A 72,089-nucleotide genomic window follows, 5' to 3' on the forward strand; every position below is an offset into this window, starting at 1 on the left:
ATATATCTTTCTGTTTCTCTTGTAAATGAATAATAATTCGTATCGTCTACCTTGCACAAATGGATCAATAATATGCCCTCCTTAACAAAATTATAGCATTGTTTCGCGTAATTCCGTACTGGTTAGAACCAATGAAGTTGTTTTATTTAATATATTACTTTACTGGAGGGTTGCTTGAAACCCAGATTATAGTTTAATTTGTTTTATATATATGAATAAACGTTGCTGTTTCGCATTAAATATATAATCACTGCTCTAAGAAATATACATACGATTTGATTATAAAACTGTCCCGTTCTGCAATATGAAGGTAATTTGAAATCTTTCAAATGATTGAACTTTGAAGGCACTCCCGTAATTCTTGCAATACTGCAACCGTTTATTTTAGAATTTGGATATGGTAGATCCTTATGACAATATACATGTATACACTGCTGGTCCTCAACTTGATGCAAGTTTGAGTCATTTTGTAAAGAGGTCGACATCGTTAAAGATAATTCAGTCAAAGTCGTCCTGCAAGGACGATGTTCAAATCTTGACTCGATTAAACTCTTCATTACTATCTTGTTGTGTAAGAGTGCAAAAAGAAATATCAAATAAAATATAAACAACTACAATCTGACTTTTTTTAATGTCAAAACGACAAATTACTAGAGATATATACATAGCAAAAGAACACTGAATATTGAATTTCCAAATCATATTAAACTTACCCGTTGTTCATAATTTGTTTTAATTAATCACACAGTTCATCTAAAATTTGCATTGTGTGCTGACATTCTTGTTTCACTTACAGTTTTTGATATAAGCGCATTATTGTTCATTAAATTGTTTGAAATGTTCAAACTCACCCGCTCTATAAGGAACTTTAGGAAATCGAAGCCCTGTGGATTTAAGAATGATACATTTATGGGTTTGACCATTTGGAACTTTGTCGGACGGTTTCTATACGACACCTTCAGCGAAACCTTTTGTTTGGATTTGTGGTCGAGATATGAGCAGGTGGAAAAATATCTGTGACGTTGTAGCTTCTCATAAAATGCAGCGGTCAATGACTGGTACACTTGTGTTTTACATAGGCAGTCAACAAAGCATATGTAAAGACGAGTTGCACATTCCCGTTTCTAGCGATTATCTCAGCGCAATTATTTATCAATTCAACGAGGCTCGCGATTTAAAGGTACTGCTTTATACTATTCAAATGACGCTCATTGTCGTTTGATATTTACAAATTGTGTTTTTCAACTCCCAAAATATGTTTTTTCAAATAAAAGTGTCATTTGATTGCTAAATTGCGGCATAAATCGGCAAATACACGCAATCTAGATTTGTGTTTGTTCAGTGCGACCCAGAGTCGACTTTTTTAACCATGTCTAATCAATGATAAGATCACTGTTTTGAATATAAACATTACCATTTTGTTACTATAATTACTAGGTCATTATTTCTCGATAACACGCGCCAGTTATGTGATCCGCGTGGTATAATACCAATACATTAACTGATATATGAACTATTAAAGTAACATTTACAAAGTTTTTTTGGAAGTTAGTTAAGATAATGTTTAATTGTACATTCGTTAGTGCCGTAGATGTATTAACATACTAATGATACATCGTTAGCTATTATCAAAAGACGCTTCTCTACTTAAATAGAATTATAATAGACACTTGTTTTTGGGTGTTGTGACATTTTCATTGTTTTACTTGCAGGTTATTACAATATGGCAGCTGATTATTATAAAGCAAACAATGAAGCGTCAGAAACTCTAACATGATAACAATTCTTTTGTTACCAGCTACTTTTATACTAGAAACCGATTTATGAAAATAAAATGATTAAACCTTGCTTAACTGAACAGTCAATGTAAAGAATCGTGGAATAGAACCGAGACGGAGGTCTAGGCGAAACTAGCTCTAACCTCAGAATTAATCATAAAATAAAAATATAAATGATAGGAAGTGACGCGTACATCGAATCATACACAAACGCATTCAGTGTTAATGTATTGTAATTATCGGAAATATATTACATCGATATTCATGTATTAATGAGGTATTTTCACATAAATAATATGAAGCATTTTCACGAAATTTAAGAGAATGCATGTTTTATGTTGGGAATGTACTATTTATCATTACATTTAATTAACTATATATTATAACTTATCTCATAAACTTGTTCTATCTTCAGTTATAAATACATTTGAGCACTAATGCAAAGACTTTTAGGAATTTCGCAGGCTTGTTTGTAATAATGATGAAAATGATTTGAACGCATTGTACAGTAACGACTAAACTGTATGATAATCCTATTTTATTTTCACGAGTAAATGTTTTTCAATTGGGTAATCTGCAAAATCATAGACTTTGGTTATCATGAGTTAAGACTGTCCTGACTCGACTCTGATTATACTGTGCATATGAAGGAATAATCTGAAGGTATGGCAGTTACGTGCGGAATGCCTAAATCCACGAAGCCCCTACAATGTTGATGATCATAATGAATGTAACCATTTATTGATTGGCGTCGCTCTGGAGAGCGGCGACTAGTATGTAATGCTTTTTTTTTCGCTTATGGGAGGAGAAGTTATTTTAAGGATCAATGCATATATTTTTGTTTTAAAAATATCTTGCATAGTGGTGATTTTTGTGTAAATTAGTGTAAATAAGTACTGCATTTGTGCCTATTACATTTATTACAACATTTATTGCCAATAATGCAAAGCTAATTGTTTTAACTAATAACTGATCCACAACTGATCACATGGGACAGATCACAGGTACTGGGCGAATACGCGAAACTTTCTGGTTTTGTATAAAAACAAAACATAATCAAAATATCTTTATTTTGTGTTTTTTCTAATTTGCTTATTTAGTGGAGAATCAATGTAGTACGATATTTGACGACTTATCGCGCAAGCAAGTTTATTGGAAGGCGTAGTGGTACGAAAACTTACAATCTATTAGTTTATTAATAGACATATAATAACGATCGCTATACACAACTTCACCAAATAGCAGTACATAATTGATGTCAGCCGGAATAGCTCAGTTGGGAGAACGTTACACTAAAGTTGTTTACGCAACAATCATCTAAAGGCCCCCGGTTCAATCCCGGGTTCCGGCACGAACGGAACAGTTCGGCGGCTGACTTTTTTTTTCAGTCAGGTTAATAAATATAATAAAGCTTTATTTTATGAAGACATTTTAAAATCCATTTTTCTACAATTGGACATTTTTATTAAAATTAATGGATGCCGCGTGGTGACAACGTTAATTTAAATTTCTTACATCACTTAAATATCTTATAAAAAATACATGTGTTTTTATATTAACAAATAAATGCAAACAACACATCTATTATCCATTTATTTTTATGGTTGTCTATCATAGGCCCTAAGTACTATCCCTACCACATACAGAGCGCGAAGCGCGACACGTATTATTGATTGTAACAATGAGTTGCGATAAAGGAAGCAGCCGCTTATCAAGAAGGAGCTGTGTCTCAGCAACCCGTTTCCCTCGGAGTTTTCTTTTGAGAAAAACATATAGCGCGAAGCGCGACACGTATTCCAGGTGGCATGGGCCCTTTAGCATTATCCGACCATTACGTCCATAGTTATCTTTCTTAGAATTTGATAAATTTTCAAATCGTTGTTCGAAGTCCAACATTTTCATCCGATTGTTCCCAAACTTGCACAGGTTTGTTTTATCAATGAGGACCCAACCCAAACTCTCTATATGAGCAATATCGGACCATAAGTCCAGAATTATGTCTCTTTGAATTTAAAAATAATAGTGAAAAACTGCTTGGTTAGGTGATTATGTCAACATTTTTCATCAGATTCTTTCCAAACGTACAGTGTCTTCATATCAATGAGCTTTTTTACCTCATTAAAAATGAGAAATATCGGGACAATAAGTCCAGATTTTTTTTCTATTAAATTTGACAAAATTAACAATTTCCACTTGTTTAAAAGATTTCACAACTTTCATCTGAATCTTTCCAAACTTGTTAAGTGTTTTTATATCAGTTTTACTCGAACCCTATTGAAAATGATGAATATCGGAACAATAAATCTGTTATGATCTTTTACTGAATTTCAAAGTATTGTGAAATGCAGCTTCTTTATGCAATTTACAGTATTCATTCTTTTTTTTTCAAACTTTTACAGTGTTTTCATATCAATGAGTAGTCAACCCCTATCGTCAATGAGCAACGTAAAAATAAGTTCAGAATCATCTCCCGTTGAAGTTGAGAAAAATATGAAATTACGCTTACAAGATGAAGCAGATTTTTTAAAACCCACAGTTTTGTTCCATTAATGAAAACTGCATACGGATGCCAGTAAAAAAAAGGAAACCAATGTAAATAAAATGAACTATGAAATATTTGGGGGGTTACAACACAAAATCATAGATAATGGTTACTTGGGGGATATAACACAACATCATAAATAATGATTATTTGGGGGTTATAACACAAAATTATAGATAATTGTTATACCAGTATCTTTTTCTATTTTGTTTAAAATAATCGGCCAATATATTAATATTTACAGTAGAAACAAATCGTTCCATGTAACCTTATTGGGTGCCTTTTACACTGAAATTCCCGACGCCCTCTGATGCTTTGCATCAATACTTATCTTGTATAAAATTAAAACAATAACAAATATTGAAATGATGCACTCAAATTAAGAATAACATAGGCTTTTTTTACCAAGAAATACAAATAAACATAGACTAAAGAATATGTTTACTGTGAAATTGAAAATATATTATGACTTGAATTTTTGAATAAGACTTATTATTGTCCCAATTCAATAACCCGATTGATCTTTTGTCTTGCTATTGAACTGCCCAATTGAAATGGTAAACTGTTCAATTTGCATCCGTCAGCACTGTTATAAGACCTTCCTGATTCGACCATCATGCGTATGGTACCCCCCAAGGATGTCATACACTTCCTCTGTTGTCTTCACTTTCAATAACAGCTGACTAAATCATAAAGCACATTCATTTGAGCCTCGCTCTAGAAAAAAGAGAATTGTATGTGCCTTATAAAAGTGCCGTCCCAGATTAGTATATGCAGTCTGCACAGGCTAAGCAGAGACGACACTTTCCGCCTTAACTGGATTTTTGCTAGAAAGATACTTTCTTTAAACGAAAAGTACTATAATAGCGAAAAGTGTCGTCCCTGATTAGCCTGCACGGACTACACAGGTTTATCTGGGGCAGCACTATATTCACACACATAAACTGTACGCATATGAATACAATTAATACTAATACTGTAAATGAAAGGAAAACTGTCAGAAATGCGGCTTCATAATATCTGTTTACTTGTTAATGACATTTGTATATTATATTAATAGTTGTAATAAATTTCTCCAAAACTAACAAACAAGATTTTATTCTGTAGATTAAAACAGCACTGACCTCCTCTATGCACAAGTTGGAAATTTCATGCTGATAATTATGGTTGATAAATATGAAATATGACTTAACAAATATTTTAATGAGTCAGTTTTTAGGGCTCAACACTAACTTTAAAACCTAATTGTCCAGTCGGATTAGAATAATTCAATGCCCTAAACGTTCACTTGTTCTGACCAATGAGTTACTTAAGTGTCCTTAAAATTTTACTTAATATACTAAGTAAGTTTTTCGTAATTTTACAAAATATACATATTAGCAATCAACGACTAGAAGATGTCTACTTATTTTATCCCTGAATCTTTCAGTATAATTTACACAAAATAATTATGAAACATAACTGACATTGTTTACTATTTATTCACTCCATTATATATATATTTTACAAACTGTGACATACATAAACAACGAAATCTTTCCTGAAATATACGAGAACTAATGGAAACTGAGCTGTGAATTGAACTATGAAATGTATTTCCCTTGTTAGCAATAAGCTAAAGTGTGTATGTATCAGAATACTTAAACGTTACAATGTCAACATTAAGGTTTTGAAAGTAAATTGTCAACACATTTCTTGATTTTTAAATCCCAATTTCTTACCAGTTCATGAGGGAATAAGTAGAACTTGATTTTTTAACTTGTCCTGCTTATCTGCAAGAGTATTGTTTTACTTTTGTGGAGCAATAATAAGTTGTTTTAGCCAATAGGACTGCCATTTATGTAAAGTTTTTGTTTAAAAGATTCCAATTTAGTGCGATCCCCCCACCCACACACACACAAAAGTGCATAGAAAGTTTATTAAGCAAAGGAATGATAAAGTAATCTTTACAGTAAAACGTTTTTTTAACATACACATACTTTTCTTTCAAAGATTCCAATTGCTTTACCAATTATTTCACTTAAATGTATTAAATTGGGCCTATCAAAAAATCAGCTCTAACAATAACTACTGCAGTATATCTTATATTAGTGCAATTTCAAGTTAGGTCATGCAAGTGAATAGAAAAAAATAACACTTATTTCATGATAAAAGATCTACAGTTTGGAACTGCGCGGCGTCTTGGTCCATAAGCCTGCTGTAACTTCAACGTTTTAGGTACGGGTAACGCACACTTGTTAACTCGACTGCCCTCAGCGTATTGGGTTAAATGGGCCTTCCTTAAACCTAATGTACCCTGGGTACGGTAAATATACTAAAACGTACCCGGAAATTTTAACGCTAACTCGGTCGTTGTCGGCTTTTTAAAAATTAATTATGTTCACATTATGTCAAATGTTCTGTTAAATGGCCTCTTTTTTCTCGAATCTCATACTCAAAAAGCATGTAAATGCAGTTTTTTTTAAAGGAAGTTTGTTTTAGATAAACATTATCGTTTTATGGTCATCGGTAACGCGTTTTACGACATCGGATTTTGTGCGGGAATACAACTCGGGTACAGTCTAATATCGACCGGGTACGTTTAAGTATATTAACCGTACCCGGGGTACATGTAAGTATACTTAAGAGTACCCGTGGTACATGTAAGTAGTACCCGAGTCGACAATGACCTATCGAGCCAAATTTTGATTGATGTGCACCACTTATTGTGGACTTTTATTATAGCTTCTTATAAATCAAGGTTTACTATGCCTATAACAATTGTACTTAAATCATGTATACTCGCTTTAATATTACAGGCATGCTGCTTCACACAAATGCAAAACTATTCCAAATAATGCGTATTTTCATCTTGCATTATTCAGCCCAGTATCAGAACAGATTTTTAAGCTAGGCATGTATCAGTGACACACAAACGCACCAACATTCAATTTTTATCTTGCATTTTACCGCGAGATATGAACCAACATATTGAGGTGCACACGATAGTTCTCACGTTTTTAAGGCTTTTAAACGTACAGTTACTGTAGCACTGATACTTTTTGAATGAACACGCCACACAAGTTCATAATATATATAAAATATAGATATATTTAAAAAATAAATGCGAAGCTGCACACGTTCACATGCTATTTTTACTATGTTTGTGCAGTTTTGTCACTAGAACAGTAATACATTTGGAGTTACGCGTGACACAAAATTGGACGGACGGACTGAAAGACAGAACGACGGAATGGTGCAAGACGGACAAGGGAAATTTTGTCCCCCCCCCCCCCCCCCGCCTACATAAGAAACTGACAGAGAATCAGCTAACCCATATACAGAAAGACAAATAAAGCAATATTTAACTAAGCAATTAAACACGTAATATAATATAGATAAAGTGCTTTAAGTAATTTTGGAAAATGGAAGTACTGTAATATGGCTCCAAGGTGTCTAATTATTGGTAATAACATAAGGAAATTTTACATTATTGGGCGACTTATTTCATTATTGAAATTGAGTACAACTTGATGATTTATCGTCAGTTACTTTTCAATAAATGTGTAAATATTTATTCATTAATTGAAACAGAATATTTTAATTAAATAATCGAACTTTTGTTCAAAATGATTAACCATTTTTGTAACGTAACTTTAATGGCTTTACCTTATAGAACTGGAACTCACTGGCTTGCAAATATTACTGGACGTCCAGTGATAAGAAGGCATGGAGTAAGCTACCCACAAACATGCCCTTAATACAAGCCCATCAGTTAATCTAAGAACGAGGAATATTATGCTTATTATACTATGCAATACAAAAAGAAAAGAAACAAGATTGAAATTTAATGTTGTACTATCGTATTAGTTTATTGTAGACAAATAAACAAAAAGTCAATCTTAAATACACGGTAATTTATAATTAATTAATGTAATGTTACCCATTTAACGTATTTACTTATTTGTCTCCCTTTGACAAAAAAATCCGTCTTTAGCGTACCTATTCATTGTGTACACACCGGTCTTACTGACCTGTGTACTAACGCGAAAGGAATTGTGGGTAGCACTTCTTTTACGATTGAAAAGTGAAAGCGAAAGTAGGTCAGGTAATCGTGCTTGTGATAATCGCTATCAGTCTTAATAGAGATTTAAAATCACATTTAAACATAATTAAATAACATTTCTTTAAACAACATTCCCTTTTACAATAAAAGGCGATTTTTCTTTTATTAGTAACATTTTCATTCCTACGCAGAACTACTTTGGCGGAAGCATAATTCCCCAAATGTGATGCTTCTTAGTATAAGAGGTGACAATAACGTAGTGACGTCACCATCTTTGTATAGAATGCGTATCTATTTTTATACATCGAGCGAGAATTTACATTAACACGGTCTGCGGCTATTGTTTGGATGAATACATTTGCATGATATTGGCCGCGTAAGAAAACATTAAAGTCGTGAGTTCATAAGAAAACATGAACACATATTCATTCAATAAATTTTGACCTTAGCGGGAGAAAGTCTGAAGGACCTGGATTTGATATTTTGGTTTCGTTGTTGCGAATCATCCACATTCTATGAATCGTGCAGTGTTATTGTTAGGCTGTGTTATTGAAATGAGGAGGTATTGATCAATTGTTAAGCGTACTTACACAAGGAATCGAATGATCAAATTAAATCATAATTTTGTATATGAGACACACACACAAAGAACAGTGTGCGACAGGTATTGGCTTACTTTACATGTATAATACCATATAAGGTACCATACACTGTATGCGGGCATTAATTGATTTTCATAAAGGGAAGCAATCCTATTTTCGTTTTGCTGCTTAACAAGACATAATAACTAAATACTCTTACTAACTACACGTTCATCAGTCAATAACATACGTATGCTATGCAGGAAAACTAATTAAAAAGTATAGAACGGCTTATAATTAAACTGTGAAATCCCATAAAAACACGGAACGATGCGGAATTCGAGCATTTTCAAGAAAGCTTCATTAGCCATTTGCGGCATCGGACTAGTAGTATTTAAAGCCACAACCTTTTTCGTGGATGTGAACATAAGGGTTGAAAACTCTGCAGTCACAATTGACCGACACGCGGATGAAGTTGACGGAGTGGTTTGTCTTTAAAGGCACTATTGCTACGGAAATTAAAACGAAACAAGCGTCGTCCTTTTGGGTTTTCCATAAATTGTGGTTGCCGTACATAGGCACCAAAGGCGTCGCATCATGGGCGATATCTCCGGTTCAGTCAGTTTCAAACGATGATCCAAAGTATCAGATGTTGTTCGTGCCGTGGAGCGCTAAATTGTTAGGAAGGAGGAAAAAAAACACGGGTGTCGGTGTGACGAAACCGTGTGATGACGTTAACGTTTTAAACGACGTCGAGTCGTTGGATTTTGTACGACTAATCGACGCTGATAAACACGATGGAATAGACGTGTTTGAAATGATACCAATTATGAAAGGTAAGACTAACGAATTGGTTGTGGACGCTGGGCATATTTCGATTGTTGCGAGTATGGGTGTAAACTGGCGGCCTTGGGTAGAAGTTTAAGTTAAAGAAAGCGACAAGAATTTGATTCCGGTCAAGCAACCAATAGCTCCTACAAACAAAACAAGTTTGGATGCGGAAGATTGCTATGTTGAAACAAAGAACACAAAAGTTAAAGATTTGAAGATTATCTTTATGCTGCTAGCTGTTATCGCGTGTAAAACGTATTCCTTAAATCCGATATAATAACTACCAAGACATATATTTATTAGGTTTGATATAAAAAGTATGTATATCTCCTTTCCAGCTATTTTTGCAGAAACAAGATTTAAACATGAACAATGCTTTAGTGAAAGCACACACGATGACATCTTGATTTTGATTAATAGTTTAAATTGAAGTGTGTAAAAATAATGATGAATTATTTTGGTAAAGGTTTGCATCATAAATTATGGAGTTACAATTCTTTTTTTCCTGATATCTGTGGTAGGGTCGATCCATGTAATTTGGTCGGAATAATTAAGACATGATATATTTATGTCAATAAAGTACATAATCTGTTGTATAGATAACTGTACTGAATGTTCTTTTTTCAGATGAGAAATCTAAGGTAAACTACATGTCTGTATATAAGATGTTACGTTACAAATGACCTTCTTTAAAAAAAGTATTCATGGTAGGAACACAAATTACCTGATGATACTCGCCTAGTTCTCCCAGATTCTTTTAAATACAATATTTCCCTAAAACAGTTCTGTCGGTATTTTCCTTACCCCGTCCGACTGGATCCTATTTAGGATTGTCTCATGTTAAACGGAATCGCAGTATTTTCCAAGTTACTTATACAATTTCAACGATCCAATTAAATGAAGACAGTGATGACCCAATATCGTCATTAATACATAAGTAAATACTTCATAGAGAGGCGCAACGTATTTTGACGAGGGTTGTCCTTGCAAAGAAACGTCCGAAATTACACAGATCGACCCATAAAGATGTAGATCGTATTTTGCGACGTAGCTGTCATATGTGTATTCTGACCTAGATGTTTTGCGATAATTATCTTAAGTGGAAAAATTGAATGCCAATAGAATAGCGCAACATTTCATGTTTTTGTAAATACAAACTATGTGATTTTTTGACCATTGGCAATGGGATCGGGTCCCTTTTGATTGGGAAAATCGCTTTGTTTTGGCAATAATTGGGAAATTAGTGTTGGGGTATTTTTTATTAACAAATGCTTAAAAATTACAATAAAAGTGATGTAAATACATTTATTAAGGTTTTAACATAGAACTTGCTGGGGGATTAAATGCTGAGATTTATTTGTATTTTATTTATTTGTATTTTATTTATTTGTATTTTATTTATTTGTATTTTATTTATTTGTATCTTTCTTTCGTTTAATTTGAAATTTTTGGATCCCATTTGGGAAAAATATATACGTGCTTCCCTTGTGAATGGGTCCCCCTACAGGCCCCAAATTTGAATAACAAAACAAACAAACAGAACTTATAACAGTGGTTTTATGTATACCTATGACTATGGGATAGGTGTGAATAATAAAATTTACATTATTGTTAAAGGCTCATAAAAGGTGACGATCCGTAATTATTACCGATTTTAAAATATTGTTTGCAGATTTTATTTATTAAGGTTATCAAAAAACAATATATATATATGCTGTTGAACATTACCAAAAATTGAGCAATACAACTTGTTTTTGAACTGAAATACAGTGTCCTCCAAGTCAATTATGTTTACAAACATTCAGTATATTTACATCGCTGTTTACCGGTGTGTAGAAATACCTCAATCCCCGTAATTACCGAAATCCCCGTAATTACCAAAATCCCCGCTGTGCAAACACTCAATTTCTCTCTATGTATCAAGAGGTAGTTTACCAACATAATGAATAAGTTGCCCAGCTCTTGCCACGTGGAGGCCATCTCTTGTAAGTGCCAAATTTTGAATTTCATAAAAGAAATTTAAAAAATAGGCCGAAATAGTCCCAAAATATAAACAAGTAGTTAAAATTTGCAACTGTTTGTAATAAAATAAAACAGCACAGCTTTATATAAGCTTGTCTGTCAATGAGTATGTTACCCTCAGTTCCAAATCTGATAATGATAAAAGAAAGAAATAATAGTTAATCCAGGCCATACATAATAAGTGATACATAATATAAAAACATAGAATAAACACATTGAAAAATATATATATACATCCATGTTACATATACATACGCAAAGAAGGTAATGAAGTAACATAATTCAAGATCATAATGATTACAGTAACAAATGTGAACAATAAATAAAAAATGATGATTATCATTAAAATTTATAAAGAAATATATAAGACGGGCATTTAACTTGTGTTTCATTTATTTCACGATAGAAATATCAACGGAATGCACAGGTAAACTATCAGAGGAGTTTTAATTACATCACAACTGATTGAATGTGTTAATTCTGTTATCTACGGAATCCGGTTAGTGCCATCTATAATCTCGCACTTCTTTCATCAAGGGCGACATTAGACACACTAAGCGATACTTGATTTTTTTTCTTGACAGTCGCGGCGACGCACGATATATTTAACACGATATATCGCCTTTTTGGCTACATACACAAGGGCAATATATCGTGTTAAATATATCGTGCGTCGCTGCGACTGTCAAGAAAAAGATCAAGTATCGCCGCGACAGTCAAGAAAAAGATCAAGTATCGCTTCGTGTGTCTAGCGTCGCCCTTGATGAAAGAAGTGCGAGATTATAGATGACACTATCCGGATTCCGTAGTTATCTTATTAGCTGGGTGTTAATAGACCCTTTCAGTTATTCGCATTTAGTAGTGTCTGAGTTGTGTCCCTTAGCCGGATGTGACGTCATGCGATGATAAAAAATCCGCAAGAGATAAAAGTGTACAATGTCGAGCTGATAATATCAACGTATCTTGCACAATAATGGCGTAAATTGAACAAATATGTCAATTTTTATAATACATATATATGCGTAAATCGAACAAATATTTCAGTTTTTTATTATATTGACGCCTATTAGGTCTATCGCTTTTCATTTTTGAACGTTGAAGCGTGTAAATACATTAAACATTCCGTTCAATAACCCTGTGTGTCGCAAGACAAATCCCGTACTGTTCCAACTAAACTTTAAACGTAAATGTTTTATTATTTTATTGTGAAATATTGAAAAAAAGCGCCGAACTTTATATTTTAATGGTATTAACTATTCGCATATGATTTGAGCGCGTTTTTACCACTTGGAAACATGACCTTTACAATTGAAAATGGGAATTCACCCCACCTGCAAAGTTTAGACTCCGCCCACTGGTTGGCAAAAAGATATGGAATTCATGTAAGCGCATATAGCGAAGGTTGACAAAATCATCGTTTGTACTGATATTCAGCAAAATTTCAAATTCTATTATTTGTTTTTACTAACAACAACCTCGGGAGTAGAACACAATGTAAAAGTTCGGTATATGGTTATGACAAAAATCTCCATACTTGGCACTTTCTTCGCGACCATTTTTTGTTACAAAATTATCATCAATTGAACAATTTATTTTAGAATAAATTAAATTCAACGAGCGAAAACTAATAATGGTGAAAACAAACAACAATTAAATAGATCGATTTCATGTATATTGAACAAACTTACCTTGTTACACATAAAATAAATTCCATTGATTAATGTTATTGTTTAATTTAATTGTTCACACCAATGTTGACACTCTCTGTTGCAGCATTTTTATCCCGGTGTTTTATTGCATCTTTGTTCATCACAACCCGATTATCTCATTATGATCCGATACTGCCCAGACAAAGAAAACGAGGTGTCATAAACCCAGGGTCCTATACTTTGGTCGCGGCATACACCACGTGCTATTTATTATACCCCTCATGTCAACACCCCTTAGCATATTAAGCAGTCACTTAAGCCAAATTTTTAAGCCAAAATACTTCAATACAATATTTAAACATTTAAAAAAATGAAGACATTATCGGAAATGTATTTACAGGAACTAGTGTATATGATGTGCCACAAGTGAACGTCAAAAAACTGAATGGCTGACGTCAACAATAAATGTGCTTAATAAAACAAAGCGGTTTAAACATATTAAACATCAACCATTTACCTTAATATTTGGTTATATAGCCTTTCGATTTTATTACACTCTGTATTCCCCTTGGTAAACTCGAATACAAGTTTCTAATATATTCAACAGGAATGTTTATCCAGATGTCCCGAATGTCTGCCTCAAGCTTATTTTGTGTGTCTACGACATCGGGTTGATTTTTTAGTTGTCTTTTAAGCCTATGCCATACGTTCTCTATTATATTTAAGTCCGGACTTTGGGCAGGCCAGATCATAGAATGAATTCTATGTTCTCTTTTGAACTGGCTTACAACCCGGGCTCTATGTATCGGGGCGTTGTCGTCCTGGAATATGTACCTTCCATCCTGGAAATGGCGAGCTACAACGGGCCAGAGATTATCTTCTAGGATGGAAATATACTTTTCAGCTTTAATGTTATCCTTTAGAACAGTTACAGTACAGACATCTTCGTATGTAATGCAACCCCATATCATCAAACTGAACTTAGGGGTTGGGGAGTTCCGAGGCAACACGGTAGCCAATCTTCGCCTACCTTTCTCCAAATGAAAACCTTATTGTCGGTCCCGATATCAACTTGGCACTCGTCACTGAAGATCACCCTTTTCCAGTAATGGCCTACAGTCCTCTTTCTGTTTGTTCTGCACGAGTTAACGCGATTCTTCCGGTTGATTTCTCGAATTCGAATTTACAACTACACGCCTGTGATATCCTTCACTATACAATTTCCTCTGTACGGTTCGTCTGGAAACTGTGTCGTTCCTATTTTGATTGAAATATCCAGTTATGTCCGATAAAGTTCTTTTCCTGTTTTGTTTTACGATCCGCAACAATGCCCGACTTTCACGTTCATTTATTTGTGTCGGGGCTCCTTTTCTCGGTAAGTTTTCAACACTATTCCGTGCGAGAAATCTATTTATAATCCCAGCTATTGAAGTCCGTGGTATGCCTAATCTTCGGGAAATTTCTGTTTGTCGAAGACCTGATTGAAACAATGAAACAACAGCCGTTTTCGTGTCTGGGGTGAGTTCTTTCCTTTCACCTACCATGACTGTTTATAACACGATTTCGGATGCAGATTACGTCATATTCTAGATATAAATACGTCATGATGATGTCACGAAGCATAGAAAAATAATTGATTATAGGAAGGGATATAACCCTTACATTTTTATTTCATTTGAACGTTGTATGTTTACTGCCCTTACCAATGCAGCTATTACTCAAAACGTTATGACGTTCACTTATGACACAAGTCTGTACATAAGCCAGTTTAATCATCATAATACAGTGTTTATGAACTATAAATAAATTAAAAAAAATGTGCAATTTAATTGCTACGCAATAGAGATAATTAACGGGTACCGGCAAATGTAAACTCCGCTTTTACGTGTGCAGATTTCAAGTACGTTATTGCAGTGTACGAGACACCATAATGAAAACAAGCAATCACAACTGGGTAAACAATACTTGCGATACATAAATTAAATATATAGATTTATTGATCATAAAATGCTAAATTTTTATCACTCCTTATCATAAGTGAAGAGATTTTAATATGCATGCAAAGACAGTTCAATTTGCATAATATGCAGAGCTCTTTTCCGTATTTATACTAAAATTTTATAAATATTGTCATTCAATGTAAATGAAACGAAAATCCATTCAATGGAAAAGAAAAAGATGAAAGTTAACGTTTGTTATGTATTTCGCTTTTAAGGGCTTTGTATAACAATTGATTTAACGCACGTTCGATCGCTGATGAACAACAACTATATCCTGACCACTTATAATTGTGATCAAATACATATATATGTTTCATTATGCTCTGTTCTTTAGATACCGTTCCTCTTAGACGTTACATTGGATGCTGTGGGCTATAGTATATATAGTAGATATTGCGTTGCTTGACAGGGGATGTATTCCGGTTTTCCTGAATGCCGACTGGATATTGAGCGGCGTCATGGCCTTCAGGTATGCCTTACATGCTAACTTAGCCATGTCGAAACGAGTAATTTTCTGCCCCATATGAGCATTCATGAAAGACGCGCATTCACTGTAGTAGTAAGATTTAAAAGGCCCAAAGATACCAACATCCAAGGGTTGAAGCACATGAGATGTGTGTGGTGGTAGCACAAACAAAACCACTCGATTTTTGCTTGCCCAATCAATCAGCTCTTGATTCACGTGAGATGCGTGGCCGTCGTAGATAACAAGAACTGACTGCTGTGGTCCAAGGGCAGGGACGTGCTCAAGGAAGTGCGTCTTCAGGTACTCAAGAAATACGTCACCGTGAGACCATCCGGAGTCTGACATGACCCCTCTGGCTCCCGGAGACGTACCTTTCATCAACTCGGGGTTATACCTTTTGCCTTTGAAAACAAAATAGAGTGGGAGTGAGTTTCCTGAGGCATTAGCGCACGCGATAACGGTTGTTGTTGTGGATCTGGGAGAAGTTATGGCCTGTGGTTTGCTGCCGACGGGAGCGATAACATTGGGTGGTCTGTGTTTAGGCTGAATTCCAGTTTCGTCAATGTTGTATATAAGATGTGGCTTGTCTAGGAGATTGCGTTTCTGAAGGGAAATTTCTAAATTCTTGAAATACTGCTCTAACGCTTCTGGGGTTGTTGACTTGACGCGGTTGGTGTCTAATGCTCTCGGCTTTAATGAAACTATTCTTTGGTCCCACCTTTTTCTAAACCCGTAGAGCCAGGTGTTGCTCATTGGTTTGTTATCCGGTTTTCTTCCAAGTTCGTGAAGCAATTCGCCGGCCAGCTGTTTAAGTTTGGTATTGGTTATACCATACCCTAACTGGGACAACGTTGTGATGCGCTCAATTAGGGTTTCTTCTTCTTCTTGGGTCATAGCTCTCCATCGTTCATTTGGATTCTCTGCGTTTACAAGACCCTTAACGCGATCCCTCAATGTTTGAGTCGGAACTCCGAAATTGCGCGCAGCAGTTTTAATTTTCATACCCTTTTCTTTAACTGCCTTGTAAGCAAGAAGCAGGCTTTCTGGATTGTAATTTCGTTTTCCAGCATTGTACTTTTTGGGGACGGGCTGAAAGGCAAAATTAATGCTACCTAAATGTGTACATGTGTTTCATGTGAAGCTCGTATGGTGCATGCTAAACTTTCGATCAATAGCTTCATTGTTCGATCCCCTCTAAATAAAGTTATAAATATCTGCTCATAAACTCAACAATGTGGTTCGCTGAATGGCACGGACTCGACAGTTTTTTCTAGCACACAATTCAGTCGAAAAAATGTGAAACTATTTTACTTAAATTGCTCAAATTGCCATTCATGGCTCAGACATAACGCAATCTTTTTTTCCATTAGATCTGCAATAGATGTGCCGGTAATACCCGGAAAAAATTTGACAACATCTCATTAAGGAAACGGATTTCAGTGCAACCAATCTTGAATACAAGTTTTAAATTGGATTTTAATTGATTTTGATGCACATAAGTGAACATGGTGGTTTAGCGTAGACTTCCTGACATTACCTATACTTTTAAGCGCATAAATATACTGACCTGATTTGTGAGTTACTTCCCTTCTGTGTAAACAAACGACAACATAAATTCATAATTCCAAATCGGATTTTAAAGTAAATTTGGGTCAAAGGGTACTGATTAACATATTGTTTGTTATAATTTAGCATAAATATGATGATTTTCAGCAATATACCTGCTTATGACGCATCTTTTCTTATGTATTTTCTTACAAGGACGAGGTCCAACAAAATTTGCGTAGTTTTCGGACAATGAAAATTTCGCACGCGCTGTAATTCTTGTAATATATGTGACGTAACGGTATCTCGAGAATAACGGTATCGGAAGAATAAGGGATATATTTTAAACATCATTCATAAAAGTCTTTCTATAAGAAATAATACGGCTTATTTAGCTATTGAGTTTTGTGGGATTTTCAGGATTTAGTCTTCCGATCGCGTTCTCTGACGAACAATACCTCTGCTTTATAAGCATTATCAACCGAATATCAAAATTTCATTAAAAATTAATACATTATTTACAAATAGGTAAGTACAAACATTATTGTGCATATGTTTAGTCCTTTTACATCGTTGAAAAAACATTTTCAAACAAGATCTCTGTTCTCGTTTACACTCGATACACTCGATTATCATCGCATGACGTAACAAAAGGGAGATAATTAAAAACCGGCATTAACTGAAAGGGTCTATTAACATGTCGCACATTCTCGGCCCTTTCCGTCAAACATCGGATAAGTACCTCGAAGGAGATAGTATGAATACACATTTCGGAAGCGGTATCGCGGTCTACCTACGCGGGCCTACGCGAATCAAAATTACATAGTAAAAACCAACATGGCCGGTTTTGCGAGTTGTTTACATTTTGCAAAGATGAAAATGGGGATTTTCTATGCTCTGAAGCCAGAGCAAGTACAAACTCTACAGGAATTATGGACGCCATCGTTGTTATTGTTTTTGTTGTTGTAACATTCTTAGAATGGTATCACGTGGGCGGACTACTTTCAACCCGTATTTCTCCCGAGTCCGATTATGATAATCTGCGAGGGGTACCGAATGGGTCTATTAACTCGCCTCCGATTGAAGGTGATAATCTGAATACCCGCAGCGCGCAATCTGATTACCCGCTACGCACACGCGTCAATATGATATAAATGCTTTTGCTACATGTATCATACCTGGTTTCATTAATAAATGAATCGTACATATATACAAGTATATGAATGCTTTATCAACACATTAAAATTTAAGCGATGTCATAAAACAATTATACCGATGACATCAATCACCATTTAAGGCGTACATTTGGGAAAGTCGTTACTCGGCAGGTGTTCTTAATATTAACGATGATTTCGGGGGATTTCGCTAATTACGGGGAATTTCGGTATTTCTACACACCGGTAAACAGCGATGTAAATAAACTGAATGTTTGTAAACAGAATTCACTTCTAGGACACTGAATTTTGAGGTCAAAATATATTGTATTGCTATTTTTTATGAAAATGTCCAATAGCATATGTATATTGCTTTTTGAAAACCTTTATAAATAAATATGCAAAAAAGTAATAGTGTATTACTATATAAAATACTCGAGTATCAGAAACTAAAATTACAAGATCAAATTTGCAGATTAAATCCACAGTATCTTGCAAAATATCTATTCAACAACAGACTTATACGATTCCTTGATATAGACCGTCAATGTTTCGGCTCTATTCCTGATGTGTACAAAATATTACAAAGATACAAACCTACCAACTATCTACATTCCTATGTCGATTCCTTGATATAGACCGTCAATGTTTCGGCTCTATTCCTGATGTGTACAAAATATTACAAAGATACAAACCTACCAACTATCTACATTCCTATGTTGAACACGGAACATTCCCAGTGGAAGCAAATCATTAAACGCAATATCGTAACGCGTATCAACAAAGACTTGGTAAATCGTTTAAAGGCTAGAGACCCATGGGACGTAACGGCGCATGTTATAGAAACTAACGGTTACTCTGCTTTATGGTTAATTGCAAAGGACAATAAGAAACTCTTAGCCTTGTGCAAATCCCTAATGAATGGCATCGGCTTATTAATATCAAATCAGTTCATGTGCAGATCTGCAAACTGTGTTACTTCAGAACGGGAAGCCAAGTTGTGTTATTGCACTGCTATTGAAGCCGAACGTGAGAAATTGTGGACACTTATACTTGAGAGTTGAGGGATTGAAGACTATAAACGCTTCATCCAGATCAGTGCCTTTGAGCAATGTGTGTACTGGGCTCTGAAACATCTCAGGAGCATTTTTTGCACCTTGGTATTGCCGTTTCAATTTTCAAATTGCTTCATTAATACAGCGGTGATGCTGCCAACGATAAGACATATATCCAGGTGAATTATGTTGTTCTTTTTAATTTTTTTCTATAAGCTCACCTGATTACTCAGGTGAGCTTTTGTGACCGGTCTTTGTCCGTCGTCCGTCCGTCCGTCCGTTAACATTTAACACATGTATTGTCCGATCTTAATGAAACTTGGTCAGAAGCTTCGTCCCAATGAAATCTCGGTCGAGTTTGAAAATGGGTCGTGCCGGGTCAAAAACTAGGTCACTGGGTCAAAAAAAAAGAAAAAGCTTGCAAACACTGAAGAAGTCACATTTAACGCCCGATCTTCATGTAACTTTGTCTAAATGTCTGTCTTAGTGATATGTTGGTTGAGTTCAAAAGTGGTTCCTGTCCGTTGACAAACATGGCCGCCAGTGGGCAGGGCAGTTTTCCTTATATGGCTATAGAGAAACCTTGTAAACACTCTGGAAGTCACAAATTTTGTCCAATCATCATGAAAGTGGGTCAAAACATTGGTTTTATTGATTTCTAGGACGAGTTCGAAAATGGTCCAGATCGGTGAAAAAACATGGCCGCCAGTGGGCAGGGCATTTTTTCTATATGTATATAGTGAAAACATGTCAACACTCTAGAAGTCACATTTTTGGCCCAATGTTCATGAAATTTTTCTGAACTTTTGTTTCCTAGATACGTGAGTTAAGTTTGAAAATGGTTCCGGTCCGTTGAAAAATATTGTTGCCAGGGGGACGGGGCAGTTTTCCTTATATTGTTATTGTAAAAAGGCTTGTAAACAATCATGAATTAAGGTCATGTAACATGCGAGACAACTCTTCGTAATATTGCATTTAAGCTTACAGTAGTAACTCCCCTTTGATTATTAATGTTTTCATAATAATACAGTGCAGTTGTGTGTATCATTTATGTATTAATTGTTATTCGAGGTTGGATGTTTTTATGCCCCCTTTCGAGGTAAAGGGGGCATATAGTGATCGGACTGTCCGTCTGTCTGTCTGTCCGTCTGCCCGTCACACTTTGCGCTTAGGTTTCGAAAAATGCTCATAACTTCTATGTCCCTTTAGATATAACCTTCATATTTGGTATGCATGTGTATATGGACAAGGCCTTTCCATACGCACAAAATGTTTTACCCCTGTGACCTTGACCTTGAACTAAGGGTCCGCGTTTAGGTTTCGAAATCTGCGTTTAGGTTTCGAAAAATGCTCATAACTTCTATGTCCCTTGAGATATAACCTTCATATTTGGTATGCATGTGTATATGGACAAGGCCTTTCCATACGCACACAGTATTTTACCCCTGTGACCTTGACCTTTAGGGTCCGCGTTTAGGTTTCGAAATCTGTGTTTAGGTTTCGAAAAATGCTCATAACTTCTATGTCCCTTGAGATATAACCTTCATATTTGGTCTGCATGTGTATATGGACAAGGCCTTTCCATACGCTCAAATGTTTTTACCCCTGTGACCTTGACCTTGAACTTAGGGTCCGCGTTTAGGTTTCGAAATCTGCGTTTAGGTTTCAAAATATGCTCATAACTTCTATGTCCCTTGAGATATAACCTTCATATTTGGTATGCATGTGTATATGGACAAGGCCTTTCCATAAGCACACATATTTTTACCCCTGTGACCTTTACCTTGAACTTAGGGTCCGCGTTTAGGTTTTGAAATCTGCGTTTAGGTTTCGAAAAATGCTCATAACTTTTATGTCCCTTGAGATATAACCTTCATATTTGGTATGCATGTTTATATGGACACGGCCTTTCTATACGCACAAACATTTTGACCCCTGTGACCTTGACCTTGAACTTAGGGTCCGCGTTTAGGTTTCGAAATCTGTGTTTAGGTTTCGAAAAATGCTATAACTGCTATCAAAGCGTTTATAGGGGGCATATGTCATCCTATGGTGACAGCTCTTGTTTTTAGCTCACCTGATTGCTCAGGTGAGCTAAACCTCTAGAGGCCACTCTAGAGGCCACATTTATTGTCCGATCTTAATGAAACTTGGTCAGAAGATTTGTCCCAATGATATCTTAATCGAGTTTTAAACTGATTCATGATGGGTCAAAAACTAGGTCACTGGGTCAAAAAAAAGAAAAAGCTTGCAAACACTGAAGAAGTCACATTTAACGCCCGATCTTCATGTAACTTTGTCTAAATGTCTGTCTTAGTGATATGTTGGTTGAGTTCAAAAGTGGTTCCTGTCCGTTGAAAAACATGGCCGCCAGTGGGCGGGGCAGTTTGCCTTATATGGCTATAGAGAAACCTTGTAAACACTCTAGAAGTCACAATTTTGGCCCAATCATCATAAAAGTTAATCAGAACATATGTCGGACGAGTTCGAAAATGGTCCAGATCGGTGAAAAATGGCCGTCAGTGGGCAGGACATTTTTCTCTATATGTATATAGTGAAAACATGTGAACACTCTAGAAGTCACATGTGTTGCCCACTTTTCATGAAATTTGGTCAGAACATTTGTTTCCTTGATACGAGAGTAGAGTTGGAAAATGGTTCCGGTCAGTTTAATAACATGGCTGCCGGGGGGGGGGGCAGTTTTCTTATATTTATATAGTAAAAAAAGCTTGTGAACACTCTAGAAGTCACATTTCTTGCCCAATCATCATGAAAATTGGTGAAAAGATTGGTTTAATATATATTTCAGATGAGTTTGCAAATGGTCCCGATGGGTCAATAAACATGGCTGCCAGGGGGGTGGGGTAGTTTTCCTTATGTGACTATATAGAGAGAAACCTTGTGATCGAACACTATAGAAGTCACATATTTTGCCTAATCATCGTGAAACTTAGTCAATACATTGGTTTTATTGATTTCTTAAACAAGTTGGAAAATGGCTCAGATCGGTGAAACACACTCTTTAGCTCACCTGATTGCTCAGGTGAGGTTTTAGGATTGGTCTTTGTCCGCTGTCCGTCCGACCACATTTGGTTTGTAAACACTCTCATTCACATTTCTCAAGCATTCTTTTTCAAAGTTGCTGAAAGATCTCAGTCAAGTTTGATGATGAGCAAAATCACATAATTAATGCCATAATTATTGCCCTTAGATTGTCCAAATTTTCATTTCATTATACAGCACACTTGTAAGAAAAGTTTGATGTTTGGTAAGTTGGTCAACTCAAAATATTGGTCACCATTTTAAATCTTACAAAAACAAAAACACTCCCTACGCCAGAGTTTTGGTTCAATAATGATAAAACTTGACCAGGATGTTTGTCTGGTCAATATCTAGGTCAAGTTTGACATCAGGTAAAGATTGAATGAACCGACTCCTCTCAGGTGAGCGAAATAGTGCAATCTTGGCCCTCTTGTCTTTTATGCGTATCTGATTGTCCATAACGTATACTGTGTCTTTATGTTCATGTAAACCTATATATTATTATGCGTGCGTGCGTGCGTGTGTGAACTGAAATCATTATCATTGACTTTATTCATGTCATTGACCTAACAATTATTTTTATATATACTCTAGTTATGTTCCTTATTGTAAATAATATCATGTCTGTATTGAGTTACTTCATGTTCATCTCTTGTATGTGTATATACTCGATTGTATTTAATTGTTTATAATCTGTATTATATGTTATGCTCTCAATGAATGACGGAAAATAAACGTCTATTAAAAAACGGTAATAATTACGGATCGTCACCTTTTGTGAGCCTTTAATTTAAGCAGTTCAAATGAAGTTACATACATATTAACGACATATTCAATGTTAACTTATATATTCTAGAACAGAACATGCAAATGAATACATTTATTGATTGTGTAATTGATTGAAAGAAACGCATATTTCTGGCGTTTAATTGTTTTAGCTGCCTTTTGTAAAGCCGATGAAACATAAATTTATTTTGAAATTACCTTGCACGTGTTCAACCTCGTCAATATATCCTAATATGTAAACTCTTGGATATATCAATCTTTTCCCGGCTTTAAATTATTAACGACACACTTGGTATCAATGTCAACACCGATTAGTTTTCAAAAGAGGTTTCTTGTTTTCATTTTGTGCAGATCACAGGGACTTCTCTCTCCATTGTTCACTTAAGTTAAATAGTTGCCCTTTATGTTGTCATTCCTGTAAAATTGACCTACACATATCTGTCTACATCTGTCTACAACAGTTTCATAATACATGCGTGTTGATGCTTTTGAATGTATTGTGTACCGCTAAGCGACCGTTATGTACCCTTATATACGACTAGTCACGCTTAAATATCAATACCTTTGTTATTGTACTTATTTGATAAAGTATACTAGTATTTATTTTCTGAATTCAAGCATGTGTAATGGTAGAACATAGGCAGCTAGATACCTTGCGAACTATGTTATTGTTTTAGCTGTTGGTGTTTTGAACATGATGCACTATTTGTTTTAAAAATGATTATTTTCTTTTGTTATTTACTTTTGAGTATTTATTGACATGTTATAGACTTGTGTTCTGTTTATCATGGCTGCGTAAAGAAAACAAATACATATATTCTCTTCTTGTTTTTGTCTTTGATGCGAATGATCGAATTTGCGAGACTACTTTATTAAAAATACCCATGTTATACAAATTTAACTAGACTCGCAATTAATAAAAATGAATTGTGGCTTGGCAATATCACACGTGTTTTTATATTCCTGTGTTTTTTCGAAGAATGGGCCTGTGCACAAAAAAGTTACTAAAAGACGCGTTATACACTCCCGCGTTATTTTTTTTATGGTGGCAGATGTGGGCATTTCACGAAGTGTATCTGACTGTAAACGGTCACATGCGTCACATTCCGGTTTCTGCCCTTGTATTGAGCGCTGGCTTAAAAAAAAGTGGGAACATTGTACCGGTACATGAAATACGAGAACAACGCGGAATGTTGTAACTAACAACTTTTGCGCTGCGTAGCATTCTAGCTGTAATACATCAAACTGTATTTGACATCCTTCTCATAATAATCGTAATGTGATTTCGAAAATGTATTATGTGAAACTGATTTTAACGGAATGGATGTGTATTTTATGCAAACCAAATTTGCAATTTTATTTTCCAATCAGTTATATGTGTTTAATTACCTTCTTATTTGTGGTTTCTATAGATTGACGATTATTTTGATCATAACGAACATTGTTTTTTTTTAAAAACGGAATGATGGTAATTATTTAAGTCGATCGTCGCAGTTTTGGTATTGTTTAGGAATGTACGGATATATAATAAGTTACAAATCATAGCCCTCCCAAGAAGCAATTACGCCTGCGTTTCCATTTACACGCTGGTTTTTCGAACACTTGAATGACGGATGGCACTTCGATAACAGAGAAAAAGAAAAGCCACGTGCAGAATATAAGTTCCTCTTTTTTTTAAATGTATATCTTTAATACTAGTTTTTGAGACACGGTCAATGGTGGAGTTGATAAATTGTATATCCTTTTGTGTTATGAAGAATTTCAAGGAAGAATTATTGACTTTTGCCAAAAGATGAGAACATGCCATCGAACAACAGCATAAACTGAATTATCAGTACCTTTTTCAACAAAATAAACATAATTAGAAATATTGCAATACAGTGTTTGCTATTCCAGCATTTAGAGTAATTACTGTGCTTCAAATACTGACATTTTATAGTACCTAATGAAACATGAACGAAGATAGAGCATACTTTAATACAACGTATGCATGTATTTCTTGGACAAGCCCAATTTTTACGAATATTGATACTTATCCCTTGAAATTTGACATTTTCTTTGATATGGAAGGGTCATTAGAAATGTTGATTTGATATTATATTAAAAATCCATCTTTGCAAAATGGAGAACAGGGATGCAATATCACAAACCGTTCGATATGTACAATTGATTAAGACCTGGACTTTCAACAGACAATCTCGAATCACGAGTTCATAGCATAATGTGCTCATTGTGAGCTGATGCGATCACATATTGTTCGTTTTGCTTCGTCAACTTCTACCTGTGGACACTCTAGTGGCGACATTGTTTGCCAGATCTTTATAAAACTTGGTCATAACATTGATCCCAATGATATCTCGGCTGAGTTTGAAACTAGGCCACATTGGGGTCATAACCAGGAATGCTTTTCGTCCAGTCTTCAATAAGCTTACTCAGAAGTGCTCTAATTGTATCTTGTACGGGACTGCTTAACAGCAGAGCCGACAGGGGGCATTCTTTGCATGATATGGCTATAATGAAACCTTGTGAAAACTGTAGAAGTTACATTTGTTACAAAATAGATCAAGATGAAACTAGTTATGCTTCGAACATTTGTTCTCATGCTATATTGAATAGGTTCGAAAATGAGTCAAGTCCAATGAGAAACATGGCTTCAAAGGGTGCTGTTTTACTTGTATGGCCATATCTTTACCTTCTCAACACTCACATAATTTCTTTTTTGACCTGCCTTATCATCATGAAACTTATATGGTAATAGTAAAACAATTTATACACTCTAGACGTCACATTTTGACACGATAATCATGAACTAAGAACATAATGTAAATATATTCTTATGATATTTATGGTGATTTTTAAGATAATCTTGTCAAGATTTTAACACGTCTGCAAGGGGTTGGACATTTTTACTTATATTACTATGAATAAATCCTGTAAGAACTATTTGCTCAGATGTGTAAAATGGCTTAGGGTCGCAACTGTTAGCCTAATGGCCGTTTGCCCTGTTGTTGCTTTAATTATTACATTGTTACCATGTTTTTGACGAATCAGATCGTTGAGTAATTTTGTTTAATGATGTTAAACGATGCATATGCAGGCAAGTTAGCAGAACAGAACAGAGCAGACATTTTGTTCAGACTTATACATAAGTACATCGTCTTTATACATACATTATACAAGTACGATATGTGACGTTTTCAATATATTTAAGTTCAATTCAAATAAAAAAATACAAAAATAAATAAACATTAAGAAAATGCATCTAATAAATAGCAAAACAATTTTTTAACAGAAACTGAAAGCCTGATAATTGCACATCACTCTGATATTTAGTTTCTTCATATCAGGGCGATCAATAGCAACATAATTTGAACAACCATTTCCAGTGTAGACTGCATATGGATTTAGATTGCACTCAGAACCACTGCATCTAATTTGGTAAATGATGATGAAAACAAAATGAAATAACACTGACTAATCATGATTTTTATTATTTGACTGTTATAAAAGTTTATGCTTTGATCCCATGCAGAATATTCAGACCATTACACACGATGATCCTGAAACAATTTGTACAAAAGGTATTTTAACTGATCCTGGTACTTTATAACATATCCAAAATTTACCGAAATCGATCCTCCGGATTTTTTTTCAAATTGGCAGAACAAATATATTTATGATCATAACTATGTAACTATCGTATCGAATTTGTTGATTTTGGTTCGTATACCTAGCTTTCGTGATGGAGGGGATGGGTTGGCAAAGAACACAAACAGATCATCAAACATATTATAATCGTACAAGTAACACAGAAATCAAACATGGCGTCACAAATGGCCACAAAACAAAGAATCACCCGTTTGTAACCGTTGACTTAAACGTGATGATTGTTATGTCAAACGCCATAGTATGGCAGACAAGGATCACTTTGATTGAATTGTTCATAGCACTTATATGTTGAATAATCATGAAATCAAATTTATAACATTCAGTTGTTCACTATCATCTGATACACAATCACATTTTTCCATAAAAATTTGTCTGCGTCGTCTTCATCCTCCTCAGTAACAACCTCTTGAATTGTTTGGATTGTCATAGTTTTTTGTTTGGACAGATGAACAACTCCTCGTCATGATCCAGAAGGATCTGAATCTCGGGATCTTCTTGAGTATTTTTCTTATAAGCTGGTTGTGTAGGGATTGTCATCAAGAAGAGGGCCCCACAAAGCCATCTTGACAGCGTTCCCTGTCTAATGTGCACAATGATTTTCCCTAAAGACAGTCTCAAGTATGTGTTTGAGGCCGGTTGGTTCCACGAGGGAGCCATGGCTCCCAGCAAGTTAATAATTGTATGAAAACACCCGAACGTCAACACAATATTTTTCATACGTACTTTGTGGCGCATTACATGAAGATTTCGGCAGCCTTCCAATACAACGGTTGGTCACACGTTACACTGGTAGGGAGGTTGTGCTTCATGGCAAGGTTGCAAACAAAGTGCAATATTGACGATTTGACGATATAAAATGCAAGTAAAAAAGTGCAATAATCAGCAAGGGAGATACCTTTTCAAAACTATTAGGTACAGGCTGAATCTCAAACAGGACACGTACACTTGGGGGCAAATAGAGCATTACAGTAAGAATCAAACAATTCTTGAACAATATGTGCTGACTGGAACAGTGAGTTTGTACCAATGCACCATGGGGTTACAGAGGGTTATTTAGAACTGCTTTCTCAATGAGGCGTTTAAGCCTCTTCAGCCGACTTAATCAGGACATATGCATAAACAACGTTTAGTCAAAATACACTGAAACGTTTGATGCATGGTAGTGCGATGTTGAATGACACATTGGACGTACCTAACGATGGCCCGATTGTGTGTAAAATTATATGAATGCGTGTCCTGTCCACCAAACATTGGCGGTAGACATACCAATCATCACGTTTGGGTAAATTGTTATGAACTTGCGACAATGTGTAAGCGGTCATTTGGACGCCATATTGGATTTCTGTTTTGCGTAATGCTATAATATATTTTTTGATTATCTTAATGCGTGTTTTCCCCCGAAGCCTAAGTTAAGACACAAAAGCATCATTTGTTTAGCGGATAATTACATAGTTATCAGGATAAATAAGTTTTGGCAGCGGTAGGTGAAAACAAAAACGGAGGTTCTATTTTGGTAATATTTCAATATGTTATGATGACATTCTACCCTAACAGGATCTATTAAAATACCTTTTGTAGCAATTGTATGGTGGTTGATATGGTATTTTTCATATTATGACCCGACTTAAGTTTGACGGATCACAATGATATCATGACCACCACTTCAAATTCACATAGTTGCAACGCTATTGGAGACTTATCCTGCATATGATTGCAATGCCATTTCATGCAGTATAAAAAAATGCTGGTAAATATATTGAGTTTACTGATTCTAGATCTTTGATAACTAGCGAATTGTCGTATGCAACGCCAGTGCATTGATTTCGTTCTTTAAATAACCGAAATGCGCAAGGTTGTTTATCTACTCCGTTTTGTCTTTGGTTACACACAAAATATAATTACAATAACTGCTCGCAACTAGTTTTAACCATTAAATCATGCAGCTATTATATACGTTACATAACAGACGAGAAGCAGTTTGAGAAGAATGTATAACGTGTAAGTCAGTGGCGTTATCAGAGTCGCATTATAGCCGAGGCAGTCTAGAGGGATGTTATTTTCGCATATCGGATGCCACTTAAACCAATCTTTAAAGAAAAGAACATGCCAATTTTACGCTTAATGTAGATATTTAAGTTAAAGTGAAGTTGCAAATTAAGTATACAATATGAATTTCTTTTGTGAAATTATACAATTATACAACGGATGATCAAGAAGTAATGTTCAAGGAACATGATCGCTAATGAGTTCAATTTGCTTTCATTAATTTTTTTTCTAAATAAATAAACTCCCGATACGGACACGCCAACATGAAGAAATTCCATTTTTTGTCAGATTTCCACTGCCTTACGATTAACCACGTACGCCATGATTGCTCATACGTAACTTATCGTGGTATTTCTATGAGATTTAAGGCTTCGATATTTTGTGCTGCGTGCTCGAGCGTTATGATTAGCCGCGTTGCGCTCAGATGAGTTCGCGACAGGTTTCGGGATTTGACACAGTCTGTTCTCCAGTTCAGTTACATTGAAACGGTATGTCTGGGGCTTTTCGAATGAGTCCATGATGGGCTATAAATCCGACACACTCATCATATTGGGTTCCCCGAATTTTTACGTCGATGTTTAAGGTGCTACTGTCACCTAGTCTTTGAAACATAAAAAACGTAAACAACTTTATTTCAGTGCTCATAGAGATTAATTTCTATTTATTTAATTTTAACACAACGTTTTCAAGTGTCCGTACAATATTTTGAACTGAAAGTTACATGAGGCGTAACGGTCGCAGCCGCCCCGCTACAAACCAAATAGTGTGCCCTCTATCCGGCTGTTTGCGTGATACTGTTTTGTTACCTTAGTCAATATACAGATATAAACAATTAAACATTCACTTGTAACGTGTAAATGTTTGACTGGTTATTATTGCATAAACTCTATCTATAATGCCCTCTGGTGGGGTGCAGAAAATGAGGGCTTGAACGGAAGAAATCGTGCATTAACAAGGCGATTCACGTGCCGTTCAAGCCCTGTTATGTGTTTTTCATATCCATTATCTGGTCCACACGCAGTTACTTCCCTTCTCCAGCTTTCGACGACTTTCCAAGCATAAATGGGGAACTGAATAAGCACCAGTTTCGTCATGCATGCAGGGATAATGGCAATGCCTATTTCAATCCACTTTTCAACTTATACCATCTGCACTCTTTTGACAACAGCTTTCTTGTATTGGCAACGTCAATGAAGTTAAGGTTATTTACTCAACACTTTCATGCCCTCGAAAACGTGTATTATCCCTATAATATAGCTTTGCCTTGGTACTTGTTAATTGTTGATTTGCCGACCGCTAATGTATTTACACAATGACACGCCGGGAAATTTACTTTGCCAAAATCATTCATGCTCAACCATTTCAGCGGATGTTAATGATGGCTGATCCAAATTACAATTCTCGAGACAATGAAATTACATTCTAATCAGCATTTCGTCCAGTTCATCGGATTTAATAGATGATTGGACAAGATTATAATTCTCGAGGCAATACAACTGCAATTATTCCGAGTACTATTACCTATTATATATGTTTGAACATCTGTTAAGTATACAGCCTTGAAGAACATATTTACCCTTCCAGAGTATCTACATTTCCGACCCTACAAGTTACTGGTCTAAGAAATACAAAACAATAAAAGTCCGGGATCTGATGGCATCACTAACGAGTTTTATAAAATATTTTGGAACGATATTAAAACGCATTTAACTAATTCACTAAATTATTCATTTAACAACGGAAGTTTAACCACACTTCAAAAACAAAGTATACTATAACTCATTCCAAAACCCGGAAAAAACTTAGAATCCTTGTCAAACTGGCGCCCGATTAGTCTACTTAACAATGATTATAAAATAGCAACAAAAAGTATAGCAAACAGAATTAAAAAAATATTACCATCAATCATTTCAAGATCTCAATCCGGCTTCATAAAAGGACGTTACATTTGTGAAAACGTCCGTCTTATACAAGAATGCATAAACTATTTCAACAATTCAAATAAATCCGGGCTAATATTCTTTGAAAAAGCATTCGATTCACTTGATCATTCGTTTATGTTCGCCTGCTTAGAAAATATGAACTTTGTTGAAAGTCTCATTAAATGGGTTAAACTGTTCTATACCGACATAAATAGAATAATTACTAACAATGGCTTCTTCTCAAACAGCTTTAACATTGAACGAGGAGTTCGACAAGAGTGTCCACTCTCATCATCACTATTTATTATATGCATCGAGTATCTATCACATCACATCCAATCAAGTACACATATAAATGGCATATCACTAGAAAATAACGAAGAAATCAAACAGACCTTATTTGCTGATGATGCAACTTATTTCTTAAATGACATTACGAGTCTTTCCATAACCTAATAGAGTCGTTAACCCTTTTCGGAATAACATCAGGTCTTAAACTAAACAAAAGTAAATGTAGTGTGCTAAGAGTAGGTAAATTAAAACAAAGTCATGTCCATTATAAAAAAGAATTGAAATTTAATTGGACATCAGATGAAGCTACCACGTTAGGAATTACATTTACAAATAATGAAAATGATACAATTCTAAAAAAAAAACTGCCTACATTACAGAATTTTAAAAACTGCTTAAAACAATGGCAACACCGAAAACTTACACTAATCGGAAAAAATACAGTATTAAAAACGTTTGCACTTCCTAAATTAATCTATGTACTAACAGTTCTCCCAAATCCACCAAATGATAGTATTAACGATATAACATCCACAATATTTGATTTCATATGGGACGGTAAACAAGATAAAATTAAACGAACTCAGTTAATTCAATCCGTAGAAAATGGAGGTATCCAATTAACGAACATTGACGCATTCTTGAATGCAATAAAATGCAGCTGGGTAAAAAGATGCTTAGATAATACCAATACGTGGAAATGGAAACTATTCTACCAGAAAATTAAAAAAAGGTGATTCCTTAATTTTGAATGTAACATCAGCAATGATATCTTACATGAAATTGAAAACGAAAACATTTTTCTATCGAATGTTCTATCAGCATGGAGTAATGTTACTCATAATCTAGAAATCCCAACCAATAATAAAATCATTTTATGGAACAATAAAGACATAACTTCAAACAATAAGCCTTTTTTTATAAACATTGGTTTGAACAAAACATTAAATATGTCGACCAATTATACGATTACAGAATTAAAGACTATTATTCTTTTGATAATATATGCTACACATACGGAATACGTTCAAGTAATTTCCTGATGTACTACACATTAATAAAAAACATACCCATGCATATTAAATCTATAACGAATACAAATAACACACCATGCTCTCAAACAACATTCGTAGAAAACATACTTACAAGAAAAATCAAAACAAACAACATATTTTACCTGTTACAAATTAAAAAACCTGTAGAAATCTCTAAAACTCAAAATAAATGGCAAAGCCTTTTTCGAGAACATGAACTTAATTGGAAAGACATATTTATCATGCCATATAAAGCAACTATCGATAGCACACTGATAAATTTTCAATATTAATACATCCATAGAATAATAGCAACAAATTAATATCTTTTTAAGTGCAACCTATCCAACACAAATTTATGTGATATATTCTGCGAACACATTGAAACAATAGAACACTTTTTCTGGGAGTGTAAACATATCTAAACTCTATGGAACCAACTGGCAACATTTCTTGAGAAACAACAAAAAAAGGTCAAACTGTCACTCTTAAATATTAGTTTCGGTGTAAATACCTTCACAATACCAGAAATTAATTACACTTTGAACTACATAATTATACTAATGAAATATTTCATATTCAGCATGAAAAACAAAAAACTAATACCCACTTTTAACTGTTTTATAAACTATTTAAAGCTAAATTTCCAAATCGAAAAAGAAATAGCCCTCAACAACGATACACTTAATATTTTTGAACAAAAATGGAAACACATTAAAATCTCATAACCCAGTCCAGTTGTCTTCTATTATGGCAAGCGGTTCGACGCATAATCCCAAGAAACTAGGTTTCTCATGAGAACCTAGGTTCTCAGAATGAGAACCTAGGTTCTCATGAGAACCTAGGTTTTCAAATGAGAACCTAGGTTCTCATGAGAACCTAGGTTCTCATGAGAACCTAGGTTTTTAAATGAGAACCTAGGTTCTTGTGAAAACCTAGGATACCAAACGAGAACTTAAGTTCTCAGAATGAGAGCCTAGGTTCTCATGAGAACCTAGGTTCTCATGAGAACCTAAGTTCTATGTGTCTATGAGAACCTAGGTTCTCATGAAAAGCCTAGTTTCTCATGAGAACCTAGGTTCTCAAGCGTAAACTAAGGTTTTCAAATGAGAACCTAGGTTCTCATGCAAACCTAGGTTCTCGTGAGAAACCTGGTTTCTTGGGATTTCATAAACCTAGTTTCTTGGGATTATGCGTCGAACCGCTTGCCATAATTAATCTCCAGTTGTCTCCCATTGCTTGGTACACGCTGGCGGTATATGTGTAAAATGAATAGAAATAGGCGTGAAACCGTGAATGTTTCTCCCCAAGAACATTTTCTGAACATCATTCTGAGAACCTAGGTTCTCATGAGAAACCTAGTTTCTTGGGATTATGCGTCGAACCGCTTGCCATATTCTATCCCAACTCATCTATTATTCTTATTACTATATTATAAAAACATATATCACTAATAATTTAAAAAAACCCTGTAAATACTAGCATATCATGTATTATATGTTTGACATTACTACTGTTGTATAATATAACTTTGTTCTTGACCATGCACATATATACATTGTATGTTTTACATTAAATAAAAAAATATAGAAAAAAAAGTTACTGGTCTAAAACACTTTAACAATGTATGTAAAGGTATGCCTGTTTTTGCGAAAATTTTAATCTAAATTATTTTATTTTATTACTTATATTCTTAATTATAATTAAACACTTATTAATAATTTTTAATCTCCATATATTCCATTTCTATAATTATAAAAAAGTTTATCATTATATTTCCAAAATTCACTTATTTTATTACAATACAATTATATTTATAACTTTCAAAATTCTAATATTTTCTTTATATAATCATGTCAATTGTGATGTAACCTTTATTAATTATTTATTAAATTTCGATTATTATATTCAATAATTCCCCAAATATTCGTTACGTTACACTACGTTACAGAAATCAATTAATAATAAATGCTCTTCGTTACGATACGATACGATTGTGGTTGCAGCATATTTTACTTTTTAATTGATGGCTCTGACGATAAGAGCCACGACTTAACCCGATGGATAAAAATGCAGATTAGCGACTTCATCAATTACTCTGGCTATGCCATTCGTGAAAATATAAATTTCTATGATCATTCGTGAATTAAAATTGAAAGTCTACTGAAATATGATATATACGTAGGATTTATTTTGTCTACGGCAGGTAATTTTTTTTTATTAACATAGTTCTTTGAGGTCACTTAAACTATCAAGTCATACAGGAACACATATTTAAATGCATAAGAACTGTATTAGAGTTGTCATTACAATACAGTCACAGTATTAGTATGCAACAAAGAGAGGACAAAGTAAACTCAATAATTATGTAACTTTTTAAAGTAATTATTTAAGAATGGCAAATATTTGATGATACTGTTTCTGGAAAGAGATTTGTGGCTTTGTATTTTTGTGAAATAAAGAAAAACTCACAACATTTTAATTTTTTTATAATTAAACAGAGAACTATAGAATTGAATCAAATAAGTACTGGTGCTATATATGTATTTAAATTATTTATAATCTAGTGTTTAAACACTTGATAAATTGCATAAAATCATTGATATAATTGTCTAAAACTCCATATTTGGATCAATGAGCAAACACTTGAATTAAGGCTGTACAATTGTTAAAAATATAAATATACTGTTTTAAGCCTGTGCCCATACACAACTCAAAAATAGGAAAAACCGACTTCTGGGGTATCTTCTTATAAATCTCCTACAGAATGTTTAAAAAAAAAATCAAATGATTTAAAGGTGCAGTGGTTCCAATACAAATTAATTCATATCATACTTGGAACAAATAGTCTTTTTGAATACAATGAAAATTACAGATGATCTATTATGTTCATTTTCCCAACAAAATGAGGAAAGTTTAGAACATGTATTCTGGGAATGTCATATATCTAAAGCAATTATTGTCAAAATATAACCAGAATAATCTTTTCCTTTCATTAATATGACTATTTTAAAACTTGGGTATTTAACTAAGTCTGCTAGAGCCATAACTTATGTAATTGTGTTTATTAAGCTATACTTATATAAGTGTAAAATGAATAAATGCATTCCAAGCATTCCAAGAATAACAAGAGCCAAGACATATACAAAGTATGAATATGATAATTTCTTTGTAGCATTAGGGCAAACCTTCAACCAAACTTATTATCCTTTATGTATGTATAGATGATAGTAAAATAAATACAGCTATTTACTGGGATATACTTTATTGCCTTTTTTAAAACTATTAAGAAACATGAGTTTTTTACAATGCATTTATTTCTTCTTTAGCAAGGGCCTATTATAGGCCCCATCTCCCTAGAGAAAGGCCCGTTCCCCGAAGACAATTTCTTTAAAATGATGCAATTTTTTAAAATATGTGAGGCTTACTTTCGGATTTTTTTCCCTTTCTCACTTTTGTAAAACATATTTGCCCCAAGATGTAAGGCTGGGCTCTTTTCCCAAATCACGAAAAAAATGCCCTGGCACAGCTTCCTGCTAAGGTTAGTGTAGTTAATATTGGCAAGCAATGAAACATGTTTCTATCAAAAGAAAACATTTTAAACTTGTGATTTGTTTTTTCAGAATCCAACATGTTTGCCAGGCAGTGCTGTGGACCCCAGCGCGGCTTCACTATCCACATCACAGGAAACGCTGAAGTGTTAGGCATTCATCAATTGAGTCTCGTTCTGGGATAACTGGGCTAAATGTATGTTTGTAGTGTTGTCCGACATTAGAGTGTGCAGTTGCACAAGCTAATCAGGGACAACACTTTCCGCCTAGACTTGGTAAGAGATTTCCTTATAACAAAATCTATTTAACACAGGACATTGTCGTTCTTTATTTGCCTGTGCCAACTGCACATGCTAATCTGGTACGCATATGCATTAGCTCAATTCAAAACAAGGCTCAATTTAAGGACTAGTTTAAGGAATCTCTGGCCTCCACATGGGGTATTCCTCTCCATGTACTCCTTTACCATAAACAATCTTATCAAATCCAAAGGATAATAACTAAAATGAAATATTACTTATTGAAACCTCCCAAAAATTTAATTTCATAAAAAAATCCAGGTCTGATTGGTCTTAATGCAAAAAGATACTTTGGATATGTGTATTGATGTCTTGAGTGAGAAAGCATTACTTTTCATGGAAAATACTATGTCCTTATGCCATCTGTTGAACACATATACTGTTTGATAGAATGTTGGTAGCTATTACATTGCAATGTTGCTGATTTCCCTCAAACTATAACTCAATCATGACGCCGTACGTACAAATTCACAGCAGATAATTCGATTGCACCGAGAGGTCAAGTGCTGCGCGGGCTGCCCATGGTGTGTCTGCAGTCGGGGTTGTGTTCACGAGGTCACTGTGGAGTCTCCGCCAGGAACCGTCGTCGGATAGGTTCTGCAAAAGTAGGACAAATGTGATGTGTTCTGGAAAAACAGTGCTTAATGCATGTGCATTCAGTGTCGTCTCAGATAAGCCTTTGCAGTCCGCATAGGCTAATCCAGGACAACACTTTAAGCTTTTATGAAAAAAAGTTAAAACAAAATCTCTTCTAAACTTCTTGACAATGTTTAGGAAAATACTTAACAAACATTCGTTATGCCCTCTTGTCCAAGAACACTGCTAATATTTTACACAGAAAGGCATTAAGCCACATTATGCAATTACCAAAATATTGTTCTTTGCACAAAATTGTATAAAGCCACCTAACATAATCCCAAACATGTATTACTGTACAGAAAGCGGGGCTCTACACCATGTTTCATGATGCCCTATTATACAATAGAAAAAATATGGATTACTTTACACCGAGTGTCATTGACGCTCTTTACAATCACAAAGATATATAACTGTTCACAAAACCGCTTTTTGCCACATCATACCAATGCAAATATTGATCACTTTACACAAACTTGATTGAAGTGTGTTTTTGCCATCCAAAGCATGGATTACTTTACAGCGAGTTGCATTATGACAAATTATACAAACAAAAACATGTATAACTTTACTTAGTACTGAATCAAGCTTAATTTTAAAATAACAAACATGTGTTTGTTTTTACAAAAAACTGCAAAGAGCCACATTCTACAATAACAATAGACCAGTTTCAAAATGCTACCGCTGTTGCCGTTTTTAGATATCAGGTCACGCTTCGAATTTCAGAACGAGGCTGAACGTGTAACATTCTTTGACGGAGAATATCGATGATTTTATACCAGTTGATTGTTGTTCTTTACATTCGGGATTTACATGAGTACTTACACTGGTTACAATAACGTCAAACATATGCATACAGGCATGCATTTAGACAATAAATGTATAAGGAAATACAATATAAACATTAAACATTCTAACACCTAAATAATATTTCAACAACATAATATTTTGTTCCATTAGTGTAAAATTATAAATTTCATTTAATATTTATAAACATACGAGTTACCAATTACCATCAGAGTACAGGTGGTCTGAAGACTAATAATCGATAATAAAACAAAACGAAGATATACGTAAGACGTTTATAACAATACATAGCACCATATAACTATAATTCTTAAAGGTATGTATTTGTTGGTGTTTAATTTTTTTCATAAACGTTCGAACATTTAAGAGGTGTGTTAAATAACCATAAGAAAAACACTATCAAAGTCAAAGAACATAACACTTTTTAGATGTGATGTTTAATTTATTTTTACAGTGTATTTAGAATTTTCCTTTACAGTGAATTACGCTATTAAAGATTTCTATAGACAAGTGAACAGCACAACGGGCGTAGTACAAACTTAACTGTGCATGCAGATTGATTATCATTTATACGTGATTAAAAGTTACAAATATATAAAATAAATCTCTGATGTTTGTATTTAACGGAAACATTATTTATCCCGCAGTGGTCAACGAAAACGTTTGTTGTGATATGTTGTTGCGTACATAAACGTACAGAACAAGGTCAAACTTGATATCATTCTCGTGCTCACGAAAGAAAAATTGTAATTTCAAAAAATAATTTAGAATCCTTTAACAGTGAATTGGAATTGTTTACTAAAATTGTCTCACAAACTTAGAATTTTTTAATGGTAGATAGAGTATGTGATTTTGAAAGGATTTTAATTTTCATTTTTTTACCCATATATTATTTGGTTTTACAAAATTTAAACTTTACCGAGTCCACATTCTGTGCACTTTTATAGGTCACAGTGACTGTCGAGTTCTTTAGTTTTTTTATTGTTTTGTATTGCCCATTTTGGATTAACTTCGGAACAGCTATCTAGTAATTGTAGATGTAAGATATGTATGTCTATTTTATTACATGTAACGTTGATATCCATATGATAATCACTTACTGATACAGGCTTTTATGGTTTGTGATTATTTTTCTTTAGATCAGTCTGTTTCTAATCATGTAAAAGTTAATTTTTATTCACGTAACTTTGCGATATGATAAAAAAACTACACATCGGATTGCATTTATACAATTATCACTTATGAGACGCTGTACCACTGTCATTAAAAGCTTTTAAAAGATAAACGTTGTTGTATTTACTAAATATAAAAATATATGTTTTGTAAATGAATGCATGTGTAAACCTTTAGTTGCAGCTTTACAGTGCATGTACATGTTAATTACTGTATATAATATGAACGAGTGCCATTGATTTATAATACACGCCAGGTCAGATATTAAACTGAAATAAATCCTACATAAATGAATACAATTGCATGAATCACATAAACACATAATATTATTGACCTGGTCTGCACTTGAATGGTATTCTGGACTTCAAGATTTACTGTCTTAGTATTAGAAGGAAAAGCTACAGATATTTTCCCTCGTCGAAGTTCACATTAATCGCTTTAAGTTTCACTTAAGAACATTCAACACATGTATTTTGTTGCTGAAATCTTCACATGAAATCGCAGGTTTGCTCAAAACTTGTGTTTTCATTTACAAAAAAGTTCTTCTTCAGGGTATCGTCCATTTAAGTTCCTTTTACCTATCCTGGAAACAGAACACATGTCGAATAGTCTATTATTTACATTTAAGTGGGTGTCGCCATTTTGAATGTTATGATTATTTGACTTAAAATCACATGACTCCGGACGGACTACGTTCCAAGCCAAACACAGACCTGAATGTATTGTAACTGTCGTGCAAGAGGTAGGACATAGTGCACATATCTATTTCAAACATGTATAGATTGGGTGAGATTAACCTTAAAATTGTTAGCAGTGGATGTGTCGGATGAATGCATTTGAATGCACAGGGATGAAATATGCCGCATAAGGAAGCAAATAAGTCGTGAGTCGATTGCAATACATGTGCATATAGTCGTCAAACAAATAAGACTCTAGCGCAAGCAAGACCTGGATTTGATATTAAAGATTGATTTTTGTAAATAATCCAAAGTCAAGGAATAGGGTCATGTTATTTAAATCCCGTGCTGTCGTCGATGATATATCGTACTTATAAACAGAATCGAATGAGATACTTTATGAAACGTTGATGATTCACACAAAAAAGAGTGTGCGACAGGTAGTACTAGACTGTACACGTTTAACAATATCGAATGACATTATGTTAGGAAAGTAGTTTATTTTTAATTGTGAAGAGAACATAATGAAACATAATTGATCAAGTCGAACGACTGATTTTTTAATTAAACAATCCAATATAAACAGAGCAAGATGTGGAATTCTAAAATATTCAGGAAAGCTTCATTAGCCATTGGCGGTATCGGAGTTGTTGCATTTCAAGCCACAATCGCCTTCGATGCAAACATTAGAGTAAAAAACTCTGCAAAATCACCATTGACCAAAACTCGGGTGAATTTGACTGAGGGTTTTGTGTATAAAAAAAGTATTGCAGACGAAATTAAAACGGAACAAGCGTCGTCCTTTTGGGTTTTTCCCAAACTGTGGTCTCTGGGCACCAAAGGCGCCGCATCATGGGCGATACGTCAGTCAGATTTAAACGGCAAACTAAAGCATCAGAGGTTGTTCGTGACGTGGAGCGCTGGATTATCAAAGGAGCGAAAACTAGGCATCGGGTTGACGAAATCCTGTGATGACGATACGTTTTTTAAGGACGTCAAGTTTTTGGATTTTGAACAACTTCTCGAGGCTGATAAAATAGAAGCGTTTGAAATGATAAACATTCAGAAAGGAAATAGTAACGAACTGGTTGTGGACACTGGGAATATTTTGATTGTTGCGAGTATGGGTTTGAAGTGGCGGGCTTTGATAAATGTGGAAGTAAAAGAAAGCAACAAGAAAAGAATCTTGGTCAAGCAACCAACAGCTCGTACAAATGAAGCAAGTTTGGATACGAAAGCAGCTAGCGTTGAAAGTTTTGATGTGAAAGCAGCTATCACTGAAAGTTTGGAAACGGAAGCACACATCGTTGAAATAAGTTACAAAGAAAAAATGAAACTCGCCATTTTGCTGCTATTTGTTATTTTGGGTTCAAAGTAAAACGCTTTAAAGTAGGATACTATGTAACGACATTCCCTGCGCGTCTCGTCTATCTAATTTGTTTTGTAAAAAATGATTATTAATCGTTGACCTAGCTTAACTAACCTATCGTCAATGTGTGAACATGTTATTGTACGTTGGAACTTAACCGTGAATGAATAGCAGATGACACGATTTTTTTGATTTATTGGTTTTAACTCTGCCTTCTTAGACGTTGCAGTAAACTGAAGTACGCTGAACTATAGATGCCCGACTATTTAAACGGTTTGGTGGACATATATTTATGTTTTCCAAGACAAAATGTTATCAAGTGTAATTTTTTACAACAATGGTTTGTTTTAAGGAATGTCTTGTTTTCAGTTTTTTGAAAGCACATGGACTTCTCCACCGAGCGTTAAGAAAAATAAATTTTCAGCTCTTGTTGCCGTCTTTCTTTAAAATTTTCCAGAAATGTATTTCTTCAACTTTTTTAGACTAGTTACATTATATTAGTGTATTTATGCGTTTGTATGGATTATTTACCGCGTTTAGATCGTTCTTTACCCTAGTATACACACTAAACAAGGGTAAGACGTGATATCGTAAAGTCACGTTTAAATAAAACTCAAATTTAATTTAATTCATTTATAAAACATGCACAATATTGGCTGAATTGTTTTCTGTTAGAACTTTCTAGAGCCACTAGATACCATGCAGAATATGCTGTTTCTGTTGTTTGTTTTCCATGTTTTTAACATGATGATACGTTGAAATATTGAGTTCCCTTTTTATTTATGTAAAGTAGATATGTTAAGTATGTCGTGAAATGTCTTTTATAATGATTTTCTGTTAATCATAGCGGCGTATAGGCCATGCATGTGTACATTTTCCCTTTGTTTTTACCTTGTATTGCATTAAACAAATACAGTCCACTTTATCAAAAATTCACTTTATTTCACTTCATGTTTTTATTTACATTCGCATATAATGTGTGTTTTTATCCGTAGAAAAAGTGTTTTAAAAGTCATTGGTAGATCGGCTGGTTGCTCACACACTCGAATATATATATATTATTCACAAACATGGTAAGAAAAAGAAATATTATACAGTGAACAATACAAAAACAGCGTTATCCTGGCGAAACAAATAACCGGAAATTTACACCGGTATTCAAAATTACCCATAACCTCAGTAAGAAGCATTTGATTTTGGGATACAAACATAGTGATTTCATGTTGAGAACTACAGTTATACCTTGCTACTAAATTTAATCAATTACCAGAAACAATGCGTTGCTGTTTTCCTGTTGAATGATCTTTTTGTTGGTAATGCTTAGTATTGTATTGAGGCATGGGTTTTAAAATAAGTACGGCATTATACCGGTATCTAAAAACGAAAAAAAGCCAAACGTTTTAATTGACAACCTTTGCTCTGCGTAACGTTTCAAGCTGTAGTAAATATCAAACTATATTGAGATTACTCTCATAATAGTTGTACAGTCTTGTAAAAAAGCCAATTTCTAAAAACATATATTATAACCTTTTGAATGTTTATAAACGCAAACAATATTTGCAGCTTTATTTACATTTTTTTTATTTATGTACTTGTATTCAATTTTGTTAAATAGTGTTGATGATTTTACGGATTCTGAACAAAACATATTTAACTAAAGTCGATCGTTGCAATTAGGTTATTGTTGAAGAATTAACGTCTATGTAATCATTTACAAATCATTATATTTTTATTACTTAACTAACTAAATCATTATAAAGACAACAAATCAATTTTCGGAAAACTACTATAAAAACATACTTAAAATATGTCATACTTCCATGATATTGTATACATATATTTGCAAACTGTACAGGTAAAGTTATTTGGTATTCCGATAAATATGTATTTATATGTAACACATAATAAAGTATTTAACTTCATATGCGTGTTTTGATTCTCTTGATTTTGGCAAAGCGTTTCTAAATATACCGATTCAGGGGGATGTCTATTTGTATCTGTCAGAGCAGAATATGTAGTTATTTTAAAAGTGTCAGGGACTTTATTGTCCTCGTTTTGTGATTCCACCGTGTTTTGTGAGTATTAACACATTGATAAGCAAAGCGGTATCAGGATGATTTAATTGAGTTTTCCTTTTTACGGTTACATACGTACATATTTTTTGGTATGTCTATCGCTCAATCGTTGCAGATGACTGAAATAGTAAAATAATTTTTAACAATTATTAAACTTGCTTTTTAGCATATATTTATTTAATGTAAAGAGCTTTGTTTTTCGAATATTCAATCATAATGTGTGTTTATTGCAACATTAAGGTGTTGCAATATACACACATTATTATATTGGTTATTTTTTCTTTATTGAGCAATCCTAAAATAAACTGAAAATTTATGGCTTGGACTAGCCCGTTTGTTGACGAATATTGTCGCTTGAAACGTGACATTTAATTTTGATGAACAGGTCATGCATATGCAACCATGCTTTGTCATTGGAAAAAACCCTGATAAGAGATTATAACACATATCTATCCAGGCATTATGAAATAAAGCAGTGGAAATAACACACACGTGTTTGATTTATGGGACCTTGGCCTTTAAAAAAAAATCGCTAATCATGAGTTTACAAGGTTTTTAACATAGCTGAGCAAATTGTTCTTATGGTTAAATTTTGTGATAAGAAATTGCACTCGTCGTAACATTTTATATTGAGAACAATATAATGGCGACAGTTATCGTCCAATCTTAATAAAACGTTGTCAAAACATTGGCCTTATTGTTGCAATCTCGGTCGAGTTTGAAATTTGGCAACATGGAGTGAAAATAAAGAAGTCATACTTTCTTTATTGAACTTTATCATATCAATTGTTTTAATTCAACCTAGGCTGAGTTAAGAAATTGTTCCGGTCTGATTAACACCATGGCCTCCAAAGGGTGTACATGTTTGATGATATGGCTATTTTGAAAGTCACATTTGGTCACAAACTGATCATACTGAAACTTGCTAAGAATACTTGTAACTATGCTATCTTGACAAATTTCGAAAATGGCTTTGTTCCAAGGAAAACACATAGTAACTTTGGTGCTTGTGCAGTTGTTGTTGTATGTCCGTATCTTACTCTTGTTAACACGCACGGAGTTAAAACTTTGCTTTGCCCTGTTTTAAATAAAATGTTCTCGGAACATTAGTATGATGAATAATCAGAGGGCCAGATAAGTTGCGTATTTGCGAAAAATACGCACGAAAAAAAAGAAAATACGCATGACTTAAAATTGTGTTGGGTAAAACAACTCCTGTCTAAATTCGGATTACGCATCGTGTGCAATTTCAATGCGTATTAGCCTTTTATACATGCATATAAATTCATGTAAACATGACTGATTCGCGTAATTGTGTCCACACCGGTAAAAACGTAGTGATATCACTATCTATTATAGAAAGTGGTTCCCGACCTAATTTACATCTCAGTCAGAACGGTATCATTAAATTTTGGCCAACGATAAAGGCCGATGTTGACAACGGGCTCCCCGCTGCATTGTTGACAATAGATATACGCTTATGGTGAAAACATTTGACATCACATTCGATAAAACCCAAATCGCCCAACTTCAAGCATATAATGTTTTCTATCAGTTCATTTCTCGTGTGGCACAATGGAAAAACCATTATCCTTCAAGCACTTTTTAAATAAATACATATAAAATACATATATAATAAACAAGTTTTATGGATGTCACCTGCTTACCATTCAGATAACGTGACTAAGCATATGTTTAACCTGTAACATATATTGAAATCCGGTTTGCAATCAATGAATCCACTTGAATCACAATGTAATGCGAACAATTGCTGCTTGCTTGTTTTTCATATGACTGTCATGATCTGTGCCGTCCTGACCGAAAGACTCTGTTCCGAAAGCGCTTTTCTTTTTGTGACGTATGCCGCAGCATCTGCATGTGTTTGTGTTTTATTGTCATGAAAACAGAGGCTTGCCAAATCAAGACGGAAAAATAGATTAATGGCTGCTTATTAGCCAATGGCAAAAAAAGAAAAACTGTAAAATAAAAAAAATGTGATTGCTTTATTGTATACAAGACTGATTGCTGTAGCGAGTTAACACTAATGTACAATTTATTATTAATTCTGATCCTTTGAACATAAATACTCCTTCAAATTATCGGATTTTGATTTTTACTCATCAATTAAAAATTTCATGAGTGAAATACCCCTCGTCTGAAAAGATTATCTGGAGCTATGATGGTGATGGTAAATGTGAAACAATATTAATAGTCTAGACGTAAACGTTTTGACCCAAGCATAATGAAACTAAGAACTATGAATAAAACAAAATACGGTCGTATGATATTTCAGGTCAATTTGAAATCAATATTGCGTTCAGTTTAAAAACAAAATTGCAAGGGGTGGACATTTTACCATATAAGTCTATAGTGAAATCTTGTGAACAATCTTTTCTTAGATCTGTGAATATGCAAAGGGTCGCTGGAGATAACCCTAAGGTAAACAGTTATGGTGCTTTTGAAATAAGTTATCAACCACCATTGCTAGAATGGTCCATGCATACATGTTAAATGAATACTTTGCAAAATTATATAAAGTATTTTAATGATATGTTTATTACAAGAATATGTTAAAGTCTATTTATTTTAGCTTAAGGCCCAAAGCTTATTGATACACTAGAGTCTGCTCCATGGGTAGAACTAGTATTTGGTGTCTTCAAAGAATATTTTGTGAACGCTTCCTAATGGGGATCAAAGCCGGGACTTTCTTGGTGGACACCATATCCTTTATGCCACCAAAACAGTTTAAATAGTCAATAAATATATAAAGTGTTAGTCCTGTATTAACTTCATTACTTTTTTATTACTATATTGTTTATAACTAATTTTGTTTAACTGGCGCCTGTATCAAAATGGTGTATCCGCATGCGCATCACACTAACTGTCAATTAATGAAAAATTGTGCATGTTAACCTCACATTACAAAATGCATTGACACATGAATTGAAGTCTGCATTGTTTTTGATAGCTGTAGACGTTGCATTTTATTTTAAAAACCCTCAAACATTTCAGTGCTCCAGGTAGGATCACTGTACACAATTAATCACTTACAACTTTTGTTCTATACTTAATAAAACTAGTGTCGTCTAGAATTTATTTAATTCTTGGCACTTTAGTAAAATATTGTCTGTACAATAGTGTGATCACTAAAGACGACCATTACTCCAAATGCCACTTTATTGATATCCTCAGATAAATAGTTGTTTTCCTAACTTCAACAACTTTGGAAAACTTATTAAATACGTAGGTACAGGAAACACTGGTCCATATAATCGACCAATGATCCGTTTGTAACAATAGTAATAGCTAGCATATCAAGTAGAAAGTCTATTGAAGGGACAGATTGTACTAAAATACTTTAGTAAATAGTGTCTCCTTACGCTTGATGGAGAATAGTTACATTTCACAAATAACACTGTTTTGTAATATCAGCATTATCCTCAGTACAATAAAGCTCACCTTATAGCAGCTATTAATAACAACAAAAAGAATTCATAAACAAGGACGAATTACATAATATTCACACAATCATGTAAGAAGATACATTGTGTATGTCTTATGTCTGTAATAGAAAATGAAATTTAAACAACTCTGAAGAAAACTTTTTTTACCATCCCAAAGGTGGTCATATAAATGTTAAATGACATTTAATAACTTAAAGGGTACACGGTAAATAAACAGACACCTGCATCATCATGATATCTAGCTCAAATTACACAATTTAGACTTATCCTCTTAGACAGTTTATACCATAATTTAAATCATGGTACTGAACCAGATTTTGTAATAAATTCAAGCATGTGTTTTGATAGAATGTAAAGTCAACATACATGCCATAATTGCTAGCAAGCAGTTTGAATTACTATAGTAATCATTCATTAGCAAGTAAATGTTTATGGAAATAACTTATTATCACTGTGAGGGAGAATCTTTTTTGTCAATTAATTTTAAATAGATTAATTGTAAAATTATGGATTGTTCTAAACATTTTAAAGTAGAATTTGCTTCATATAATCATAGATGCCGCTATTTTGTTTATGAAATATTTATAATAAACCAATGATTTCGTTTTGTGTAGATTTATTGTCTTTCTATATAATGTTGTGATCAGATAAAAAACGGCAAGATCAGGGTTAATGAGGCCAGGATGGGACCTCTGTGCTGCGGATCTTGTTTATGCCCAGCTTGAACAATGCATGTGCATATATGAAAAGAAAGTATGAGTCACAATTATGAGAAATTCAAATACATCAACATGTCATCACAGACTCTAAGTCACATTATCAAGTGATTTTTATTGACAGTTTTTCTCAGACGATCATTTTATGGAATTGCATTATTGACTTTTTCAATCCGGTTAAAAATTCCGTTAAACATTCGAAGAAAAATAAATATTGAAAAAGTATATCTAACAATAACACAGTTGATGACCTAGATTTGCAAAAGAGCGATACGGTTTGGGAATTAAATAAGAAGACAAGATAAGATCACAGGTAAGTTCAGAGTTTATAAGCATATCTGTAAATTGGCATGTGACCATTTAATTTGTTAATGATTAAGGCTGAGTAAGATATTTACACATTTGAATGTTGACAAGTACAGACATGGAAAAAGGCAGCAGTGTGCAACAACCTGTTATTTTGCTTTGGATCTTTAAATTGCACTGTACCAGTAATTTAATACATACAATAAATATGCCACATACATTATTTTGATTCTAAGAAGAATTCATGATCAACATAAAAAAGCCAAATAAAAAATAATAATTATCTCATTTTGGTGGTGCAAACAACTTTCTCATTTTAGTGAGGCATTTCAAGAATAAATACCTTTTCATCAATGTAAATAAAATGTCATCATTATTGTTACTGCGTAGGACTGACATAGATATTTTCTTTCAAATCACTTCATACTACTCAAAACATTAAACAGTTTATGCTTGCAAAATACTATTTCAATTTATCTTAGTAGTTTCTGACTTTTTGAATACTACTTTTTGCTTAGCTATCGTTATATTATGATAGACTGCAATAGTCTCCAGCATAGATCATTTACTGTAACTAAATTGATATATTTTTTATGAAACCTATTATCATATACACATGATATTGGCGCGGTCCTAATCAATATTTGTATGATTTATTTGTGTTCATGAATATTAAGTATTATATCTTTATAAAACCGGAAGTCTTTAAAGGTCGATAATATCATAATCATTAATTGTCATAGTCCAGCACGTTTATACACAGTAGTTTCTCACTGATTGTGGTCTTGTACTGAGTATGAACCACAAACGGTATCATTGTGAAAGTGGCCTGATGCTCATCAGTAAAGCATAAATCGGGAAACTTGTAAAATAAAACATGAAACTCACATTTAAAGACAAGAAGTCATCGTTCTTCTTTGTAGGTGAATACACACTTAATAGTTGTATGTATTGAGACTTTTAAAGTAATGCACACATATCATAACCACCACCACCACCACCACCACCACCACCACCACCACCACCACCACCACCACCACCACCACCACCACCACCACCACCACCACCACCACCACCACCACCACCACCACCACCACCACCACCACCACCACCACCACACCACCACCACCACCACCACCACCACCACCACCACCACCACCACCACCACCACCACCACCACCACCACCACCACCACCACCACCACCACCACCACCACCACCACCACCACCACCACCACCACCACCACCACCACCACCACCACTACAACCCCCACGGCGACCACCATCTCACAAAAACCACCCCCCTCCCACCATCACCACCACCACCACAACCACCACCACCACCACAAACACCACCTCCACCACCACCACCATCACCACTACCACCACTACAACGACTTCTTATACTAATACTTATACTAATACTTATACTACAGCTACTACTATGTAACTTTAAGACAAACTTGAAGTAATTGATACAAAAAACTTGTCATCTATGGTATTTAAGGCTAGAACAGCAATCGGCATTGGAAGTCTAAATTAAATTTTCGTTGTTCCCATACTCAAGTTGAACAATTTTTTTTTAAATTGCGAAATGTTAAACGAATCCAGTTTCAATTTCGGTTTTCACCATATATTCATGTTCAAAAGTGAATTCCAATGTCGTGATTTAGTATTGAAGAAGTTAACAATTTTGATTAAAAGTAAAAATGCTTATCAAACAACGTTGAAAGTGTTCTTCAAACAAAAAGTTCGAGAGACAATTTCGCAAGGCAAACGGGTGGAGTGTACAGCAGAATAACGATAAATGGATTACTCGTTGAGTGTATAAAGCCAAGATGGCAGCGCAATAGACAAAAGCTCACATCTTACGGAGGAGTCCGAAGATGCTCGATGATCACGATTAGCATTTAAAAATACATGTTTGTGTGTTTGCCAATTATGCTTATGAGTACTATATTTATAGAAATGATAAATGTGTTACTTGAGCATTTACGATAATATTAACATTGATGCTGGTCATCTTCACTCCATTTGGATGATATAATATGTTAAATGAATTCAGACATTCGCTTTCAAATCCTATTTAAATTAAAATGTGTCCCAAATAGGGCTTGTGAGGAAGATAAAGGCAATAATATCCTCGATAATGTTCAATATTTTATATCGTATCATCAAATACATTTCACTAGTGTCCAACTTGATTACAATAAAATTAAACCGCCTTCGTCAGACACATTTTAGACCTTGTTTCTCTTTTTCTGTTTAGTATAATTAGAAATAAGTTAACCAAGTTATGAACGATCGTTTTATTGTATCATCTTGTTTCGTAAATGAAATGCCTTTAACCACAGAATGTGGCGAGTGAATTCCTTGCTTTTTATCGTTCATGTGTGAAGTGTGATTTGAAATCATCGGGTTTGAACGAATTTAAGTCTGTTTTCAGTAGTGTCCGTTGATCAAGTCTCAATCATGACTGCTTGAATAATCAGCATGCCCACATGCATGTAATTTTTTCGTTCTTAAATTTCCCAACTGCACACAGCTGTTAATATTTTCCGTGTGGTCTTTTGTTATAGATTGAATAGAAGTTGCAAATCTGGTGTCAACCAATTGTAACAATTTTATCATGCGGCTACCTTTTACCTGAGATTTCAGATATTTTATTGGCGTAGCCAGAGTCAAAATCAAGCCAAGGTAGTCTTGTGAGTGTGGTGGGTGAGTGTTGGCAAGTGATTTCCAGTTAAGCTGTTAGTGCGTGTTTGATGCCACTTAAACCTTTTTTTAAAGAAAAAGCGTGACACGTTTACGCTAAATATGGCTAGTTTAGTTCAAATGAAGTTGTAATCTTCATACAAAAGATTAAATTCTTTGGCGAAAGTTGAGCAAATGCTCAACAAGTTAGGTTAAAAAAATTCTGATCGTCGATTAAAGAAACACATTATTGATAGACGTTGGAAGCGTTCAATGCACAACCGATAACTGTTTTTATAGGTTTGGACTTGTTTGTGTCACTTTGTAATTTAGATACTCTTTCCCATCATCTTACACAAAATACTTTTTAGTAGAGATGTTGGCATAGTGCGAGATACTGGAAACGCCCCTTCCGGAGACGACACTGTGTCATTTACTGCCGATTATGACGCTGTTATATACTACTCTTTGGTTAAAAGTATCTTGCAACATACGATGATAAGGTTTGGCGTAGCGGGAAATATATCATGCGGCCTGAATGCCACGTGTTCCGTAGAATTGATCAGATATTTTTTTTATTGACTGCTCGAAAATCTACAATTATTCTAAGGAGCTAAATACATCATTTGGGTTTTGTGCGCAACCGTCAGGGAAATGACGGTCCTAAATTTTATCGCGGTAGCAGTTCGTTTGTTTTCAAAAGTCTCAATTTTGAGAATGACCCTACGCCGTTAATTACGTGTCCGTCAACCATTCTTAGCGTTAGTTTGGTGTTCTTTCTATATGTTCGTCATTCTAAACTTACGCTGCGTTCCAAGCTCGTCAATAACCCGTTTATGTTTTTCGCTTGCTATCATCTTTAAATAAAACGCTTAGTGGTATTGTGTTTAAACAATAAATGCCACGCTTTGTTGTACTTGATAAGATTTGGATAAAGCGATATGCACAGTGGCTCAAATTACCTACATATCACTTTTTATGCAGCGGCGGCAGACATCTTCAAAGTTATTTGAAAGCAAAGTATTTCAAGATTTTATTCTCTACAAATACATATCGAGGGAGCGGCTTTGTCGTACCTGAAAGTGGCTACTATGCTGTTTTTGCAAGCATTTAAAATAATTTGGACTTGTACATTTTTATTCTATTCTTATTTGATTGCAAAGCATTTAATGATTTTCTGTATACAAATTAAGGCAAGGCAGCTGCATTTTTGTACCTTAGCTCTGTGCACACATTAAGACAAACTTTGAGGTGTTTTTCCTAGAAGAAACTTGATTTTGGAACCACTCTTAACATCAGTATTAAGGTTAATTTTATTCAAGAGTGTATATAGGACCTAGCGCGCACACCTGTGACATGCAGAGACTAAACTTGTATGTGCAGGGTGTGTGATGTTTGTGACTGTGACTGAGGTTTTATCTAAGGTATTTAATGTGCATAACTCATATTTGATATGGCAACGTTACCCCTAGAGTTGGGTTCATTTTGGCCACAGAGGCATGGTTGGAACAAATTTGGGACCACATTACGATATTGCGCACAAAATGTTAAAACCATACCCTTGCTATTTCGAGAATGAGATTTTAATAGTAATTTACTAAAAACGTATATAATAATTATGTTGGGCTGTGTTAAGCTTTGAACCAAGGGGCAAGAGATGAACAAACTTAGTAGAGAATGTCTACACAATTGTAAACTCACATTATTAAACCCCTGAACCCTGTGGTTTCAGAGAGGATTTTTTAAGTTATTTTTTGTAAAAAAAACACATTTTGACATAATGGGTGAGGCAAATTTTCAACACAGGGCTATGGTGTTAACACACTTGGTAAAAAACAACCATTACATACCGAATACCGAATCCCACAACCATTCAGCTTTGACTAAATAGATATAAGGAAAAGAGTAACCTACATGAAGTTCTAATTTGTATCCCAATGTTATTATTTGAACAAGCTTGGTAGAGGACCTATATGCAGTTTCCAAACCAAATAAAAAAACTGACTCTTCCAGTTTCATTATGATTTGTGTGGTTATTTACTTTATAAGTCTATATAAATCATGTGACCCTTAGGACGTTGAACTTTTTACCAATGGGCATAATTTGAACACACTTAGTAGAAAACCACTAGCCGATGTAACACACCAAAAGATTAAATCCCTATATTTTGGCAGAGAAAATTTTGAAAGTTTTAATTTTCAAAATCCAGTTTTAAATCAGGTGCGTTGAATATGCAACGGGTTTAAAGGATTATAACACCTTCGAAAATAGTCACCACTATATAATGCCTAAAGAGTTTGGTCAAAATCTGCCGTTCACTTAACATCTGCCCATTGGTTCATGAGGACATGTGGTACGAAGACACAGTTAACGAACGCAATCTCAGACTGGCGGACGACGGACATCCTTAAAACTCCCCATGATCACTGTGTGCTAAGGTGAACTCATATGGGAATAAAGTAACAAATATGATAGGTTTTTTATATCAAGGACATGACTTAAACCAATTAAGTAAAAAAACAACAGAATGTGTTCAGGCCGATTACCAAACAAGGGCCTACATGGAGAGGAACATTTTATACTTTAATTAGAGTCCGTGTATTTTAATAGCCCATTAAAGACGTTTGTCCGAATTTTCAATACGCCTACGAGTATTACTTTTTAAACATGATATATATTTGTATTATCTATTACACAATTGTACAATATACTACCAAACAGTTATTTACGTATGTATTTTATTTGAATAGGCTGATAAACATACTGTTCGTTGCCTAAGTCCTCTAATTTCAAGTGAATTTGCATATATTTGTTGAAATTGAAAAATATGTCATTTGTTATAATTATTGAATGATTAAAAAACAACACATTGACGCTGAATCAATTCATTACAAAACGTAGTATTTGTGCATAACATTGACTTTTGAACTAAGATACCAGATATGTCCTTGTTCATGATAAATTTGAACTCGAATATCGGATGGAGTATTGCTATTTTTACACATAGCGATATTGATAGGAAACAGGATAAAGCAATTGGCTAGTTAAGTTTTTCAATAATATAATATATGTTCGCGACCCTACAAAAATATCAACCAAGTTGAAAACATGTGTAAATGTGTTGAAATTAGTATTATAAAATGAATGTTTCATTTAATTAACAATTATAATGTCACATTTAAAATCACCTGAATGCAGCAAATGCTTATTAATGGTGACAATAATGTTTATTCAACCTCTTCAACTTTGCCTATATATATTTATACCCTATATATATTTATACAGGGAAACACGAAAACGGCGTCAGTTTTGATCCCATGGGTATGCTATACATGGCGTTACATGACACATATTTCACCCCTAAGCCTAATGCTTTCACAGAAGACGTTTAAACTATAAAAGTCTATATAAATCATGTAAAGTCTCAGACGTCGTAATTTGTATACCCTGGGGTATGACCTAAGCAAATTTAGTAAACGACAAGCAGAACATGTCACAGGTCAAATAGTAATGCTCTGTCCCTTTTTAATTCAGATATATTTTGAATTTTCTTTAAAAATAAATTATTTCGTAGGTTTGGTTACCCACATTTGCAATGGAACGGATCAATGTGCAAAATGTTGACAGAGTGTCAATCAAAAAAGCATTACTGTCAAGTGTCACGAAAGTCTGCTAAGCGATTCATTAGGAAAAGTCGTAAGTCAGATCAGCTTAAACACATTCGGATTTGTTTGTAAAACGTCGATACGAGAAACTGAAACCGAAACCTACTCAAAACCCATTCTTAGAGCTAACGAGGACGTTAAAACTTGCAAGCGGAAGTTTCTTTCTTTACGTTCTTTAAACTCAAGAAATGTGATGATGTGTAGCTGGAGAAATTTGAAAGAAATTTTATCGAACCTTCAATTCAGGCGAGAGTTAAAGCTGAAAGAAACACCTGAAGAAAAAACACAATAGAAAATGTGGAATTTTATAGGAATCAAAAAACTTGTTTCGGCTATTGTAGGTTAAGTCGGCGGCGTCGTATGTTATGAATTCAATCCTTTTCCATTGAACATTAATGGGAATGTACAAATTAATGTTTTTAATTATACTTATAAGGCTAACATGAAAGATGCACAGGTGAATTCGACAAATGGTTACGTTAAACAAGATGTCGAAAAGAAACAAGAAATACAATCGAAACAAGGAACTAAAGTCTCAGTTCTTCCTAAGTATACGTTTCTAGGTTCTAAAGGCGTTGCAAGTTGGAAGATTGTTTCAGGTAATGAAACGAATGGGCATAGGCTCAATGTAGCGTGGGATGCCACGAAGAGAAGACGACTTGCAGTTTGCCTGCAAGAATATCCCGGTTACGATAGGCTTTATACATTCGAGGAACTTTCGCTGCTTCAAGGGACTGTAATTATAAATTTTGTGGAAGGAACGAAAAACGAAGTTAATGCCACCCGTGGTAATATTTCTGTTGTTGCGAGCACGGAAATGATGATGAGCAATGAAGAGAGATCAGACAGGGAAAATAATTGGTTGGTGAACGTTGTAGTTCGAGAACTCGATCATTACTCGGGAGACATGAAAAATGAGAAGAACGCTGTGTTGAAAGCTGTAGTTTAAAAGTTCAATAAGGAAGCTTGAAATACATTTGATTTGAAGAAGACCTGAAGTTGACAACTTTTCTGTGACGTGTGCACATTATAATAGCTGTGATAATATCAATATACAGGTTATCTGAGTGTACCTGAACTGTAGGTATAAGCGGACACGTGTTACAAAAATTAAATGTAAATTCTTAATTAATAATGTTTTGATTTTAGCAACAGTTTTCTATATGTGTCTAATTGCTTTGGTTTGTACTGTGACGTTTTTGTATTGGACTATTTGTATTTGTGTTTTCCCATTAAGGGCTCGAATAAGCATTTTATGTCTCCTTAATAATGAAATTCCTTATTTTACTTGTGGAAATAAAATATCATATAAAAGTCGATATTTTTTTATCATTGTCAGTAATGACCTTAAAGGTACCATTAACCACGACGACGAAGAAAAGAAAATTGCAAAACACCGTATTTTTTTACAATTATTAGTTCATTGATTTAAATATCACGACTGGTATATTACTCGAAATAAGTTGTTAAGTTTTCATATTTTTAGTATATTCGGTAATAAATTTTACTGGGTACCGGTACCAGGTAACTACCAGTTAACGCCAGTAGATTGATCATCATCATCACGTGGTAAACCCAGGAATGCAAATTGTGCATGCGTAGTGAATTGTATAGATTTTATATATAAAATGATCAATCTACTTGTGTTATTTATAGTGTGTATATCGTTATGTCACCTATTTTCGCGATGTACTTTCGATTTCACATTTCGAAATTTTATTACCGAATATGCTGAAAATATGAACTTTTTTCAAGTAATGTAATATACCAGTCGTGATATTTTAATAAATATAAACTAAAAATTGTAAAAAATACGGTACTTTACAACTTTTATCTTCTTCTTCGTCGTGGTTGACGGTACCTTTAACTGGACTTTGGGGGCATATGTACTCTACTGTCGTATTCTTACACTATATCCATATTTTAAACGTTCTTTTATTTCAATATATTTAGAGTAAACAAAGCTCTTTGTAAGTAAGTGATTGTAGTTCTTTTAAACCTTGCAACTTTGTGTTAGATTCTTTGACTTTTTTTGTTCATACACGCATGTTATAATAACAGGCATTTTTTTCGGTGATAGCGTTTAGTGACACACTTTAATATTGACCTTTCGAATTAACATTACTTATCATATTTTCAACATGCTTATTGGACCGCTTATTTAATTTACTTAGCGTATACGAATTAAATCTCATATATAAAACATGACTTGCAATGGATAATTTTTTATTGCGCCACATAATATCAATCGTTTAGATACACGTTGACCAAATAAATACATGTGTATGAGATGTACGTCTTCATTCTTAATAAACTCCACGACATCACAAAATTTGCCAATAACAGTGATGCTTTCTTCCCTGCTGCTGTTATTTGGTTATCATTTTAAAAAAGCACCCAAGAGTACTTTTGTACGACTTTAATTGATTTGTTATATGATTCATTCAATCAAGAAAAGGGTCGACCATACATAAATATGATAGGTGTACAAGCGAAATATTTTTAATGACATTATTTCAAACATGTAGATATTGCATCACATGGGGATGAAATTTGAGGAAACCCTATAAGTCTGTTGCAAGGTAGAAGAACGAGAAGTGTTGTGAGACTTAAATCTTGTATTACAAAAAAAGATGCATTGTAACATGTCAAAGCCTGTGTGTTATTGACGAGTATGCATATGTGCCTAACTTATGTGTAAGCAAGTTATGTACAATATAGAACAATCTGTAAATACACGAGTAAACAGTATTGATCGTTGACAACTAGAAGGAATAGATACTCTCTGTAGAAGTAAGCAACTATAACCGAAATAAGAGTGGTTCGTACAATAAAGCGCATTAATAGACAGCAAGGAAGGGACATGCCATAGTAAAGTTGGTATGTGCAATACAAACCAGAATGATGCATTATTTGAATGATATGACCTTTTTTCACCATGAATTTATAAGAATACATAGGATAAACTTATTGCATAATGTTATGTTTGTTAGTTTTCAAAATCGCCCGCCCGGTGTTAAATTCCTTTCCATTAATTTTCGCAGCTTTAAAGTTTACGTTGAAAAAACGAACGATACATTGGCCCCGTGTTGTTATACATTTCTTATTAAACCTCAACGATTTATATTTAACATTTAAAGTATCAAATTCTGTTTTGGGTTTGCGACAGTTTGCAATTTCGTAAACTACACATTTGCTTCGCTACGACTACATTTACAAAACATGCATGCGGTGGTGAAATGATACAATATACATGCACATGCCTATGCTCAGTAGGTGAGTATATGTTTACTTCCCGTTCGTGTTGATGTACCTTTTGAACGGGTAATTATTAACTTTTGAACGCTTCATGGTTAACAATTGAAAGCAGTAACAATACACCTTATTAGTATAAGTTATATGAAAACCGTACGCAAACCACCTGGCTTGAAAATTAACACATGTTATGTCACCCATATCACTTTATATGCTCATATTCTCATCAACTGGTTTATAACCGCAGTAGCTTAACATTCTAGTGATTTGTATTTTGGCTGGTTACTGTGCTGGTTAAATATGACTAAGTAGATAACTATTCTAGTCATATGTAATGTGGTGTATAAAAGTCCAGGTAAAATGTGAACCTGTAGCTTACCATTCTGGTGATATATACCCTTGTAGGTAATAATGCAGGTACAATATGATTAAACCATTCCAGCCATATGTAAGTGCAGGTACGGTAAGCTTGCTCGTGAAATCTAAATCACAATATAACTAGTCTGAAATGGCGTGATTTGGTTTTTTAACTATGATATGGCAAGTAATCAGTAATTTATCATTCAGTTGTGCTTCGATTTAGTAACACTGCTGGTCAAGTATTACCAGTAACCTTTATGTTCTTATTTGATTTGGTGGTAATTGTACTTTGTTTAGATTAGAGATGTTCTTTTGGTTGGTGACTCGGCTTGTTAGATGAGGTAAAATAAAAAGTTGGTTGTAGTCAAGTCGCATTTAAGGGAAGACTCTGATACATGTCTTTGTATGAAAAATACAGTGAACTTTGCACTGATAAGTTCCTGTCACTGGCATCAGGGCTGTCGGGTACTTAACTGGTAAAGTGAAAATTGAGATGTATTTTCGTTTGCATTCAGTTGATATGTGTTTTATATTAAAATTATCAGCAGCATTTCATGGACGCCAATATAATATTGATTTTGGACCGAGTCTGAGAAGCAGTACGTTTAGTAACTCCCCATCCCCTACACAAAAAGAACAAAAAAAAAGTCTTTGTATAAGGTAAAAAAATGCCTGTTTTAAGTTGTATGTTCTCTTTGTTTTATAATTGCTAAGAACTGTCTCACCCTTAACATCTCAGATTAGAAGTTATTGCATATTTAGTATAAACGGTCCAAATCATTTTAAAATGTTATCAAAAGTATACATTTGAAATGTAGAGATGTATCAGGTTGACTGTTGAATATACTGAACGATCAATTAAGCGATTCCGTTTGTATAGTAACGGTTATCTGAAACTGCTTAAATAAATTTAATAATTTTTTCATGGAATAAATAATACAAATACAAAAGCGCTCGAAATATTGCTAATTCACACTTTTACCAACTTCAAACAACTTGCAATCTGTACAACATCAAATAAAATAAAATAGCAATAAACCAGAACTTAAGTGGTAACAAACATAAATATCGAGTGTTGATTATTGGCAGTATTGTTTTGTTTTACACGCCGCGAACGTTTAACTTGTTATCTAATGGGATTGGGGGAAAAGTCATTAAACTTGAAATAAAACTTATAACAAAAACTTGATAATCCCAACGTTTATATGATTCAGCCATAACTTGAGACGTTGGTCTGCTTTATTCATGTTTTGTTAACCACTTATTGAAATAATACTTCAAACATGAACACTCCTTGCATTGTTTTGAAACAAAAAAATATTCCTAAATTCAAGAAATCCACGTTTATATATAATTTGTATCCGTTTTACAAATCAGCTTTACAGCATTCAAACTTAATGTTCAACAGACAATACTGACAATCTCAGATTCACAAACCTTGTTAAAACATCGGATTGGTATACCGCTTCGATGCACAGTAGGCGAAGCTATGCATATGGGTGACGCATTAAATTAACAGTAAGCTGCATTGTACTAAGCCAACAGTAAGCAATTTACATTCGACCTTAGCATGAAAATAGATAACGGAGAGAACAAATCATTCTCGAACTGTTTGACATTTATGAAATGGGTATCACTCAGCGTGTTCACAGATACAAGATGTGTCACGTTACCAACAGGTAACTGTGCAACTTACTTACCGTCATTGTACAATGTAAACACTAGCATAGTCTCAAAACCATATGATGTATGATTTACAGAACAACAGTCACATGCATAGCATTTAAGTAAAAATAAGTACAAAACCAAAATAACCGTGTTAAGAGATATAAGGATTAATTCCAACATTTGATTAATGTTCTAACAGAAATGATGGTAAGGTTTCTTTATGTTAGATACCACCAGCTTGTCGTGTCACGCTACAGACTATACTGAGAGTCAACAGTTTCAACACGATTCTGTTCAAATATCTGCTTTTTCCCAACCAATCCACTTCAACTTGATTATGTATATACATTTATAGAGCAACATTTTAAATCTTCATGACCATAGAGCTGTTAACATAAATCTGCTTGTTTGCTTCGATATTACAATGTATGTGCTCAAGTAACCCATTGGGGCTTAATGCAAACAGTATAGTAGTTTATTTAAAGGGATTTTTTCAGGTTTGTTTTACCCATGGATTGGTGATCGAGGGGAAAAATATTGTATTGACAAAATGTACTGAACTATTTAATTGAATTGTCTCCCCTTATTGTTGATGGAGCAAAATAACATTCTAACAAATACAACTTTATTGTAATGCTAGTTTAGTGAAGCTCACATCAGAAGGCTATTACTTACAACAACAGTTTTTGAAGAAGGAAATCTAACGAACTATTTTTAAATCATTTAATACTTCCAAAATAGTAAAACTCTCAGTAATTGAAGATAATCACACTGAATCATGTAAACATGTTCGTCATATCAAAGCTGAAAATATGGCTATTAAATGAAATTTAATAACCAAAAGCGTACACGCTTAATAAAAATACCCCTGCATCTGTTGCTTAAATTATATTGAAAAGACTCATCATCCAACACAGTATAGAACATAGATTAAAGTCATATTCATGATCAAGCTTCCATTTTAAATTTTAGAAATTGTTATTACATAAGTTGGTATCAACACACATAAAATAGTGGCTACTAGTTTTATATGTTAATTTTGCACTTCAAATGAAATGTTTTTCCAAAAAAAGATACTCATTGTGAGAAAAATGCTGAAATACATCGATCAATATATTACATCGCTTAACTTTTTCTTCGTCAGTTTCAGCATTTTATAGTATTGAAGCACTTATCTCTGTTAAATTCGTGAACACTCATGTACTGCTTTTGAGATACATTTAAAAGAATCTAGAAGTTTAACTGGTTTAAAGAATGTTTCCAAATGAGATTCACAAACGAGAAATTCAGTTTTGGAATGTGATAAGGAGAACATCTAGGATCAATTCAATGAAGATTTTTGTGAAATGACATAAGCTGGGAATACAAAATTGTTTATCTTAAACAACAGTCTTAAATATGTCCGTCTGTGTTTAACATCATCGCTGTGCTCCTGTGGTATGGTTCAATATTGATCAATCAAACCAACACCAGAACAGTACTTTAAATTTCAAGCAACTTTACCTGTTAATAAGTTTATATGAAGCACTTTACCTTTTTATCATGCAACTAGAATGAAATTGAGGTTTCGATGTTAAAATATTACACTATAGTGAAACCAGTCTTAATCGAGGTCTGCGAAAACCGAATCACTTGTACCATTTACGACCTGAGACATATCAGAAAAGATCCACTTTAGTCAATCGTCATCCACTCTCCGTTTTCTTCTCTCCTTGCATCAATTTTTCGTCATGTATATATTCACATCTATAACAACCACCCATTCCATGTTACTAAGTGTTCTTCGTTTTTCTTAGAATTAAGAGAATGATCATGGCATTCGTTTGAAATACAGGATATATCATTTACCAATCGTGTTCTGTTCAACAAGCCCTGATAATTTGCTGATTTCTTCAGTGTTAACCGCTTTATTCTTCCCAACCCTTTCCATTTTCTATATTTCATTTATCTTTATGTTTAAACACTTTGATTTAAGGCGCCAGGTTTTTTTAAGTATGTTTCCTTGTTTTTTTTGAGATTGTTCACACTTTTGAAATGTAAATGTTACAATTAAAATTGTTTAGCTCACGCTAGCTATAAGAAATATGATCGAGAACCTTTATGTTTTACATTTACGTCAAGATTAAAATATTTAAAGACCCACGTTTCACCTGCTTAAGGTACAGGGATACTTTCAATTCTTAAAAGAGGTTTACGATTGAGGGGAAGCTACCGAAAATTGAGAATTAAACGCCGTGGATGAACACTTCTGTCCCTTAAATAAAGCATATATTACACATTGATTAAAAAGCTTTATTTTGTTTTAAAACGACTTTAGTTCTAATTCAGTCAAATACAGATACATTATTTGTGTTGTGTGAAAAAAACCCACATTTATTAAGAACTATTCCGATTTCAGTAGTGTTTAATGGAAGTGAAACAAATGGAATGATATTTTTGGACACAAACATTGGTTAATATGAACGTCTAGTTTAATTAATGTGTATTATGTGTATTTATTTTTTTAAGAAAAATACTAGAACGATAAATGAAACTCAGCAACTCAATTTTGAATGCGCTCAAGGCTAGCTCTAGTGTGGTCTTTTATAAGTTGAACACTTCTTTTCGTTTGAGTGTATATTTGTTTTGCTGAGACGCGCGTCTTCGTCATTATTGTATGTTCAGCTTTATCGGTCTGATCTCCTATTTGTTGTTTAACTTATTCTGTCCTGTCATGTGTATGAACACTCTTAATCTTCATCTGTTTAATCTGACTTGTTGCTTAGTTAGCTTTTTACATTCTATTTTTTATTTTATTTTCCATCACGAATTTAACGTCCACCATCATTAATGTTCAACCCGTCTTTGAGAGTTTGTTTTGCCTTTTCTGAAAATTGTTCCTCAGCGACATCTTTAACACGCTCAGTTAATTGTTTGTTATCTTGAATAGTATTGCCGAATCAAGTCAAAGGGAGTCGGTGATTCTGAAAGTACAATTAAAATAAAAAACGTATGTTATATGATAATGATTTATAAGTATACACAGATGCGAAAATTGGGTACTTCTCAAATAAATCTTGTTTTTATGTCGTTCGCTACCTCAATTGATCACACAGAAAGACAAATATATGCTCAAATGAGACATTTAAAAATCCGCTATTAAATTGCACGATATTACTAATATTAGGACACAATTCAACGCCATTTTTCATGAAGAATTGGTAAAATTGGGCCTCAAGAATGTTAAGATGCTCTTTATTTCATTGACCTAAGTTTTGACACCACGTGATCCATTTTCGAAATCATTTAAGATTTCATTCGGGTAAAATTAACTCTCCAATTGAACAATAAATGTGGTCGCAATAATGTTTATGAGCGTGTTCTTTAATTTGACCCAGTGACCTGGTTTTTGATCCAGTGTGTCACAGTGTTCGAAGAAGGCCAAGATATATATGAAAGAAATGTTTTGACAAAGGTTATTGATGATTAGGCAATACATATGATTTTAAGAGAATTCATAAGCCTTTCTCTTAATTTGATGTGGTGATCGTTTTACTATAATTCACCAACTTTAAAATTGGCTGCGGTATCAGTAAGATAAATATTATGACCAAGTTTTAGAAAGATTATGCAACAGATAAAGACTGTACAGTGTTCACATACTTTTATTTTTCATCGGAACTAATTACCAGGACAGGAACCCACTTTTGAACCTAGATATCATAAGGACAAACGTTTCATTAAGATTGGGCAGATTGGGTAGTTTATTTTTTGTTTATTCAAATAATACTGTATGATCTATGTTATAATTTTGCAGGATTATAAATGGAACAAGGTTTCTTTGGTATATATTATAATACATACACAATCATATTAACTTAATAAAATCATCATGAATCAGTAAACTATGAACGAACATATTAAATAATAACTAATGCATACACTTATATTAAAAAAATATCACATTATACAAAATATCTACAAACAATACCATCAGATGAAACAAAATATAATCGTATATTAACATCAAAAAGCTCTGACTAATTTTAAAAATTTTACATGTTATAATTACTAGACTAAGTAAATAACTCGGTTTAACGTGACTCGAAAAGTCAATAACTACTTTAGCTTTTGCTAAATGTCTACACTTCAAAGTAAACATCTTTTAAAAATAACATCTAAAAATCATGTAAACATCTTTCAATGTTAAATGCTGTCATTTACTATAAAAGACCCCAAGTTTAACATATAATAATATATTATATATCACATTCATGAACGAACATAAGTCATACGAAAAGTGATTTTTCCAAATGTGTACTGTGACAATATCACACTCGAATCAGCTCCCCTGTCTTCTGTGTCTTGAAATTAACAATTCCTTAATGATGTACAAGAGATAAACCGATTTTTGTATCTGCTTTTACAAGTGTATATGTCATAATATGTTTCAATCAATCATTTTAATGACATTAATAGATCGATGCTTAGATTCAAGTTGCGACTATTTCACCTTAAAGTACTTCAACGATGGCCAAACATACTATCAAAGTAGCAGATGACAAGATATTCGATTTCATAGCAAAATTAAATTTTCAAATCAGAAGTCCCATTTCAGGCTAGATAAAAAGATAAATGACATCATTCCACGATATATTAAATCTTTCATCACTTAATATTAAATAATTTCATTTTTTTCCTAAATTTTACAGCCTGCATCAGAAGAAATTTCGGACTTAGTTTCTTTTTTTTCTATATACAATAAAAAAAAACGTTGACCAAACTTTGAACGACCCTTCAATGAAAGTGTTGTTTCTTAATTGATTTGACTTTGACCACAACTGATTACGAGTAATTTGCTAGCTCTTTTAACCTCCCTGTGTAAGGTGTGATGTAAATGCAAAGTGTTTGAAAACAATTCAGTATGTATTCTTTTGTCGTGTTCTTTTGTTTGTCGATCAAGATTCAGTGTTGACTTCTCTATAATTGCTTAAATAAAAAGCATAGTCTGTTAACTGTCTGTAATGAATCACACTTAATCATGCGGATAGCTTTTAACTGAGTTGGCATATATCGGTGGCGTAGCCAGATTAACATTTTGCTGATGCGGTTTGGTTGTGGTGTGCTTGTGTGCGTGCGTGTGCGCGTGTCTGTGTGTGGGTGTTGGACAAGTAATGTGTTTGGTTCGTTTCGGATGTCACCTTACCCATGTTGTAAAGAAAGAAGCTAGTTTTGATACATAAACAAGATTATCGTCTTTGCAGAAATATTACAAGTTAAAAGCCAACGTTCAGGAAGCGAGGTAAGAGAAACATGATCGTCTATAAGAGTAACATATATCTGAAGGCAATTTTAAAGTTCTCCATTCGCAACAATTTAATGTTTTTAAACGTTTTGAGTTGGTGACTTCCTTTTTAATCAAGTTATTGTAGACTTTTTCTTGTTATCGTACACACAAGACTCGTTGGTTGTATTTTTTTAGACTGCGAGAACATACAGAAAACGCCAATTGCAGAGACAGCCCCGTGTCATTTACTATCCGTTGAGAAGCTTCTGAAACATTTCACTTTGATTTAATGTGTCGTACATAATGCGATAATTAGGCTTTGTGTGTCGGAATATATATCCCACGACCTAAATTGTGTTGCTACGGTCTCCATGGAACTGATAAGAAAGTTTTTCTGGACCGCTCGATAATCAACAATAACTATTCTTAGCTTAAATTATGTCGCGAAAATGACGGCCTTTTGGTGCGTTTGTTTTCGAAATTATTCAATTTAAAGGCTGATCCTACGAGGTTTACTTCGCGTCCATTTAACATTTAATAAGTTTGTTTGTATTCTTTCTATGCTATTGTTCTTAATTCTTAACTAACGAAGCGTTTATAGCTCTTTAACCGTTCATGCTTTTACGACATTCTGTATTAACATATACATGTCACGCTTTGTTTTATTTTATACACTGTATGCATCTGTAATTAACCTTGGAAAAGGCCATGTTCAAAGCATTTACTAGATTTTTCTTTCTACAAATATATGACGTACATGAGCGTGGCTACGACGCTGTTTTTGAGCTAATTAATTCGGACGGTGTTTTTTCCTGAACGAAACTGATCTTACGGTTAAATTATGAACCACTTTAAAACTTTAGTATTAAGGTAATAATCGATTTTAGAGTGCCAACAGGCTCTGGGTCGCTCAACTGAGACATATAGAAATTAAACTTATATGTGTAGATCGTGTGATGTTTGTGTAATGATGTGATTATATCTTGGGTTTTTTACTGTGTATGACTCGAATTTGATATGGCTATACCTCCTAGGTCGGGGTTTATTTTGACCCCATGGGCATTATTGGAACAAATTGAGTAAAGGACCACCATGTTGCGCTCAAAATATTAAACACCAAATCATTGCAATTTCGATAATTAGATTTTAAAGGATATTTACTATATAAGTATATATCAATCATGTGACCCTTGGGGTGTGGTTAGCGTTAAACACAGGGGCATGAGTTGAACAAACTAAGTATATAAAAACTACATAATTGTACTCACACAATATTAAAACCCTGAACCCTGCGGTTTCAGAGATGATTTTAAAGTTTATAAGCATAATTTGACCCCAGGGGTTAGGCAAGTTTGACCCAAGGGGCATAATTTTAACAAAGTTGGTAAAGACAACCATTTAATGGCAAATACCAAAATCTCTCAACCATGCGGTTTCCGAGAGGTATTATTTTCAAAGGGTTTTACTAAATACATATAATGGATAAAAGTAACCCACAGAAAGGGAAAATTGTCATCCCAACCAAACCTGACAAACTTGAACATGGAAGATTTTACTCAAGTACATTATTTCAAGACACTACGTAGAAATCCACTATCTGATGTAACACACAAACTATTTAATTCTTAAATGTGTGTAGTTTCAGAGATTAATGAAGTCTTCATTTTCAAATTCAAGTTTTAAATCAGACGCCCTAAATATGCAACGGAATGAAACGATGAACTCAAATTTGAAAAAGAGTCACAAATTGGTAATTCTTAAAAATCTGCCGTTTAATTCAATTCTGCCAATAGATTTATAAGAAAACGTAGTACAAAAAAACAAGTGAACGTACGTACTAACGGACTGACGGACGAATGACATTCTTAAGCTCCCTATGAGAACATTGTGCTTAGGTTAGCTAATATGGAAGAAAGTAACAAACAGGACGGAGTTTTAACATCATGGACATGACTTGAACCAACTAGGTACAAACAAACATAGTTTGCAAGCCAAATACTAGGCCATTGTGCCTAAAAGTGTCAGATGAGATTTTTATTATTACAGCAGATTACGTGTATTTGAATTGCCCATTTCAGGCGTTTGTCACGTTCAAATTTTTAAAACGCTGGAGAATACATATGTACTGAGTCAGTTATATTGCCATTTATTAAATGTAAATATGACATATACTTGGTGTCATATTTTTTCAAAAATGTATAATATATTTCCAAACTATTAATTTAGTATGCAGATAAACACATTGAAAGTGGCCTTATTTAAATGGAATGTGCCTGTACATGGTGCGATTAAAAAATGTGTAATTTGTGAAAATACCTCGTAATAATGCATTGATTAAAAACAAGTCCAAACCGAAGCTAAATAAATGCGTGCCAAAACGTAGTATATGTGTCTGAATATGATTTTTTGACTTAGATACATGATATGAAAAATGTTTATAGGAATGTCGGATAGAGAGTTGCTCTTTTAACAAATAGTGATATTTCTTGGAAGGAGGATTCAGCCAATGGCAAATAAAATTGTAAAATATATTTTAGCGACCCTACAAAACTGTAAACAAGTTTACAAGATGTGTAAATGTGTTGAAATAGGTGTTGTAAAATAAATGTATCCTATAAACTTATAATTTTACATTTAAATCACATGATTGCAGTCTATTCTTCTTCATAATGAAAATGATATATGATGACGCTCTTCAATTTTGTTGATATAATTTTTACATAAGAACAATATAGCCCCAGGACGGAGCCAGTTTTAAAACAAGGGGCATGATTTATACGATGTTACATGCGAAATATTCTACCTTTAAGCCTTCTGCTATAAGAGAAATCATGTGGCACCTGGGGGAGGGGGGGTGGGGTAATTTTTGCTCCCAATGGTATGACATTTACACATTTAAAAGAAGACCACTAGAAAATGTTACAAATCAAATAGTAATGCCCTGACCCTTGTGGATTGAAATTGCCGTGAAAGTTATTTGTAACGTTGGTGAAATGCATATACAATGTAACGGATAGAAGTGCACAACTTTGTCCTTTAAAGATCATTACTGTGAAGTTAAACGAGAAAATCTGCCCAGATAATAATGAGGAGAATTCGTTGGTCAGGTGTGCATAACACATTCGGATTTGTTTGTTAACCGCCCATGCGATAAACCGAAACCTAAACATCCGTAGCAACCATTATAAGAAGCGAACAAGGACGAGCAAACGTTTCAGCAAGAGAAAAATTCTTTCTTTAAAATCTTTAAACTCAAGATAGCGGGCGGTAGTGTGTATCTGGAGAAATTTGAAAGGGATTTATCGAAACGTCAATTCAGACGAGAGATAAAGGTACAATAAGCACTTGAAGAAAAGAACAACTTGAGAATTTGGACTGTTACAGGGATCAGAAAAGTTGTTCTGTCTGCTTTAGGTTTAGGTGGCGGCGTAGGATGTTATTAACTCAATCTTTACGCTAAAGAAAAATATGGGACTGTAAATATTATTGTTTTTAATGATACCGAGAAGGCTAGCATGAAAGACGTGCACGTGAAGCCGACCGATGGTAGAGTAAAACCAAATGTCGACAAGAAACAAGAAATCAAATCGAAATTAGAAGATGCAGTTTCGGTCCTTCCTAAGTTTCCTAAGCTTTTAGGTTCTAAAGGAGTTGCGTGTTGGAAGATAACTGGAAGATAACTGAAAGTAATGAAAAGAAGGAACAGAGGCTGAATATCGCATAGGAGAACTCAAAGAGGAGACGACTTGCACTTTGCCTTCGAGATTCTAGCAAGGGCGATAGGTGTTTTACATTCGAGCAGCTTACAACTATGCAAGTGACTGTAATTAAAAATATTTAGGAAGGAGAGAATAACGAAGTTAATGCCAAGCTTGGTAATATTTTCGTTGAAGCAAGCATCAAGAAGAAGTCCTCAGCGGGCGTTGAAGCTGGAGGACACGATCAGAAAAAAATGAGCATAGACATGGAGACGGATTGGTTGGTGAAAGTTGAAGTTAGCAAACTTGATAAGAAATCTGGAAAGACATAGGAAGGAGTTTTACGTTAAAGAGGATCTTTAGACTTTTGAACTCTTCAATAACACTGCATGATAATTCCAAAATTAAGATGAATATCACAATTCTTAAAATCTGATTGTGTCTGAATCAATGTTTATGTTTTATCTGTACCCATCCACGGACGGATTATATTCAAATCAAATGTTAATGTGTTTATGCATATTGTTTTCCATATGTATTTGATTGCTTTTGTTTCTATTTTTACTTTATTTTGTATTATAATATTGGTTCGTTTATGTATTTTATTTAGTGATTATCTCCAATAAGGACAACACATTTGCTGCATCTTTTATTGTGGCATTTCATTTTTTTGTCAAAAACAACTTTAAGTAAATTGATTGATATTTTAAAAGGAGAACTTGTTTGGTGACGGTTTATATAAATTATGCTTACGTGACATATTTGCTGTATCGTCTTGAATGGGAAATGCTATAAAACTGTGATCTTCGATATCTCCATATTTAAAGTTAATTGTAATAGTTGTTTGACTTATCCAATATGCACCACTCTGAAAATACAACATACTATTAATAACAATTACGCAATTCTAATAAATTGTTTTGCACTGCGATCATAGGAATGACTTTGTGTCATTTTGTGTCAGGCCAAATGAACATGATCGGTTTTAAATTTTGAATGTGTCATTCTTTAATTTTAAGGCTAGGGTGTGGATCAGTGATTGAAGGATTCGGCAATTTTCAAACGTATTTACATAACATTAAAATTTAGTTTCCCCAAAAAAATTTGAGATAAATACTTGTATTGTTAATATAGAAATACTAACTTGTAGTGAAAAATAGGACTTAATTATTCTTAGCATAAATACAAAAAAGTCTACAACTCTTCTTAATAAGCTTATCGCTTTACCATTGATTGCCAGTAGTTTAATCAAACAATATAAAAAAATAGTTTGTTTTACCAATCTATTTTACCGCATGAAAAATACAGCCTGTTATAGTAAAAAAATAAAGACATCATGTTCACATTCCACAACCGCTTGCTTTCTTATATCAGGCAAATATTAGAAAGCACGATGTGACGATATACACATCAAAATCAATGAAGCAATACATCGTTAAAATTCACATTGACTGAATAAATCCACTTTTATGAGATGTTTGTTTTCATTCTTCAGTAAACTCAATGATATTACAATTCTGGCCAATACAAGTAATGTTATCATGTTTTGTTGTCGTTATTTTGTGAGTGTTTTATGTAATAATTTACTTTAAAATCTATATTTTAACATGAATAAGACAAAGTCGCGACAGTCTTCTTATCCACGACTTCCATTGTTTTGAAAGTTTGCAGTTCATGCAATAAGTAAAAGATTCGACAATACAGTATTATTATAGGTGTATAAGCGATGCACTTAGATTGACAATATTTTAAATAGTACACATTTCAACACATGAGAACAGAATTTGAGATAGCAGTATGTTGCAAGGTAGTAGGAAGAAGATGCGTCATGGGACTAAACTATGATAAAGGAAGATGGATGGTAAAATTTGGAGGTTGGGATTAAATCGAGCATTATGCATATGTGGACAAAAGATGTATTAGCAAGCTCTGTAAAAGGTAGCACAATTAAGAAGGTAGTACACACAAGTAGTTCAACTGTGCTGTAATGAACCATACAATCTAGAAGAAGAAGACACGAACATCGGAAATTATAGCCAAATACAGAGCGTTTTTAACTTTTGAACGAGTCATGGCTAACCATTTAACTAGTCATGGCTTAAAGCAATACAGATAAAACTTATTAAGTTTAGTATTTCTGATACCGTACGCAATTTACCTATGTTAACCAATACAAAAAAGTAATATTTCGCTAATCACTTAGTCCATTTTATATTCGAAATGTATTGACCTAGTCATTTCGTAAAACTATTCGATATTATAGTAATAAGGCAATCGGCAACATTTTTGTCTCATACACCTATTTAGTCTGCTTTTCTCTATATATGTTTGTTAAAAGATGCACCTCTGTGCCATGCATGGTTTGAAGCTATTTAACTTGCAGCTATCAATTTAAACTGAAAATATCCAAACTATCCATATAATCTGGACGTTACAGTTTAAATATGGAACGCAAAATGATATAAAGGGGTGGAAGCGAAAAGGTGATAACCCTTTTTCAGAAAATAACTTTTATGGTATCGTAACTTTTATAAAAATATATTATTCCATGCAAGCAATAATAAATAAGTATGTATCTAAAGGTTTTAAATGAAAACAAAATGTTTTTTTAATGCAAAACGATATGTGTTCCTCGTTTTCACTCTTCAAACTTTCTGACTATCAAATGTATTTGTTTTGTGAGAAACCATCTTTAATTATTTCATTTAAGTGTGGTCTTATACAAATGTCTAATAGTGTATTGATCAAATAACAGATTTCTTAATTTCTTTCTGTTCTGCTTCCTCATGAAAAAGGGCCTTGTTAGGATTTTGAAAACTTAGTTTATAACCATATGAAACATACATTTTCTGAATATTTTCTCACTATAATGTCAGCAACAAATTTCTTTTTCTGAAATTTTCCACAAACATTTCATAAAAACCATGCTGATGAATGGTGGATCGGTGGGTATTCATTCTGGTTATATGCAATGGATTCGTAACTGTGTAGGTAAAATGTGATAAGTAGCTAACCATACTCGTTATTTGTAATTTGGTATGTAAAAGTGCAGGTAACATATTAATCAGTAGCTAATTATTCTGTTTTTATATAATTGTGTTGGTAAGATCGAGGGCAAAATATGAATCAATAGTTAACCATTCTGGTGATATGTAATACGGAAATAACATTACCGGTAAAACATTCAATAAATAGCTTAACTTTCTGGCGAAACGAACTGGTGATGGTTGCAGGGCCGGTAAACTATGAATCACTTGCTAACCATACTGGTGATATGTAATTTGTTTGGTATCAATGCAATAAAATGTGAATCAGAAGTTAGCCATTATGGTATGGTTATTTGGTTACAGTACAATTAAAATGTGAATGATTGATAAGTCATTTCTTTTGTTTATCTTCAAAAAGGAAAATAATAGCATTTCAGCTCAAAAAAGGTCCAGTGAATGTTAACAAATAAATGTTTGTTATCGAAAAGATACACTTCAAAGTAGAAATGCAAAATGTTAACAGGTTAAGCTACTGAACGATCAGTTAAACGGTGGCAGTATTCAAGTGAAAGTTTACCTTCAACTTTGATTTAAAAAGTTAATGCATTTCTTAATAAAATAATTTGAACTCATTTCAAATTTTGCTCTCAACGTACTTCCAATTAATTTTATTACATACGTAAAACAAAAGCCACGCAAAGCAAAGTAAAACAGCATTAAACAAGTACCTTACAGTGATTTAGATTTGATAATTGGTAGTATTTAGGCTGTAATTGACACGGAATTGATTTCAGGATAAAATGCAGAACATGACCTAATAGAATCATTATTACACATAGATATGCAAAATGTAACAATATATATTGGGATTTTGGTATGCTTATTTAATAAGTTATTCACCAATCTTCGATATTGCTTACACGCCAAAAACTGTAATATTGCATGGTCTGAACCATAAAACACGT

General features: G+C 33.8%; 1 protein-coding gene and 1 non-coding gene across 2 annotated transcripts; one reads left to right on the forward strand and one right to left on the reverse strand.

Moving 5' to 3' along the window:
* The first annotated feature begins 3,039 nt into the window (after positions 1-3,039).
* On the forward strand, positions 3,040-3,129 carry Trnaf-aaa (transfer RNA phenylalanine (anticodon AAA)). Its single transcript is given in 2 exon segments — positions 3,040-3,076; positions 3,094-3,129. It is a non-coding gene; the product is annotated as a tRNA-Phe (tRNA).
* Positions 3,130-15,794: 12,665 nt separating this feature from the next.
* On the reverse strand, positions 15,795-37,477 carry LOC127842149 (uncharacterized). The gene is made up of 3 exons (XM_052371498.1): positions 37,466-37,477; positions 36,801-36,905; positions 15,795-17,003 (listed from the first exon to the last, which is right to left on the reverse strand). Exons 1-3 carry the CDS (start codon positions 37,475-37,477, stop codon positions 15,795-15,797), a joined length of 1,326 nt encoding a protein of 441 aa, XP_052227458.1.
* Between the last annotated feature and the right edge of the window lie 34,612 nt (positions 37,478-72,089).

Source organism: Dreissena polymorpha, chromosome 8, assembly GCF_020536995.1.
Source record: "Dreissena polymorpha isolate Duluth1 chromosome 8, UMN_Dpol_1.0, whole genome shotgun sequence".
Lineage (NCBI taxonomy): Eukaryota > Metazoa > Mollusca > Bivalvia > Myida > Dreissenidae > Dreissena > Dreissena polymorpha.

Coding starts and splice junctions, on each gene's coding strand:
- LOC127842149 (XM_052371498.1), bottom strand. Junction 17,004..36,800: donor GCGCAGCACTTGACCTCTCG/GTGCAATCGAAT, acceptor TTTGCCTTTCAG/CCCGTCCCCAAAAAGTACAA.